This window comes from Urocitellus parryii, chromosome 1 (assembly GCF_045843805.1).
Source record: "Urocitellus parryii isolate mUroPar1 chromosome 1, mUroPar1.hap1, whole genome shotgun sequence".
Classification (NCBI taxonomy): domain Eukaryota; kingdom Metazoa; phylum Chordata; class Mammalia; order Rodentia; family Sciuridae; genus Urocitellus; species Urocitellus parryii.
In genome coordinates, this window is record NC_135531.1 from 257216151 (window position 1) to 257288239 (window position 72089).

At 36.2% G+C, this 72089-nt stretch overlaps 1 protein-coding gene and 1 pseudogene across 1 annotated transcript; both read right to left on the minus strand.

Moving 5' to 3' along the window:
- Nucleotides 1–11101: 11101 nt before the first annotated feature.
- On the minus strand, nucleotides 11102–40256 carry LOC144253292 (thyroid receptor-interacting protein 11-like). The gene is made up of 7 exons (XM_077795121.1): nucleotides 36939–40256; nucleotides 35996–36833; nucleotides 15523–15690; nucleotides 14480–15399; nucleotides 13359–13936; nucleotides 13079–13235; nucleotides 11102–12976 (listed from the first exon to the last, which is right to left on the minus strand). Exons 1-7 carry the CDS (start codon nucleotides 40254–40256, stop codon nucleotides 11102–11104), a joined length of 7854 nt encoding a protein of 2617 aa, XP_077651247.1.
- Nucleotides 40257–60845: 20589 nt separating this feature from the next.
- Nucleotides 60846–65132, minus strand: LOC144253293 (thyroid receptor-interacting protein 11 pseudogene; annotated as a pseudogene).
- Between the last annotated feature and the right edge of the window lie 6957 nt (nucleotides 65133–72089).

Genomic DNA, 72089 nt, shown 5'->3' on the forward strand with positions numbered 1-72089 from the left:
TATATTATCAATTTTTCTAATTGAGCTTGGTAAACAGACTGGTTTTAGCTGAATGACCAATGGATTATAAAAGGTTCTTCTTTGTATAAGACTATGACTTCTTGGGAATCAAGGTATCTTCCATATAGCTTGGCTTATGATCCAATGACCAAGCTTACTCTGTAACTTGACCCTCACTAAGGTTTGCCTATGCATCTTTCTTCTGCTTCACCTTACCTTTCACTATTATTGAAGCTTTGGATGAATATTATTCTGTAGTCTCATGGATCTTTTTCAATAATTTGAACAGTTGTGATTAACACCACTCGCATAACTTCTCCACAAAGCATTTCACCAGCCTTTGTCTTTGAACTTGACCACATGAGTTACATTAGCTAATGATATGTAGACAAAAGTAACAATATCCCACTCTGAACAAAGAATTTAAGAATCTTTGTCTATTTCTGGTTATCCGCTGTACCTCTGCCAGTGTCATGAGATTTCTCTTTCAGCTTGGTAGCTTCTGTTTCTTATACATAGGCACAAGATAGAACATACATGGAGTCTGGATGTCCAAGCCAAGCTTAATTGAACCAACAGCATGAAGTAGAACCACTCTCACTTTCAAATCCAGACCATGTCAGCCAACCCCTGACAAGTTTCATATCCAAGATAATACTTCATTATTGTTTTAAGCTCCTGAGTTTTTCTGATGGTTTGCTGGGAAGCATTTGAAATACAATGCAATGCCAACCAAAATGAAGGAGCTAAATGCTTATAAACTTGCTAGAACGACTGGAAAGTCACTGAGCTTTCATGGAATGCTCAGAGAAGATTCAGGAAAGATTAGGAAGTTGGTAAAGAGATCCAGATGTCAGAAAACCTCTCCACTATAGCCCTCAAACCAGAAGCTGACAGAGAAACAGGAAAACTTGTCTCATAAAAGTCACCTGCTAAAGCCCATTAATATTGGAGGAAAACTGTCTCCTGCCTCTCTCCTGCCCCTCCAAATATTCTATAACTGCATCTAATTGACACAGCCCTCCTGACAAAAGACTTGGCAAAGCATAGTTCTTGGGCTTTTAGCTCCAATGCAACAAGCATTAGAAGGCTCTAGAAATAAATATGGAGTGTCTGTGCATTTTTCAGAAAAAAAATGTTATAATTACCTTTTCTTCAGCATTCTTATAAAAATGCAATGGGCATTATATATAAACTATTTGTAATTTACAAATATTTTAAAATGATAGGAAGTGTAAACAGAATGGCACCATTAGAAATTGGAAACCATATTTGAACTGATGTCCTCATATTTAGTAAATACTGTTTAGTTTAGAAAGACCTGCTTATGGGTATTTGGTTGAGTATGAAAGTCCTGGACAAATATGGACAAAAGGGATTTAATTAAAAGAGAGTTAATTTGCTTGCTTTGGGTAAAATATGGAAAATTAATAATGTGATTCATTGGCTGGGGATATAGCTCAGTTGGTAGAGCACTTGCCTCACATGTACAAGGCAATTGGTTCAATCCCCAGCAACACACACACACACACACACACACACACACACACACACAAATGTGATTCATGGGAGCTCAAGAATAATAAAGTTTGATTGTTTCAGGGTTTGGAGAAAATTTATGAGAAATATTAAGAAAATGAGAAATCTGGGCACAGTAGTGCACGCCTATAATCCCAGCAGTTTAGGAGGTTGAAGCAGGAGGATCATGAGTTCAAAGCCAGCCTCAGCAAAAAACAAGGCACTAAGCAACTCAGTGAGACCATATCTCTAAATAAAATACAAAAAAGGACTGGGGATGTGGCTCAGTGGTTTAGCGCCCCTGAGTTCAATCCCCAATACCAAAAAAAAAAAAAAAACCCAAAAAGATAAGAAAAAAGAAAGAAAGTGAGAAAGAGAAAGAGATCCAGAAGCGTAGCCCCAGCAGTCAGGTAGTAGCCAAGGCTAAAAGAAAGAAATGATTTTCTGAGAAAGAACCAAATGTTGAAGTTTGGGATTCCTGATTTTTGTTTTGTTTTGTATATAAGTCCTTGTCTTACATAAAAATCTTCATTAAAAGATATACACACTAGTTCTGTGTTAGTGGCAGTTGAGGGAATTAAGGGGTGAAAGTGAAGAGGCCATTTGAAAGGGGAAAAACAAAAGTTGGACAGCAACTTTGAAAGGTAGCTTAACAGGAATGAAGAATTGAGTTAGGAAGAGTATTCAAGGCAAGAAGTAATGGGAAACTATCAAGAAAACTAAGTACCATCCTTAGGGCTCTTAAAAACATAGAAAAACAGTTTGTGCTTTCCACTCTTATGACATAAAGACTAAGCTATTTCACTTGGATATTGGAAGAAGGGGACCCCCCCAAATCCTGGAAGACTTTGGGGCTGTTCAACTCCATAAGTACCTGTTCTATTTATGAGTTAATAAAAGAGAACAGATCCAATAAGTCAGAAGTCCCTGAGTCCTTCATGTTCCTATGTAGAAAATATTCAAGCAATATTTATCTTGTTGATTTAGGAATGAACTGTACCAGAGATATCAGAAAACATTTAAATTGTCCCATAGGTTACCCTGGACAAATACAGGAATCACAATGCAGATACCCTCCAGTTTAGATATGAGTTAGAAACTTTTTTTTTTAATGGTTAAGGCCTAATCTTCTTGGATAAAGCTAAAACTGGAAATAGTGGATCTTATATTATTATAACTCTTCAGCAAATGAAAAATGTGCTTTGCATAGAACATAAGGGGGAAGAAATAAGGGCATTTCATTATTCTTCATTAAACCTCTAGGAAATAAATCCTGAGAGATGTGCTATTAAGAATAACAACATACTGTGTTATGACCCCAGCTCTTCAGATAATACATCGAAAAGGTTACAACTCATGCAACCCAAAGTGAAAAGAACAATTCTTCACCTGAGTTTTTAATTCAAAAAATGTCTTTTTTGTTCTTTCCTGAAAGAATAACTTCTTGGAAGGAGATAAAGCAATTGGGTGATTGCTAGTTTTTCCTCTGGTTTCGACTCATTGATATTAAAATTATATGTGAGTGTTGAGTGCACTTTGGGGTTCAAGAAATACTGTTATAAATGAAAAGACAAAAAACTCAGAGTATTCTCAAAAGAGACAATAAGAGCTCCAGGGAAAAGGGTTTTTCTTGAGAGATCTTGTCCCATTTATAGTCTTATTTCAGTCAGCTTTTATGATTGTTAATAGCTCAATTCCATGTAAGTTCTCTAATGTCACCATTTTTTTTCCTGCAGAGGAAACTTGCTCTGGTTATACAAAGAAAAGCAAAGGAAAATGTCCTGTATAGTCTTCATCTAAGACTTCCTACATACTAAATTCTCATCTCAGACAGCCACTTTGTTTCCTAGTTATCTTTCTATTTTTGCCCCTTGAAGGCATGAAGTTCCATTTCAGGTCTTTTTTTTTTTTTCCTGTCAGTGTCCTCTCTATAGGAGAAGCTCAAAAGAAATTTGTTCTGCAAGATGATGTTGTCTGTATCATGACAACATTCTGACTTTTCCTATTCTCATCCTCCAGCTGCTAAAATCTCAGATTTTTCCAAACCTAACATCTTCATCTCTTCATTTTTCTTAATAGATCTTAGTGCATCTGAGAGCAAAGGTGCATTTCTATCTTAGGATCATAGTTTGATCTGTATTAAAATATGCTACTGAGAAGTATATGATATAGTATTTTTTTGTGTGTGTGATTGACTTTACCTGTTGTGAATGATCCTGAGGGAAGGCACAGAAAAATCAGGTCATCAAAACAGAGGCTAGAGACTGAGATTTCAGGGTAAAAAAGTAATGAATGTCTTTTTTTCCAAAGACTGTTTTATTTTGCTATGTATTGTATATTTTTCTCCACCTTTGATGGTAATATCACATCAGTGATTTCTGGGGAGTAGAAGAGGGATCTATGTCTCCTTCTAAATCAATCTCTCTTCCATATACATTGTATTTATATATTGAAATGCCATTGTATACATATATTAAATGCTATGATTACCATATGCAAACTATACACACACACACACACACACACACACACACGCAACTGAAAAGAAAAGTGGAAAGAGAAATTTTCCTGGTAACGGAATAGTTCTGTATCTTGTTTGTATAGGTCATTACAGGAATCTACACAGATGATACACTGTCATAGAACCACAACACATTGTTCTAACATTGGTTGGTCTTCCTGATTTTGATATTGCAGTACAGTTGTATAAGAAGAAACCATTGGGAAAACCAAGTGGAAGGTACATACTATTGTTCTATACTACCTTTACCACTTTCTGTGATTCTATAATTTTTCAAAACAACAAAAAACCTTCATTGATTTCTTCCCATTTTGAATTGATTTCTAAAACAGGCAATACACTACTTTTCCTTTCCATCCTCAATGCAATTTTCCACTATTTTATGTTACCAATCTTCTGTTCTTGTGGGTTTCAAGACTCACTAGATTGACCTTTCTCAGCAATGTTTTCTGCTTTTATAATAGTACATATAATGATAAGAAGAAAGAATTTTGAAATCTCTGTTCTCAACCATAAGGCTAATTAATACACAGAACATAGTATGTTCATTCAGGAAACAGATATGCTTATGTAGAAGGAATATTTGTTTTTAAGAAAAACATTCAAAATATTGTATCAACTACCTGAAGTAGTGAGAGCTATCTATTTTTAGAAATATATAAAACTTTGCTTTGGATAAGTTGGTTATAATCAAGACACTATCAAATTGGAACTTCCTTTCATATTCGGTATCACATATTTAAATGTGAACAGAAAAATAAAAAAGTTAGAAATAAATTTTCAATTCATTCCCCAATCAAATGGAACACTACACAATGAAATGCTTTGCATTTTCATTTGTTGAACAAATGTATCTGGAAGTAACTTGACTTGAAATCTGGGATGTCTAGCCATAAATTATTCTTAGTGTGATATACAGGATATACATTTTAAATACTCTTTTTCTTCGAAAGGATCCTTGAATGCACTATTCAGGAATGATTGGGGAAATTTTTTAAGTAAACAGTGAGCTATTGATCCACTGGGGATACTTGATTTAGGTCACAAGTTTAGAAAATAAACTATCAACCTTATGACAAGAGATCTAATTAATTTATGATTTTTCCTTATAAGGCCTAATGGATCCACTCATTGGTCAAAATTATCCTTTCAGTCACTCACAAAAGCTAAAAAATCAACATCCCCAGGACAATTCTGATAGAACTCTCAATTTGTTAAACATTTTTGCATATGAACATTTGCTCTAAAAATATTTTTATACTTCTTTCTCTCTATGTTGAATGTCTTTATGAGCTAAGATAAAAAAGTGTCCCTTTAAGAATCTTTGTAAAACTTATTAAGGCCCCTTTCCATATAATAAAGCAATTTTTATATTATTACTTTTATCTTCTTTATTTCTTGGCTATTCCTATGTCCAGAAGTATACATTTTAGCAAAACGATTTCAACAAATACTTTTCTTTGCAGCTTCAAGTCTATTATATACTTAAACATGGAGCTTAAAGCGCTGTATTGTTCTTGGAGCTGTTTCTCAGTCTTTCTTGTCATGATATCATGTGCCCCTTAATAACCTCCATGAGAACAGAGCTCCAGAGTCCATAATCCTGAGGATGAAGTAGCCTGTATGGTGGGTATTCAAGATGAAGTTGCTATTAATTCTGTACCAAAACCATCAAATTCCTTTAGAAGCATTAATCCAGAAAAATGAAAGGAGAAGAAATGTGTTGCCACGTGACAATACTCTACTTGTAGCCAAGGTGAGCTGTGGTCATAGGTCAAAAGACTACTGGGGTTTAGGCTTCCTTAGTGTGGCTCAGCCTAGCTCACTGTAACTGCCACCTACAGCCTCATATGCTCCCTGTGCTCAGCACTGCCCCTCTCTTGTATAGTAAATAATAACTGTGTTTAGCCCTAAGCCTTACATAAAATAGAAAATGTATATCTTAACTTAGTGACCCAGATTTCCATTCACTGGGAAGGAGAATATCATCCCTTTCTTAATGGTTAATTGAAACTGCCAGGTAAATTACGTATAATCACTCAAAATTCCTAAAGTCATTAACCTACTGAATGGACTTCCACATTTCTCCACCACCACTACTCTTTAATCCTCATACCCATACACTCATTACCATCAAAGACTATTAGCTCACGTCTTTATATAACCAGCCCTAGCTAACAGCAGTGGAGATTGGCACTGTGAAATAGAAATATTGGTTTGAAGTCCTGTTGCTTTGGCATTTTCTAGGCTATCTTAAAATGTCAGTGGTGTATATATGTTCAAATATTGTTGTCTGGCGAGTTCCCCAGGGCTCCAAAAGTGAGATAGAATGAGTCCACATTTGACTAGTGACTGTGAAAGTGCCATAAAGCTTACCAATTGGTTCTTGAGACCCATTAGTTAAAGTCACATGATTATTTTTTCAGTTGTCAACTCTTATCATTGTCCTTTCCTGAAGCCCACAAGGTTTGTCAACACAGATGGACCCAAGAATTCAAGGAAGCCGTCCCTCAGTTTCAATGTGTGTCCCTCCCACACACACCCTCTGGTGGATGGGCACTCCAGGATTCCATACCCTCATTTGCTTATTCATCTTGATCGGATATTGTTCTGTATAGAAATGAAAGACTGGACGACTGGACTCGGAAACTCTCAGCATGGCTGCCAGTGAAGTAAATCAAAGGGATTCCTAGGCCTGAATCCAAGTTAGGTTGGACCTCTTTCTCTTGCTCTACCAGGATAGGAAGGATACAGCACTATTTCCAACCAGTTCCTTAATTTAACTCCCTTTAGAGTTGTCATTGTTTTTTTTTTTTTTTCAAAGTCATTATAAAGAAGATTACATAGTCTCAGCATCTCTAGGAAAACATCATAGGTTGAAAATGGAGTTAGAAGTGTTTTTTTTTTAAGCCCCAAAACTGACTCATTAGGTTACTGGAATTCTTTATAGACCTGAAGATACATAAATCTATGCACATACACAGATGAAAGTCCACACATTCTTTGTTAGGACAGTCATTTTGGGCATGATTCATTCGTATTTAGAAGTCAAGTTCAAAGTCACTATGAATTTGTGCCACTGGTGACTTGAAGTAATGACTTTGTGATCAATCTCAATTGCTTAGGTTAAAAAAAAAAGTTTGTTACATGATTTTTTGGTTGTTTTGGTATGGGAATTAAACCAGAGATGCTTATCCACTGAGCTACATCCCCAGTTCTATTGATTTTATTTTGTGAAAGGGTCTCTCTAAATTGATGAGGATGGCCTCACACTGCTGCAATTAAAGGCATGTGTCACCACACCCTGCTGGGTTTACAATTTTTTTTAAAAGAAATACATGTACTCATAAAACAAAGCCTTGATGAACAGATAAAAAGTCTTATAAGTAAGCTCAAACTATTTTTAAAATGCTTTTCCTGAGGCTTCAGATTATTTTGAAGTTATAGAAATCATATTCTTTTTATAAGATCATTTTTCCTGCATTATAATTGCACATAATAGTGGTCTTCATTGTTACACATTGGTGCATTCACATAACCTAATTTGGGTCAATTAGATTGCCCAGTACCTTCCCTTACCCCTCCTCTCCTCGCCTCTGGAAATCACTTATTAGGATCCCTGAGAAGGACAAGAAAAAAGGAAATAAATTGTTTGTTAGATGACAGTTCTTCAATGCCAAGGATCATTCAAGGTATCATCTACAGAGCATTGCTCAAAACTTGGGGGCATAGAAGAGGAAGCTACTCTGGTTAACTGTTGCAGAGTTTGATCAGTTCAATGGATTTGGGACTAGGTATATTTTGCCTGTCCTCAATAAAAGTTTTTCAAATGGACAAGCTAACCAGCAAAGCTGCTGCAGCCCCTTCTGATCAGTCTAGTATTCCTTACTCTCAGCAAATCATCCTAAAGAAAACTAAGAAAACTCCACTTTTGATATCATTCGATACTCTCTCCGTGTCTATAAATTCCTAAAGGTTTGTGATAAATTATCTCAAATACTATTTCATCTGTGCTTATAAAGAGTATACAGATTTTAATGTCAGACCAAATAAAATCCAGTGACAGACATTAATAGCATATATCAAATATTTAATAAAAAGGCTAGCAAATTCAGAGTCTTTAATAAAACTTTAATAAATTTATGAGACAAGGTAACTGAAAGCACAATATTTCCTTAGGAACTGTTCTGTTTGGTTTTATCTTGTTTACAATATACAAGCTTTTTATAAGAATGCAGGGAGTATGAAATCTTCTAAGGCTATCTTGGTGTTTTCTCAATTAAGCCCCTTGTCTTAAAAAAAAATCCTAAATCTATATTAATCTTTGCAATTTTCTGAATACCTGTATAACATATTTTTCTCAAGTTTGCAGTAAGGTCACTGTTTCCAAGAGCTCTTCAATTCTGAAATAAAAGAAGTGTTTTTCCCAGCATTGAAACACAAAGGCTCACCTAGACACAATGGGGTGAGCAGAACATATAAAAATCTCTCATGACAAATCTGAACTCTGCTTTTCCCAACCATAGGAGTCGTATTGGAAGAAAATTCCAAGCAATTTGGCAACTTGAAGCAAAATATAGACTTTGATATTGCACCATTCTTCTTAGGAGTAAGCCATGTGATATTGCAGGAAGGCAGATTTTAGTGCTGAATTTCTGGTTATATTCCCCCCCAAAGTTATTCCATGCATATCAGGCAAGAATGAAACCTCAAAAACTAAATAAAAAAAGAGACAAAAATCTTTGGACTTAATAAGGCTGGATCATATTTGCATGTTCATGCATTTTTACCACACATCATACCTTCTTGTTTCTTCCTTGCTCTGATTGGAAGCATGTGCTTTCATTATTCATTTTGGCATAATAAGTTATTACTTCATAATGAGTCAGTCAATTTACTTAGAACAAGAAATTCACCTAAGGACTCATGTCTTAGGGATGCTTTAAAAAAAAAAAAAGTAAGTGTGCATTTTGCACCATAGAGTATTCCCAGAGTTTCTTAGAATTCTTGCAACTGATGCTGGAAGCTTTGAAATAAAGCAGAAGGCAGAAGGTCTGTGGTTTGTGACCCTTCCCAAAGTAGATAAAAGTTGATAGTCATTGAATGCAAATAAACAACTATGCCTCATTGAATTATTTCCTGTCACTAAAATGCTAATAGATCTGAAGGAATTGTGACTCCCTTTTTCTATAATCCAGGAAAAATAAGAAATCTAAAGACTTTAATAAGCACATATAATTTCTGATAAAGGACCGTAGTACTTCCAAGGCTCTCAACTTAAAAACACAAAAAGAGAAACGTCATCATTTTCCATAGCATTTGGAAACTTTCCATAGTTTGGAAACTCTACTATCAGAGCTCATCCGTTCTCAGACATTTCTAGGTTTTTAATACTTAGCCAATCTGAGATTGGGATGCCTCTTACAGTTGTTGTCTCGGTGATTTTGTTCCTGCCTAACAACTGATGGCATCTTGATTTTGGTAAAATAATGTAAATGTTAAGGTGAAATAAAGAAAAAAGAAAGGAAAAGCTGATGGATATAGCTACTGGGTGTTTTGTCATCCCTTATTTATTTTTGTAAATTAAGATAAAAGATAAATCAAAAGTTTCTAGCTTAAGTTAGGTAAAATCAGAGAGGAGAAAAAAGGAGCTAATACTTCTCTGACACCTGTAATTTCTAAAACCACTAAGAGCATTTTTATTAAAATTCATTTTATTAAAATTTATATTAAATTATATAATTAACATTAAATAATTTAATCTATATTAAATCTTATTTAAATTGACTTTATTAACATGCAATAATTTAAATAAAATTTAATAAATTTTTAAATAAAATCATATTGTAATTAATATAAATTAATAAACAATATCAATAAAATAAATTTAAATCAAACAATACTATTAATAAATTTAAACAATATTAATTAATAAAATAAATTTAAATTAGATTAATTTATATTAAATTATAATATGATTTATATTAAAAATTTATTAAATTTTATTTAAGTGAATTTTAATAAAAGTGTTCTTCATGGTTTTAGAAACTACAGGTGTCAGAGAGGTATGTGCTATGCAATCTGCTTCTTCTCTACTCTGATTTCACCTACTTAAGCTAGAAACTTTTGATTCATCTTTTACCTTAATTTACAAAAAGGTTGCAACTACTCGTTTTTTAAAGCCTTTCATCTTTCAAAAATTTATGTTATCTTCTTTCTCTCCCCAAATGTTTTTGATCAAATGTCTTTATAAGCATTATTTTGGAGCCCCAAAAGTATGTAAATAAACAGTCCAGGTATTTAATGATACATACTTACTAACTTTTCCATTGGCAATGGATCATGTGATTCCACTTTGGGGTTGAATCATGAAAATACTCTTCCTTCTGGACATATTTAACATCTAGAAAACTGAATTAATGTGAAGTGAGTTTTCTATAGAAATGGTATTAAGTAACATGGATAGGGGTCATAGTATTTGGATTCAAAGAATCTTAGAATTTATCCAAGAAACTTCATGTTCAGGCTCTCCCCGTTCTAATTTTCTTTTACTTGTTGTACAAGGTTTTCTTTGATCAACTAAAAATTCACAACGTTTTGCAATATCATATTTGGTTTTCATATACTCTAAATCGGAGATATATATCCTTTTCTTAAGGGTTGGATCTTTCTTCTTCCTTGTTAATTAAATGCATCATTTTTATTTAATGCCATTAAATTTATCAAATATAATCATTAAAAAAAGAGGTTGGAGCTAATGGTTCACTAAAGCTACTCTGTACAGTTGCTCTCAAAAGTACATCAGAATTGAAGACTGGTGATGATTAGCTGCTACAGTGGAACAAAATTTTATAAAGAAAAACTGCTACAGCAAACAAAACAAATTTTTAAAAACTGTTATAACAAAAAAACACACAACAACAATAAAAATACCTATTATCTATATACCTATATATACCAGTGTTTTTCCTTTCTCTTTTTGTCTACAAATACATGAGTTCTTTTCCCAAAGGCCACTCTGTAAAAAAAGCACAAAGTGTTTATAAAGTCTTCTTTAGAGTGTTAAATCATCTCTGGATGAGATTGACTTTGCTTTAGAAGGTGCTCTAGTACAACTGTGGCGCTGCTGTCCGGGGACACTGGCAATGGTGTAAAGGTGGGCATGAAATCTGCGATGGGTTTAAAAAGAGGATGCCCAGGTCCACCAAGACCAACTCCAGCTAGGTTACTAAGAGGCACAGCTGCCGAACGGGGAACCAAGAATGGATTCCCGTTGGTGCTTCGACCACCTCTGAATTTGGCTGCCTCTTTAACACTTCCTGGCACATTGCCACCTTGCTCTCTCCTTCCTGGTGAGTCTGGACAGTCCATGGCATGAGCAGAGAGTTTGGGTGGTGGAACAGAGGGATGAGATTCCATTTCCAGAAATTTGACAAAGAGTTCTGAAAAAGAACTATGAAGCCCAGGTTGTTGATTTGGTGTCATAGGTATGTTGGGGACACTTTTCGATGCCCCGCCAAGCCAACTAGCCATCCACTTAGTAACACCACCAGAATCTTCACTCAACAACTGCTCCATTTCCTGCTTTGGAATGTCCAGGATGCTTCCCATTAACTGTAAGGCTTCTCGGCGTTTACCTTTGGGTGTACGGAAATGGCCTATAAAAAGATTTCTCATGAGGACTTTGTCCACTTTTCCTTCTGGGCTGTTTGCCAAAGTCGACAGTTTCTTTTGTGCCTTGTCCAACATTTCTTTTCCGAGCTCGTTTTGTCTTTTAAGTTCTTGGATCTGTTGTTCCTTCCGATCCAACTCTTCTGTAAGTCTGGAAGCAGAATGCAACATAGCATTTGTTTCCTCCAAACGTTCCTGCAATGATGATACTTGTCCTTCTAGTTTTTCTGCCTTGTTCTTCCATTCTGCTATCGACTGTTTTTCTTTTGCTAATTCAGCAGAATGCATTGCTTTCTCTTCTTCTTGGAAGTGTTCTAGAACTCTTTGAAGGTTAGTTGATGACAGGGCATACTGCCTTACTCGTGCCTGGGAGATCGAAAGCTGCAATGCATTCTCATCCCTCTGTTGAGAGACCAACCTCAACTGTTCTTGCAGTGACTCTATCTGGAGGCTGGCTTGATGACTTGCCTTAGAAGATGACACTAGTTTCTCCTCCAAAAGCGTGACTTCCTTTCTCAGTTTCATCTCTTGGTCTTCTGCAGCCAAAATGTCCTGCGTGTAAGACTCTTCTGATTCCAAGAGATGGCTGCGTAGCCTTTCTAGCTCCCGGTTCAAGCGTAGTTCTTTGTCACGGAACTCTTGAACCTCCTGCCTGAGAGTACTGTTTTCCATCTGTACTTGTTTGAGTGCTACGATGACTTGGTCTCGTTCTTGCTGAAATATAACTGTCTTCTCCTGCATTTTTGCAACTGCATTGGAAAGCTGACTTTTTTCTTGTAGCAGTTGCTCAAAAGCAAGAGCTTTCTCCTTCATTGACTCACACTCCAGTTCTTTTTCTCCCAGCCTCACAGAGAACTTCGAGCTTGTCTCTTGTAGTTCTTGATACTCCCTTTCCTTTTCTTTGGATGCTACTCTCAATTTTTCATTTTCCCCTTGTAATTTAGAAAAGTCCACTTCGAAAATCAATATTCTCCCCTTTAGGTCTATTACTGTTTGCTTCAACAACTCCTTTTCCTTCCATAGGTCACACTGTTCACTTCCACTTTCTCTATTGAGGCTTTTTACATTTGTTTCTTGAAAAATATCAGAATTCTCTGTTTGAGCATCGAGTCTTTCTCCAGGCACCTGGGATTGTATTTGTTCAATCGTTTTCTGCAAGTTCTTAATTTCCTCATCTTTTTCTAAAAGTAACTGGATATGCGCAGCATTCAGCTGCTCATATTGGTGTTTAAGGTCATCCATTTCCTTCTTCTGCTCCTGTAAAGACTGAAGGAGTCGCGTTTTACGCTTGTTTTGATTTGTAATTATCTTTTGATGGTGTTTAATTTCATTTTCCAGATGATTTTTGACTATTTTCAGTTGAGATACCTCCGATTCTACTTCTGGGATACCATCAAGGGTTTTAGGCTCAGCCAGAGGGACAGCTCGATTCTGCTGTTCCTTAAGGCTCTCCAGTTCTTTTTGCAGATGGTTGTTTTCTGCTGTCATGGAGCCAAGACTTCTGTCCTTTTCTTCTATGGTTTGCCTTAAAGTTTCATTTTCTCTTAAGGCCTGAGAACACTCATCTAAATCCTTTTGTAGTTTTGAACATTTTTCTTCGAGTTTTTCAATAAAAACTTCTTTCTCCTTTATAAGTTGTATCAATTGCTTCTGTTCTTCCACAGTTTCTTTTGGATCAGTAGTCATTGGTTCAATATTCTTTTTGAGTCCTGCTATTTCAAAGTCCTTCTCTTGCTTGAGTGGAACTACACAATCAGGTTTCAGCTGTAAGGCAGAGGTATTCAAATGAGATGCACTGGAGAGTTCCTGAATAGTCTGCCTGTCGTTCTTTGCTTCTTCCCACAGTCTTTTTTCTGCCTGGTGCAGTTCCGCTTCTATCTCTTCTTTGTCTCTTATTAGAGTCTCCTTGACAGTGTCTTTTTCTTGAGACACTTGATTGTTAGCAGCAATGGATGCTTCCAACTTACGTCTTACATCTTTACATGGTAAAATCAACATTTCATTCTCCTTTTTGAGATCAACAGGAACTTTCTTTGAATTTTCATTGAGCTCTTCTACTTCTGAAAGATTTTGCCTTAAGTTGCTCACTTCAGCTTCCTGTTCTTGAAGCAAGTCATCCTTCACATTACTGTTAGAGTCTTCATTCAGAGAACTTTGCAACTTACTCTGACATCCAGACAGCTCACCTTCAGTTTTTCTAATGTGTTCCTTAAGCTGAAGGTTTTCCTGCTGGATGTTTAAGCTACTTTGTTGTGACTTATTTAGCTGATCTACTAAATCTTCTACTTGATCTTCAAGCTTCTGCTTGGTTAAATGCAAATCCCTGAGGCTCTGTGCATTCTGAGTTAACTTCTCCTTCTGCACATGCAACTCTTGGGATAGGTTCATTTTATCATCCTCAAGTTGATGAACTCTCTTTTTTTCATCATCTAGATCTTGTTTCAATTTCTGGATGACAAGGTCTCCTTCTTTTCCTTGTTTTGATAGCTCATCTTTTATCAAAATCATGTGCTTTGTAGCTTCCTGATTCTGATGGTCCAGTTCTTCTAACTCAGCTATCAGCATTTTCTTTTCATGGATACTCTGATTCAGTTCTTCCTCCTTTGCCTTCAAGTGAAGTTTTAAGTCATGTAATTGGACATTCACATTCATGTCTGTTGAAGCTGTGTTTTCAACGACTTGAGAGTCACAGCTCAGTTTTGACAGTGTTATCTGAAGTTCCTCCTTTTCTTGACTCAATGATGACTTCTCTTTTTCTAAAGCTTCCACATGCATTTTAAGTTTCAGGTTGTCTTCAGCAAGACTCTGATCCTGGTTTAAATCATGTAGTCTCATTATTTCCTTTTCAGCATCAGACAGGGCTCGTTGTAGCCTCAACACTTCTTCCATTGATGAAGAATTTTGTGGAAGGATTGTTCCCTTTTCTGCCACAGTAGCACTCTGCTCCAAAACTGACACTTCAGGCTGATGATCATCTAGGTCTGGACTTGGGTTTTGTTCAAGAGTCTTGATAGTATTTTGCAGTTTGGAGATTTCACTGGGGTCAGAATTCTGTGTTCCCTGAGCCTCAGCAATATGCCTCGAATGGCCAACTTTAGATTCAAGTCTCGAAACTTCAACTGACAATATGTTTATTTCTTGGTGGGACAAAATTAGGTCACTATAGTCCATGTCATCATCAGAAAAGGCTGAAAAATCACTACTGATCTGGGAACCCAATGGAGCCAGTGCAGTGGTTGTTGGTACACCACAAGCTCCTGAACCTACCCATTGAGCAGCTGCCTGGAGGTTGAACACTTGATCTTGCAGTGCCATCTGTCTACCTTTCAGATGGCTGATCTCTACCTCCTTCTGTTGCAGTTGATTTCCATAACTTGGACACTGAGGATTTATTTGCAGCTCTGATGCTTCATGTTTTTCCTCCAGATCAGTACAATACTTTTGAGGACTTTCACTCTCCGATCTTAGTGGAGAATTACTAGCTTCCATTTCCTTTCTCCCACAATCAGGTAAACCTGCTGCTCTGTCTCCTATGTCATCCAGAAGCATTCCCCTGGTGAAGCTGGATACATGGTCAGTGAGGGAAGGCAAGCTGCTTCCCACCTGCCCCAAGAAGTTGCCCAAGCCTGAGCCCAGGCCTCCAAACCAGGACGACATCGCCACCACATTAGGGAGCCAGCGGACCAGCTCTGAAAACCACGTCCAGCACCATCCACTTCTCTCCTCAGAACAGCCTCAAGCGTTGCTGGGGTCCATTATGACTCCAGAAAGTCTCAGAATTCCGAGAATCGCGGGGCTCCGCCAACACCAACCGCCTTCTTCTGCCTGTAAAAGCAGAGGCCTGTTGTGGTCTTTGACCAGGGACTGGCAGCCAGTGGCACAGTCACCCCTCACGCCCCACCCCCAGGGGCCTCTGCTTCTTCCCTGGACTTTCCTGTCAGCGATTGGCTCCAGGATTGGGGAGGGCTGGCTGGGAGGAGCTAGAGATACAGGAAAGTGTTCTAGTCTGAGTCCAAAGGCGGTGTGCTCAGGAACCACCAAGAATCAATGTTGTAGAGGAAATCCGAAGGTGGTTCACTGGAGAGGTCCCTCTTGCCTGGGAGAGGGGGACTTTTTGTTGCATTCAGGCCAGTTGCATTCCGTTGACAAGGTGAGGTCTGGCTCCACTACAGAGTGCCATCTATTGAACTAAAAGTCCCCGATTCAATAGTAAATCTCACCCCATGGCACCAGCACAGGCACACCCAGAATCATATTTGGCCAAATATCTGGGCATCATAGCCCAGACAAGTTAACATATAAAATTAACCACCACAAAGTCTTAACCATTCTCAGAATTCACATGATAATATTGATGAAATGTCACTAAAGAAAAATTTTTACCCTTTCCAAAAATAAATTTTTCCTCTTAATCTATAAGTTTTTGAGTTCATTTTAATATTCTATGGTCCTTGTAAGTTTTTATTTAAGTTTATTTAATTGGGCAAAAATTCCACTTAAATTTCACTTAAGAAACTTTGTTTTTGAACCAATAACTTGGTGTTCACTTCACCTGTTGTTGTTTATCAGTGCAAAATAGAATCCAGGTCTAAACCATACAGAGTGAAATAAAAACTTGAAAACTTTTCTACTATGCAGTAACAATCCTAAATTGGAATCCCACCCCTAGAATTAAGGATCAGAAGGAGATAAGGTAAGACCCTGCTTTCCAAAGTGTTTAAATTCCAACAAGTTTATGAAGAGGCAGTTTGTAGAGTTGGGGGACAAAGCAAAGAGATGAAGCATGTGGGCTGTAACAGACATACAAATTGGGACCAAAGCAATTTTGGAGCTGAATCCACATGATGCACTTATGAAACTTCTCTCACAGGCATGAGTTGAAGCGTAAAGGAGAACATGATGTGTACTTCTCACCCTATGGCTGACACAGAGAAAGTGGTCAACCAGTAGAGCCTGCTGCCACTTTGTTCATATTTGCTTTTGGTTTTGTCTACAATTATTTTTCTTATTACCCTTTAGAAGGAGTTTGGATTTGCTCCCATAACTCTCTTACCCAAAGCATATATTCAGGACACTCTTTTCCTTGAGCTGTTCTTTCTATATGTCTGTTCAGGGACCAAACACTCAAGGTGGGAAAAATAAAATTTAGAACAAGGAAGAATTTGAGGAAAATTAATGGTTAAAGTGATTCTAAGGTTTATATCAAAAACCTCATAAAGTCTCTTGCCATCAAGAAAAGAGCAAGGAGATAGAATTCCTCAGATTGCTGTCAGAAACTAGTGACTACATTTGTGTCTTGTGCTAGAAAAGGAAATCTTCTTTGTCCTTCTTATTCATCTCCAAATCTGAGAGAAAAATCAGGCCTGTATTACTCAATCTTTCCATAAAATACTAATATAAAACTTGAAACCCCTTATAGCATCTGCTGAAGTGGAGAATCCACTCTGTCTCCAAGCTATGTCTACTGTTGAAGAAGCCATCAACAATACCAAGTGTCCTTTTCTCCCTTTGGACCATTCCTCCTGTGTATGTGTGTGTGTGTGTGTGTGTGTGTGTGTGTGTGTATGTGTGTTTGCATGTGCGCATTAGTAGGCTTTCATCACTTTGACAACATACCTGAGAAAATTAAATGAGTAAATATTTATTTTGGTTCAATTTCAGGCTCTGTTGCTATGGCCTGAAGTGAGGCAGAATACCATGGCAGAGAGCCTGGCCTCAAAACAGAGCTGCTCATCTCTTGGAGATCAGGAAGATGCTGAGGGAAAGAAAGGACTGAGGAATACCATGTACCCTTCTAGGGAATCAACTCCAATGACCTACCCTCCAACTAGTCCCTACCGCATACACTTTTTACCAACTCCCAATAATCCTGTCAAATAATGAACCCAGCAGTGCATTGATTCAAAGTTGAGGTTAGAGCTCAGGATTCAATTTGCCTTTCTGTAGAGTCCATGCTGAATGCCATTACATTGGGGTCCAAGCTTTCAACATGTGACCTTTTGGTAACATTCCAGATCCAAATTATAGTAGGGTGCCTCTTTCTCTTTGGTGTTTTGTGTTTGCTTAAGTTTTGAATCACAAATAATGATCCATTTTCAGTGTAAGACCTATCACATGTGGCTTCAATCTGGTTACAGTGGTTGTTGCTCCTACTGCTAAAAAGGCATTTCTGATCACTCAGATTCATGGTTCATTCTGAACACAGCTGTTCGTCATTTTATATTTCTAGCTGTGAGATATACCTACCTCTCGTATTCAAAACTGACCATCCAAATAAAAGCATTTCTCTTCTTCTAAATATGTTTGGAATATTCCTGGAAACTGTGGGGGATACAGAGGGAAAACCCTGCTTCATTCTTGAGCACACGTGACAAAAAAGCACCCAGGAATCATACATGTATCCTTATACATATATTCAGTGCCTAAAAGGTACGAGGCATTGTGTTAGATGTTGTGAACATAAATCTGTGTTATATACATTTCCTGCTCTTAAGAACAATGACTTTTGAGCTGTGAGGTTAGAGTTTGGTTGGTCTTGCTAGTTTTTCCTCTGGTTTCCACTCATTGATATATGTGAGTGTTGAGTGCACTTTGGGGTTCAAGAAATACTGTTATAAATGAAAGAACAAAAAAATCAGAGTATTCTCAAAAGAGACAATAAGAGCTCCAGGGAAAAGGGTTTTTCTTGAGAGATCTTGTCCCATTTATAGTCCTATTTCAGTCAGCTTTTATGATTGTTAATAGCTCAATTCCATGCAAGTTCTCTAATGTCACCATTTTTTTTTTCCTGCAGAGAAAACTTGCTCTGGTTATACAAAGAAAAGCAAAGGAAAATGTCCTGTATACTCTTCATCTAAGACTTCCTACATACTAAATTCTCATCTCAGACAGCCACTTTGTTTCCTAGTTATCTTTCTATTTTTGCCCCTTGAAGGCATGAAGTTCCATTTCAGGTCTTTTTTTCCTGCCAGTGTCCTCTCTATAGAAGAAGCTCAAAAGAAATTTGTTCTGCAAGATGATGTTGTCTGTATCATGACAACATTCTGACTTTTCTTATTCTCATTCTCCAGCTGCTAAAATCTCAGATTTTTCCAAACCTAACATCTTCATCTCTTTATTTTTCTTAATAGATCTTAGTGCATCTGAGAGCAAAGGTGCATTTCTATCTTAGGATCATAGTTTGATCTGTATTAAAATATGCTACTCAGAAGTATATGATGTAGTATTTTTTTTTGTGTGTGTGTGTGTGTGTGTGTGTGTGTTTGTGTGTGTGATTGACTTTACCTGTTGTGAATGATCCTGAGGGAAGGCACAGAAAAATCAGGTCATCAAAACGGAGGCTAGAGACTGAGATTTCAGGGTAAAAAAGTAATGAATGTCTTTTTTTATATTTTTCCAAAGACTGTTTTATTTTGCTATGTATTGTATATTTTTCTCCACCCCTTGATGGTAATATCACATCAGTGATTTCTGGGGAGTAGAAGAGGGATCTATGTCTCCTTCTAAATCAATCTCTCTTCCATATTCTAGGGAAAACAAATGTCAGAGCAAAGTCTTACAAACTTACATTTATTAATAGGTAGACACAAAACAACCATGTAACCTACATTTATATATTCAGACACTAAAAAAACCTTTATTGATCTGCATTCCAACAAATCCAGAGATGGAAATCGTGATTGTAAGGCATGTATGATAATACCCTAACAGGACATTCAACTTCTTTTAGGTGGGGCAACAGACAAAATCCAGGGTACAAAGTTTAATCAACTCTGTGTCTACCCCATAGAAGGTGATGGTATCTGTACAGTAGTTCTAGCCTCGTAACACCTTGAACTTCACCCCATTCAATTATTTCTGTCACTCCTTATGCTAATAAGTGAATCCACTGGAGTAGATTAATATTTTAAATGCACATGAAATAACAGTTGGAGTAAGAACTGGTTATTAAGGTGTTTCAAATCCTACTATCATAGGATGGTATAAGTCACACTATATATGAGTAATATATTCACCAACTTATATCATGAAATTCAAATGAGGTATTCTGGACTAAGTTACCATATAAGCAGTATATTAATTTTGGACCAAAATCTGTTTTTGATCACCTTGAAGATCACAGCCCTGTTTTCTGTTTAGTTTCTCTCTGCTCAAGCAATGTGTTATAAGTGGAAGACGAGCTATTCTTGACTCACCACACATATTTGCAATAGGCTATCAATTTGGTTGAAGGAAATGGAGACTAAAGATATGATAATTGGGCTCCGAAAATAACGGGAACCTCTCGAGGGTCCACAGCAAAGTTTCTCATAACCACAATCTTTGTTCAGTTAACAGGTTTCTCTTGGAAATAAATGTGGTGAGTGACCTCTCCTCTTGATGTTCCTCTACTACTTTTTTCTTGTGGTTTTAGGTTGTTTAATAACATTTGTGGGTTTTTTTAAATGCATTTACCATTTTAAATAGTTTTTGGGAAAAGGTGAATTTAAAAACTGACTCTGTATAGAGCCAGAAACCATAGATCTGGTCTCAAACTTTTAGCTATTTCAGCTGCTATTATGACTGCTTAGAATGACCCTCTCCCTCCATATTGACAAACTGTGTACCTTTCTTCTTTCAGCTTACATCTTTCACAACCTTTTCCGAGTGAGTGTTTCTCAAATATTTTGTTTTTTGACTTTTGAATCCCAACACCAGCTGTTTTCTGCCTTCATTTAGCTGTCTTCCTCAGTAATCAATAAAGTCTCAAGGTACATATGTATTATTTTGGTTTATAATTTTAGCATAGCAGCCATATATGCTTACCAAAACATGGGGTTATCTAAATATAAGTTATTGTATTTCACATTTTCTTCAAAATTTCTGAAATTCATCTTTATGTTTATGAAGGACTCACATAATGGTCGACATAGTAATAGTTCATATTATTTTAGATTTAATCACAAAAACAAAACAATCGATTTGGTCTTATTATCCTGAGAGGAGTTAAAACTTTTAAAGGTTAGATAATTCTCCCTAAATCACAAATGAAGTGATGGGGTCTTGATTCTAACTCAGGTCTCTTTTACTCCAAAGCTTATATTCTACCAACAGTGAATACAACACCTCTAAAGAAACAGAGAGTTTGATCTTTGGACAAGTGTATTGGTTTCTAAAATGAGATTAATCCAAAAGCATTAAATATGGCTCAAAGAAAACTTACAAGAACAACCTAAGTGCACTGGAGACAAAGAGTTAAGACATGATGTAGAAATATGATATGTCAAGAGCTATGTAATGTTTTGAACAACCAATGAAAAAATAACAAAAAATGAAAAAATAAATTAAAAAAAAGACATGATGTAGCATAATAAAAATGGAGTTCAAAAGCCCCTGGCCAGCAATTTCTAAATAGTTATTTGACCAAGAGTGAGTTCCGTAATCTCTGAGCTTCACTGCTCTCACCTGCTAAATGAGATAGCTGAACTAGAATAACTCCAACACTTTCTATAACTGAAAATCTACAGTCTTTCAAAACCAATTTCAAATGTGAGGGGGTAAAAATATCTACTCAATGAATATCAGTAACCATAAAGATTCACCCAAATTGTAAATCACACCATCTCAGAACTCCTGTATATATTTGTGTGATGTTAAACTTTGATGTTATCTTCCAGACCACGTTTTTTTGTTTGTTTGGTTGATTAGTTGGTTTTTTTATGGCTTAGTGCCTGATGCTTCTCTCCTGCATAACTGAAATAATAATTTATTTCCTTTTATATATATATTTTCTGAAAGACAAAATAAGGCTAAAGTCAAAAACACATAAATATTTGTATTTTGATAACAATGACTTTTGAAAATATAATGTTTCCTAGAAATTCTATGAATTGATAGGTTATAGAAATATTATTGCCTCTCACACTGACATTTGAGAGGGGATGTGGAGGCATGCAGGCAGACTGAGTGTGTTTAGTAGAGCACAGGATGATTAATATAACTTTGGGCAAAAGTGTAAAACCATTTTGTAATCTGTTCCATGTGAATGCAAACTATTTTTAATTACTTTTTATTGATCATATTGGAAATAATGCATTTATTTTCCAGATCAACACCACAGTATTCTGAGGTGGTGTTAGTTTACTTTAGCAATAGTATCACATCTGCCACAACAGCAAAAATTAGGATCTTACTTGTCTGAGTTTGTGGTAGTCTGCTATCTCCCAAGGATCCTTCAGGGTATTACAAAAATCAAACTGGTGAATTAGATAGAGACATGGTGGAAACCACCAGCCTGCATTGTGTGTATCTTTGAGCATAGTGCTGATCACTGTCATTCACCCCCAGATTAAGTACTGTAACTGATTTACTATTTGATTAGATAATGAGAGGTGGGGATAGTTCAGGTTGGATGTTTTCATTTAACAGTTCCTATTACAATGCTCTTGTCTCAAAGGACAAGGAGCCAATGTAGGGAATGTGCCAAATACCAAGCATCTTGATCCCAACTGTACCTCAGAGTCCAGCACAATGACCACCTACTGGGTCTATGGAGCCAAGTCTGAGCCTCCCACATTTGATTGCTTTGTTCTTTTGCACCCCACTCTAAAAGGGCATCACAAAGACAACCTGAACCCTGTAACAGTCTCACGATGTGTGCAGTTTGTTCTTCCACATACTATAGTTACCTAAGCAAACATCTCTAGGTCCCTCTGGGGAAAGAGTTGGAACATATTACCATTAACATCATCATGAAAACTCTTCCTTTGGAGGGTTTGGCCTCTTTTTTAGTAGCTAAAAATCAGCTGTAAAACTGGTTGAGTGCAAAAATAAAGGTCATGAATGCTGGGTTGTTTTCAGAGGTAGATCTCTTGCCTTGCAGGCATGAGCCCCAGGATCCAATCCCCAACACCACAGTAAATAAACAAATAGGGTCCATGATTGTGACTTTTCCTTGGGTCAACTGTTCTCAGCCTCCAGATCATGTACCCTTAAATTTTACATAACAGATTGAATAATGAATCATCAGTTATCAATTTATTTTAATGTTAGAGATACCATGTCTATTAATCATCTCCATAACCCTCTTTCTGGTCAAGAGGGTAGGCTGTTTCTCCAACCTTGCCACTCATAATAGTTACATATACCTGGCTTCTTACTCAAATGTTGTTGCCTGGCACCCACTGTGACAGTACGCCCTTCATCCACAGTGCTACTGGTTTTGCAATGGCATTTCATACTGTCATCCCTACCATCATCCCTGGCCTGCAGAAGCAAGTCACCACTGAATTTCTAAGTTGTGTAGGTGTCCCTCTTACCAGTTCATTTTTTTTTAGTTGTTGATGGACCTTTATTTTTTATATGTGATACTGAGAATTGAACTCAGTGCCTCACACATGCTAGGCAAGTTCTCTACCACTGAGCAACAGCCTCAGTCCACCAAGTACATTCTTGATGGTTTTGGTGAATAGTATGTCCTTCTAGCATTCCCATACAATAAATTCCTTGTAAGTCTTCTTTACTTATCTAGTTATCCCCTTCTCATGAGACATTCTCGTAATCTCTCTTTAGAGTGAAATTTTTTTTGCATTCCATGGAAATTTTGTTATGACAATCTCACTTAATATAGGTCAGGGGTAATCAAACGAAGGCCTTTGGACCAAATCAAATCTGATACCTATGTTTGTAAATCAAATTTTATTGAAACACATACAACAATTCTCATTCATGTATTATTTATGGATGCTCTTCCACTATAATGCACAGTTGAATAGTTGCAACAGAGACCATCTGAGACCACACAACCAAAAACATTTACTAACTCCATCTAGCGGTCAAAAATTTTACCCTCCTTGGGTAGGTCATTACTTTTTCCATGCATCTAGAAATCACCTTAGTAGAAGGGTATTCAGAATACCCATCTGTTAATTCTGTAGCCTAGGAGACTATCTCCAAGCCAATAAGGTCTCCCTTATTCCTTTATTTCCCAGATACCTTGACTAAGCACCCCCAGAATCCAGTTCTATTTATGGTCTCCCTGTTTTTTGCCACTTTATATTGGGCAGGTCCTGTAATTTGTAGAGACTACCTTCCCTCCCTGAATTTCCAGGTCCTGAATGTTCTCAGCTGTGTTATGCCTTTAACAGTTTTAGCTCTGAGTTTAGCAGTTACAAGGAGACAATGGAGCAAATCCCAAGGCGGTTCATTTAAGAAAGAGGTCTCTGCTTCATTTTCTTTTTTTTTATTATTTATTTTTTATTATTAGTTGTTCAAAACATTACAAAGCTCTTGACATATCATATTTCATACATTTGATTCAAGCAGATTATGAACTCCCATTTTTACCCCATATACATATTGCATTTTCAAGCAAGCAAAATACAATTAGCTTTTATTAGGGAGGGTATGCAAATTCAGAGTTCAGGAGAGTCATTCTTTTCAATATTTTGTGTGGGCATCAATCCAGATCATCCAACACATTTATCAGATCCCATTATTTCCTAAACAGTGCTTTAGTCTTGGCATAGCAGATGTGGTTTATATGTAAATTGCAACTTCTTTGTGCTTAGTTGCTCTGTCAATTATTTCTGGTTCTAGTTCCAAACTTACTCTTCTTCTCACTGCAAGTGGTGATACTTTTTAAATATGCTTCCAAGGAGGTTGTTTGATGTCCAAATTTAAGCTTTTGTTAAACACTTGTTCTCTGATTTCTGCTTTACTTCAACTTTGTCTAGAACATCAATCAATTCTGTCATTACTGTTCCTAATTCTAAATGCCTAATAGAATGTAAAAGATAGTGAATTCTCGTTTACCAACATACATTGCACCAAGGACTATCTCTCCTCTGCCTACCAGCAATAATACGAGCCTTCTGACCAATATCTGCTGAAAGAAAGTGAAAAAAAAAAACACACACATACAAAAGTAGGAAAATTTAATGAAGATCCTCAATTTGTCTATTTATTTCTCTTTGTAATTATCACTGTTCTCACTTGGAATTTCATTAAAAGATTAACTATTTCCTTCCCTATATGTCTCTTCCCCATAAGACACCATGATTTTGTTTGTTTGTTTGTTTCTTTAATTTGCTGTGAAGGATTTCAGAAACCTGTTATAACTCTCATTACTAATACACTAAATGTGTTAGAAGGAGGATCAGATTTCTTTGCTCAAACTTTCAAAGATATCATGGAAAGAAATAATGTTAATAATCATATGCTGCATATAAAATCATCATTTAGGATATGGGCTAACTTGAAAACTAAGTGACAAACAAAGTTTTAAACCAAAAATAGAATAAAATTCAACTACCATATAAAACTATTGATGATGGGGAAAAAATGGTACGTATGATAACAAAAAAGAAAGTTTTTTTAAAATATAATGTAAATGAACTGTGAAGAGCAGAGTGTGATTGTTAATTACAAAGGTCTGAGAAGCACTTGTGAGGGAAAAGTGACACAAGTACCTAAGAGAGATGATAATGACTAATGAGAGTGCAGCAAGAAGCTGATAGAGATGATTGGAAATGTGGCTGTAAGTCTTGTCATGTTCCATGCATATAGGTTTAACAACAGCAGCTGCAAAAGGGAGGGCTATGTATCCACTTTAATGTAGATGTTAATCATTAAAACAAAGACATCACACATTTGATTAGTTCCTTCATTATGTATATTTTCTTAGGTAGAGGAAGAGTAACTAGGAACACACATAATGTTCCTCCCCAAAACCATAAAAGCATTTTAATATATGTTATAAATCATAGATTCTATAAAATACAACAAATTGGATCCAAACCTGTATCTGGCTTTGGAATCTATTTCTTCGCAAGTAAATCAATGTGAGTTTACCTCCAAGCTCTGTATATCCTCAGTACTACAAGTAAATAAACAGAAATACCAAACATGTTTAAGTGATAACTCCTTTTTCATTTATAATCTGAGTATCAGTGACAAAACTTTGAAAGTGAAAACATAGATTCCACCCCCACCAGAACTTCCCAATTAAACAATAACTGAGGAGTAATTCTACTACTAAATGAACAGAAATTATTTTTACCTAAAAATCCTTTCTTTCATACTATACTGTTAGGCCATAAAAATTAAATTTCATCTAAGAGAAGAACTTTTTGTCATTGTTTCTTTTGTTGTTGTTTTTGATGTTGCCTCAAGGTCTCCATATGTTGCCCAGTTGATCTTAAACTCAACTCATGGTCTCAAGTGATACTCATGCCTCAGCTTCCCAAGTAGCTGTGACTATAGTTGTGTGCCAAAAAGGCTTAAAAGTCTAAAAGTGCAAATAATATCACCATTCTGGAATATTAAAACAGGTAACTGTCATTAAGTAAGGATAATGATTAAAATAGCAAATCAAATCTCAATTTTTTACTTTGAATTCAAAAGCAGGATTCATACCAAACACTAAAATAACTTCCTCATGCAATGGATACATAAATATTCAAAAGCAGATGTAGTAAATTTTTAATTAATTGAAAATTCTTAAAATATTAGCTAAATGAATCACGTTTATAAAAGATTAGTGTATACTCTGATCTTTATTTAATTGCATTGTTTCTAAGAAAGACCAGACTTTATAATCAAAAACAAAGAATGTTATTCCCCAAACTCTATCAGGTCAGGTAAAGGACGAATATGGCCAGTTTCTTGGATGGTTTTGTGTAAAGGTCTTTAGCCAACTTTTATCTCTAGAAATAGGCAAAAATGTAATTTGCTTTTGTCAGTGCATCCATAAACCTAATGATGGTTCAGATGTAAAAATAAAATAAAACAAAACTGTACACTCTAAGGCATAGATGGTAGAATGAAGTCAGTTTACAGTCTATCAGCAAAATGTTGATTTAAAGCACAACAGGAAAATTAAAAATAAAAATAAAAACTTGAAATTCACCAGTACCAACCATACAAACAGAGAACTCCAAAGGACACTCTTCACCCATCCCAGGAGAATTTTTCTGAATATAAAATCATAAAGGGAAAGTGAAAAAAAATATACTATAAAGGTAACTGATAAAATCATCCTGTGCATTGTGTGGGGTTGGTTAGTTATTAAATAACAAAGTATGCAAATGCATACATACAGTACCCAACAGATACAACCATTCTCATTAGCCAAAAGCATATCACCTCATTTGGAGAAAATGATAGGGCAAAACAACAAAATGTCCTAAGTAACTATTATGTATAGACCATTGCTTTCAAATACTATCTTTTCATCTTTCTCTTACTTTCTGTTTTCTATTCACGAATTTTAATTATCATCAAGAAAATATTTTGAATAGTTCAAAGAGTTAACCCTCCTGAACCACAGAGGTCATTTCTTCTCTTTAAAATTTTCAAGGAAACATTAGGCTTTTTACAATTTTGTCTCTGTCTACTATATATTAAGTCTCTTAAGAGCATCAGATATATTTTATGTGTCGTGGATCCCAAAAGTATTACACAGTGCTAGCTTAGTAAAGACACATGAGTGCTTAGTTAATATTGGTTGGATAAATTAATGAATAATTTCAGGTAAGTTAAGTCAGTTGTTCAGGAGAATTATCAGCAGCTTTCCAAACACAATTTAATTGCTTTCAGGTCAACATTTGATTCCCCGTCTAAGCTTCCTTACATTGTATTTTTGAGTCAGTAGTTTTCTTTGTGTTATGAACAAAAAGGGAAAAGGAGAATAAAGAAAAGCCACTTGAACAATTAATATTATATAAAGACATGTGCTTAGTTATCTTTTCTTACATTATTATTATTATTATTATTATTATTAGTGGTGGTGCTGGGCATTGAACCCAGGGCCTTGTGCATGCTAGGAAAGCACTCTACCAGCTGAGCTATATCCCCAGCCACTTTCTGATTCTTATAACCATATTCATAAATGATATTATTCTATACAGATTTTCCCAGAAAAAAATATTATAAACCTTTCCATTGTATTCTATCACAATTATAATCTTACTTATTGTTTTAAATTATTTGAAAAATGTTATTTAATTTTTTGTTTCATTTTATTTCAGAAATTTATATTATTTGTACCTCTGGCTATTTGAAAGTGTTTCTTAAACTTTATTCATAATCATTAACTATAGAATGGTATGTGCATTGTAATTTTATTCTATACACTTCCTAGGGGTATCTTGCTAAGGACCCACTGTAGGAAACTCATAGTTAATTAAGAATGCTTTTACTACTTGAAGAAATCACTTGGTGTTCTGCAATACCACTTGGTACCTATGAATAATTAAATTAAGATGACATAGTCTTTTGGAAGACAATATAAAGACGACAATGAGTACCTGGAAAGATGTTGGAAATCACTAGCATTAGGGAGATGCAATCTGAGACCATCTTGAGGCATCATCACACTTAATAGGTTAACCAAAGTGGAAATACTAGATACAGATGAGGACTCACAGAAACTGGGTCTCTCCCACCTTGCTGGTGAATCCTGAGAATGGTACAGCCTCTCTGAAAACAGGTCAGTGGATTTTTAAACAAGCAAACCTACCCTTATCACATGGCCCAGCTCTGACTCTGGTGGATGTTTATTCCAATAAACAGGAATGAAATGTCCACCCATGCAGCAACTTAGGTGAATCTCAAGGGCATCGTGCTGCAGGGAAAAAGGCCAATCTCCAAAAGTCATATAGTGCATGATTCCATTTATAGAGCATTCTTGAGATGACAAAATTACAGAAAGGGAGAAAAAATTAGTGGTTCCAGAGGTAACAGATAGTGATGGGGGTGGTGTTGGCAGTGATGCTGTAAAAGGGTAGCAAGAGGCAAGAGAACTGGAGGACATTATATTAGCAAACAAGTCAGGCACAGAAAGACAAATACTGCCTATTCACACTTACTCATGGAAACGAAAGCTGATCTCAAAGAAGTAGAAGAAAGGATAATGGTTACAAAGCCTGGGAGAGGTGGTGTGGGTGGGTAGAGAGAGGATTATTAATAGGTGCAGGGGTGCAGATGGATGGAATAACTTCTACTTTTTTATAACACATAGGATAACTATGGCTGACAATAATTAATATTTCAAAATAGCTAATAATGAGAATTTTGAAAGTTCCCAACACAGAGAAATGACATGTCTTCTGTGAGAGATATGCCAATGATGTGATCACTATACATTGTATTTATATATTGAAATGCCATTGTATACATATATTAAATGCTATGATTACCATATGCAAACTATACACACACACACACACACACACGCAACTGAAAAGAAAAGTGGAAAGAGAAATTTTCCTGGTAACGGAATAGTTCTGTATCTTGTTTGTATAGGTCATTACAGGAATCTACACAGATGATACACTGTCATAGAACCACAACACATTGTTCTAACATTGGTTGGTCTTCCTGATTTTGATATTGCAGTACAGTTGTATAAGAAGAAACCATTGGGAAAACCAAGTGGAAGGTACATACTATTGTTCTATACTACCTTTACCACTTTCTGTGATTCTATAATTTTTCAAAACAACAAAAAACCTTCATTGATTTCTTCCCATTTTGAATTGATTTCTAAAACAGGCAATACACTACTTTTCCTTTCCATCCTCAATGCAATTTTTCACTATTTTATGTTACCAATCTTCTGTTCTTGTGGGTTTCAAGACTCACTAGATTGACCTTTCTCAGCAATGTTTTCTGCTTTTATAATAGTACATATAATGATAAGAAGAAAGAATTTTGAAATCTCTGTTCTCAACCATAAGGCTAATTAATACACAGAACATAGTATGTTCATTCAGGAAACAGATATGCTTATGTAGAAGGAATATTTGTTTTTAAGAAAAACATTCAAAATATTGTATCAACTACCTGAAGTAGTGAGAGCTATCTATTTTTAGAAATATATAAAACTTTGCTTTGGATAAGTTGGTTATAATCAAGACACTATCAAATTGGAACTTCCTTTCATATTCGGTATCACATATTTAAATGTGAACAGAAAAATAAAAAAGTTAGAAATAAATTTTCAATTCATTCCCCAATCAAATGGAACACTACACAATGAAACGCTTTGCATTTTCATTTGTTGAACAAATGTATCTGGAAGTAACTTGACTTGAAATCTGGGATGTCTAGCCATAAATTATTCTTAGTGTGATATACAGGATATACATTTTAACTACTCTTTTTCTTCGAAAGGATCCTTGAATGCACTATTCAGGAATGATTGGGGAAATTTTTTAAGTAAACAGTGAGCTATTGATCCACTAGGGATACTTGATTTAGGTCACAAGTTTAGAAAATAAACTATCAACCTTATGCCAAGAGATCTAATTAATTTATGATTTTTCCTTATAAGGCCTAATGGATCCACTCATTGGTCAAAATTATCCTTTCAGTCACTCACAAAAGCTAAAAAATCAACATCCCCAGGACAATTCTGATAGAACTCTCAATTTGTTAAACGTTTTTGCATATGAACATTTGCTCTAAAAATATTTTTATACTTCTTTCTCTCTATGTTGAATGTCTTTATGAGCTAAGATAAAAAAGTGTCCCTTTAAGAATCTTTGTAAAACTTATTAAGGCCCCTTTCCATATAATAAAGCAATTTTTATATTATTACTTTTATCTTCTTTATTTCTTGGCTATTCCTATGTCCAGAAGTATACATTTTAGCAAAACGATTTCAACAAATACTTTTCTTTGCAGCTTCAAGTCTATTATATACTTAAACATGGAGCTTAAAGCGCTGTATTGTTCTTGGAGCTGTTTCTCAGTCTTTCTTGTCATGATATCATGTGCCCCTTAATAACCTCCATGAGAACAGAGCTCCAGAGTCCATAATCCTGAGGATGAAGTAGCCTGTATGGTGGGTATTCAAGATGAAGTTGCTATTAATTCTGTACCAAAACCATCAAATTCCTTTAGAAGCATTAATCCAGAAAAATGAAAGGAGAAGAAATGTGTTGCCACGTGACAATACTCTACTTGTAGCCAAGGTGAGCTGTGGTCATAGGTCAAAAGACTACTGGGGTTTAGGCTTCCTTAGTGTGGCTCAGCCTAGCTCACTGTAACTGCCACCTACAGCCTCATATGCTCCCTGTGCTCAGCACTGCCCCTCTCTTGTATAGTAATTAATAACTGCGTTTAGCCCTAAGCCTTACATAAAATAGAAAATGTATTTCTTAACTTAGTGACCCAGATTTCCATTCACTGGGAAGGAGAATATCATCCCTTTCTTAATGGTTAATTGAAACTGCCAGGTAAATTACGTATAATCACTCAAAATTCCTAAAGTCATTAACCTACTGAATGGACTTCCACATTTCTCCACCACCACTACTCTAATCCTCATACCCATACACTCATTACCATCAAAGACTATTAGCTCACGTCTTTATATAACCAGCCCTAGCTAACAGCAGTGGAGATTGGCACTGTGAAATAGAAATATTGGTTTGAAGTCCTGTTGCTTTGGCATTTTCTAGGCTATCTTAAAATGTCAGTGGTGTATATATGTTCAAATATTGTTGTCTGGCGAGTTCCCCAGGGCTCCAACAGTGAGATAGAATGAGTCCACATTTGACTAGTGACTGTGAAAGTGCCATAAAGCTTACCAATTGGTCCTTGAGACCCATTAGTTAAAGTCACATGATTATGTTTTCAGTTGTCAACTCTTATCATTGTCCTTTCCTGAAGCCCACAAGGTTTGTCAACACAGATGGACCCAAGAATTCAAGGAAGCCATCCCTCAGTTTCAATGTGTGTCCCTCCCACACACACCCTCTGGTGGATGGGCACTCGAGGATTCCATACCCCCATTTGCTTATTCATCTTGATCGGATATTGTTCTGTATAGAAATGAAAGACTGGACGACTGGACTCGGAAACTCTCAGCATGGCTGCCAGTGAAGTAAATCAAAGGGATTCCTAGGCCTGAATCCAACTTAGGTTGGACCTCTTTCTCTTGCTCTACCAGGATAGGAAGGATACAGCACTATTTCCAACCAGTTCCCTAATTTAACTCCCTTCAGAGTTGTCATTGTTTTTTTTTTTTTTTTCAAAGTCATTATAAAGAAGATTACACAGTCTCAGCATCTCTAGGAAAACATCATAGGTTGAAAATGGAGTTAGAAGTGTTTTTTTTTTAAGCCCCAAAACTGACTCATTAGGTTACTGGAATTCTTTATAGACCTGAAGATACATAAATCTATGCACATACACAGATGAAAGTCCACACATTCTTTGTTAGGACAGTCATTTTGGGCATGATTCATTCGTATTTAGAAGTCAAGTTCAAAGTCACTATGAATTTGTGCCACTGGTGACTTGAAGTAATGACTTTGTGATCAATCTCAATTGCTTAGGTTAAAAAAAAAAGTTTGTTACATGATTTTTTGGTTGTTTTGGTATGGGAATTAAACCCAGAGATGCTTATCCACTGAGCTACATCTCCAGTTCTATTGATTTTATTTTGTGAAAGGGTCTCTCTAAATTGATGAGGATGGCCTCACACTGCTGCAATTAAAGGCATGTGTCACCACACCCTGCTGGGTTTACAATTTTTTTTAAAAGAAATACATGTACTCATAAAACAAAGCCTTGATGAACAGATAAAAAGTCTTATAAGTAAGCTCAAACTATTTTTAAAATGCTTTTCCTGAGGCTTCAGATTATTTTGAAGTTATAGAAATCATATTCTTTTTATAAGATCATTTTTCCTGCATTATAATTGCACATAATAGTGGTCTTCATTGTTACACATTGGTGCATTCACATAACCTAATTTGGGTCAATTAGATTGCCCAGTACCTTCCCTTACCCCTCCTCTCCTCGCCTCTGGAAATCACTTATTAGGATCCCTGAGAAGGACAAGAAAAAAGGAAATAAATTGTTTGTTAGATGACAGTTCTTCAATGCCAAGGATCATTCAAGGTATCATCTACAGAGCATTGCTCAAAACTTGGGGGCATAGAAGAGGAAGCTACTCTGGTTAACTGTTGCAGAGTTTGATCAGTTCAATGGATTTGGGACTAGGTATATTTTGCCTGTCCTCAATAAAAGTTTTTCAAATGGACAAGCTAACCAGCAAAGCTGCTGCAGCCCCTTCTGATCAGTCTAGTATTCCTTACTCTCAGCAAATCATCCTAAAGAAAACTAAGAAAACTCCACTTTTGATATCATTCGATATTCTCTCCGTGTCTATAAATTCCTAAAGGTTTGTGATAAATTATCTCAAATAATATTTCATCTGTGCTTATAAAGAGTATACAGATTTTAATGTCAGACCAAATAAAATCCAGTGACAGACATTAATAGCATATATCAAATATTTAATTAAAAGGCTAGCAAATTCAGAGTCTTTAATAAAACTTTAATAAATTTATGAGACAAGGTAACTGAAAGCACAATATTTCCTTAGGAACTGTTCTGTTTGGTTTTATCTTGTTTACAATATACAAGCTTTTTATAAGAATGCAGGGAGTATGAAATCTTCTAAGGCTATCTTGGTGTTTTCTCAATTAAGCCCCTTGTCTTAAAAAAAAATCCTAAATCTATATTAATCTTTGCAATTTTCTGAATACCTGTATAACATATTTTTCTCAAGTTTGCAGTAAGGTCACTGTTTCCAAGAGCTCTTCAATTCTGAAATAAAAGAAGTGTTTTTCCCAGCATTGAAACACAAAGGCTCACCTAGACACAATGGGGTGAGCAGAACATATAAAAATCTCTCATGACAAATCTGAACTCTGCTTTTCCCAACCATAGGAGTCGTATTGGAAGAAAATTCCAAGCAATTTGGCAACTTGAAGCAAAATATAGACTTTGATATTGCACCATTCTTCTTAGGAGTAAGCCATTTGATATTGCAGGAAGGCAGATTTTAGTGCTGAATTTCTGGTTATATTCCCCCCCAAAGTTATTCCATGCATATCAGGCAAGAATGAAACCTCAAAAACTAAATAAAAAAAGAGACAAAAATCTTTGGACTTAATAAGGCTGGATCATATTTGCATGTTCATGCATTTTTACCACACATCATACCTTCTTGTTTCTTCCTTGCTCTGATTGGAAGCATGTGCTTTCATTATTCATTTTGGCATAATAAGTTATTACTTCATAATGAGTCAGTCAATTTACTTAGAACAAGAAATTCACCTAAAGACTCATGTCTTAGGGATGCTTTAAAAAAAAAAAAAGTAAGTGTGCATTTTGCACCATAGAGTATTCCCAGAGTTTCTTAGAATTCTTGCAACTGATGCTGGAAGCTTTGAAATAAAGCAGAAGGCAGAAGGTCTGTGGTTTGTGACCCTTCCCAAAGTAGATAAAAGTTGATAGTCATTGAATGCAAATAAACAACTATGCCTCATTGAATTATTTCCTGTCACTAAAATGCTAATAGATCTCAAGGAATTGTGAGTCCCCTTTTCTATAATCCAGGAAAAATAAGAAATCTAAAGACTTTAATAAGCACATATAATTTCTGATAAAGGACCGTAGTACTTCCAAGGCTCTCAACTTAAAAACACAAAAAGAGAAACGTCATCATTTTCCATAGCATTTGGAAACTTTCCATAGTTTAGAAACTCTACTATCAGAGCTCATCCGTTCTCAGACATTTCTAGGTTTTTAATACTTAGCCAATCTGAGATTGGGATGCCTCTTACAGTTGTTGTCTCGGTGATTTTGTTCCTGCCTAACAACTGATGGCATCTTGATTTTGGTAAAATAATGTAAATGTTAAGGTGAAATAAAGAAAAAAGAAAGGAAAAGCTGATGGATATAGCTACTGGGTGTTTTGTCATCCCTTATTTATTTTTGTAAATTAAGATAAAAGATAAATCAAAAGTTTCTAGCTTAAGTTAGGTAAAATCAGAGAGGAGAAAAAAGGAGCTAATACTTCTCTGACACCTGTAATTTCTAAAACCACTAAGAGCATTTTTATTAAAATTCATTTTATTAAAATTTATATTAAATTATATAATTAACATTAAATAATTTAATCTATATTAAATCTTATTTAAATTGACTTTATTAACATGCAATAATTTAAATAAAATTTAATAAATTTTTAAATAAAATCATACTATAATTAATATAAATTAATAAACAATATCAATAAAATAAATTTAAATCAAACAATACTATTAATAAATTTAAACAATATTAATTAATAAAATAAATTTAAATTAGATTAATTTATATTAAATTATAATATGATTTATATTAAAAATTTATTAAATTTTATTTAAGTGAATTTTAATAAAAGTGTTCTTCATGGTTTTAGAAACTACAGGTGTCAGAGAGGTATGTGCTATGCAATCTGCTTCTTCTCTACTCTGATTTCACCTACTTAAGCTAGAAACTTTTGATTCATCTTTTACCTTAATTTACAAAAAGGTTGCAACTACTCGTTTTTTAAAGCCTTTCATCTTTCAAAAATTTATGTTATCTTCTTTCTCTCCCCAAATGTTTTTGATCAAATGTCTTTATAAGCATTATTTTGGAGCCCCAAAAGTATGTAAATAAACAGTCCAGGTATTTAATGATACATACTTACTAACTTTTCCATTGGCAATGGATCGTGTGATTCTACTTTGGGGTTGAATCATGAAAATACTCTTCCTTCTGGACATATTTAACATCTAGAAAACTGAATTAATGTGAAGTGAGTTTTCTATAGAAATGGTATTAAGTAACATGGATAGGGGTCATAGTATTTGGATTCAAAGAATCTTAGAATTTATCCAAGAAACTTCATGTTCAGGCTCTCCCCGTTCTAATTTTCTTTTACTTGTTGTACAAGGTTTTCTTTGATCAACTAAAAATTCACAACGTTTTGCAATATCATATTTGGTTTTCATATACTCTAAATCGGAGATATATGTCCTTTTCTTAAGGGTTGGATCTTTCTTCTTCCTTGTTAATTAAATGCATCATTTTTATTTAATGCCATTAAATTTATCAAATATAATCATTAAAAAAAGAGGTTGGAGCTAATGGTTCACTAAAGCTACTCTGTACAGTTGCTCTCAAAAGTACATCAGAATTGAAGACTGGTGATGATTAGCTGCTACAGTGGAACAAAATTTTATAAAGAAAAACTGCTACAGCAAACAAAACAAATTTTTAAAAACTGTTATAACAAAAAAACACACAACAACAATAAAAATACCTATTAGCTATATACCTATATATACCAGTGTTTTTCCTTTCTCTTTTTGTCTACAAATACATGAGTTTTCCCAAAGGCCACTCTGTAAAAAAAGCACAAAGTGTTTATAAAGTCTTCTTTAGAGTGTTAAATCATCTCTGGATGAGATTGACTTTGCTTTAGAAGGTGCTCTAGTACAACTGTGGCGCTGCTGTCCGGGGACACTGGCAATGGTGTAAAGGTGGGCATGAAATCTGCGATGGGTTTAAAAAGAGGATGCCCAGGTCCACCAAGACCAACTCCAGCTAGGTTACTAAGAGGCACAGCTGCCGAACGGGGAACCAAGAATGGATTCCCGTTGGTGCTTCGACCACCTCTGAATTTGGCTGCCTCTTTAACACTTCCTGGCACATTGCCACCTTGCTCTCTCCTTCCTGGTGAGTCTGGACAGTCCATGGCATGAGCAGAGAGTTTGGGTGGTGGAACAGAGGGATGAGATTCCATTTCCAGAAATTTGACAAAGAGTTCTGAAAAAGAACTATGAAGCCCAGGTTGTTGATTTGGTGTCATAGGTATGTTGGGGACACTTTTCGATGCCCCGCCAAGCCAACTAGCCATCCACTTAGTAACACCACCAGAATCTTCACTCAACAACTGCTCCATTTCCTGCTTTGGAATGTCCAGGATGCTTCCCATTAACTGTAAGGCTTCTCGGCGTTTACCTTTGGGTGTACGGAAATGGCCTATAAAAAGATTTCTCATGAGGACTTTGTCCACTTTTCCTTCTGGGCTGTTTGCCAAAGTCGACAGTTTCTTTTGTGCCTTGTCCAACATTTCTTTTCCGAGCTCGTTTTGTCTTTTAAGTTCTTGGATCTGTTGTTCCTTCCGATCCAACTCTTCTGTAAGTCTGGAAGCAGAATGCAACATAGCATTTGTTTCCTCCAAACGTTCCTGCAATGATGATACTTGTCCTTCTAGTTTTTCTGCCTTGTTCTTCCATTCTGCTATCGACTGTTTTTCTTTTGCTAATTCAGCAGAATGCATTGCTTTCTCTTCTTCTTGGAAGTGTTCTAGAACTCTTTGAAGGTTAGTTGATGACAGGGCATACTGCCTTACTCGTGCCTGGGAGATCGAAAGCTGCAATGCATTCTCATCCCTCTGTTGAGAGACCAACCTCAACTGTTCTTGCAGTGACTCTATCTGGAGGCTAGCTTGATGACTTGCCTTAGAAGATGACACTAGCTTCTCCTCCAAAAGCGTGACTTCCTTTCTCAGTTTCATCTCTTGGTCTTCTGCAGCCAAAATGTCCTGCGTGTAAGACTCTTCTGATTCCAAGAGATGGCTGCGTAGCCTTTCTAGCTCCCGGTTCAAGCGTAGTTCTTTGTCACGGAACTCTTGAACCTCCTGCCTGAGAGTACTGTTTTCCATCTGTACTTGTTTGAGTGCTACGATGACTTGGTCTCGTTCTTGCTGAAATATAACTGTCTTCTCCTGCATTTTTGCAACTGCATTGGAAAGCTGACTTTTTTCTTGTAGCAGTTGCTCAAAAGCAAGAGCTTTCTCCTTCATTGACTCACACTCCAGTTCTTTTTCTCCCAGCCTCACAGAGAACTTCGAGCTTGTCTCTTGTAGTTCTTGATACTCCCTTTCCTTTTCTTTGGATGCTACTCTCAATTTTTCATTTTCCCCTTTTAATTTAGAAAAGTCCACTTCGAAAATCAATATTCTCCCCTTTAGGTCTATTACTGTTTGCTTCAACAACTCCTTTTCCTTCCATAGGTCACACTGTTCACTTCCACTTTCTCTATTGAGGCTTTTTACATTTGTTTCTTGAAAAATATCAGAATTCTCTGTTTGAGCATCGAGTCTTTCTCCAGGCACCTGGGATTGTATTTGTTCAATCGTTTTCTGCAAGTTCTTAATTTCCTCATCTTTTTCTAAAAGTAACTGGATATGCGCAGCATTCAGCTGCTCATATTGGTGTTTAAGGTCATCCATTTCCTTCTTCTGCTCCTGTAAAGACTGAAGGAGTCGCGTTTTACGCTTGTTTTGATTTGTGATTATCTTTTGATGGTGTTTAATTTCATTTTCCAGATGATTTTTGACTATTTTCAGTTGAGATACCTCCGATTCTACTTCTGGGATACCATCAAGGGTTTTAGGCTCAGCCACAGGGACAGCTCGATTCTGCTGTTCCTTAAGGCTCTCCAGTTCTTTTTGCAGATGGTTGTTTTCTGCTGTCATGGAGCCAAGACTTCTGTCCTTTTCTTCTATGGTTTGCCTTAAAGTTTCATTTTCTCTTAAGGCCTGAGAACACTCATCTAAATCCTTTTGTAGTTTTGAACATTTTTCTTCGAGTTTTTCAATAAAAACTTCTTTCTCCTTTATAAGTTGTATCAATTGCTTCTGTTCTTCCACATGAGGTTCCAAAATTTCCTCAGTTTCTTTTGGATCAGTAGTCATTGGTTCAATATTCTTTTTGAGTCCTGCTATTTCAAAGTCCTTCTCTTGCTTGAGTGGAACTACACAATCAGGTTTCAGCTGTAAGGCAGAGGTATTCAAATGAGATGCACTGGAGAGTTCCTGAATAGTCTGCCTGTCGTTCTTTGCTTCTTCCCACAGTCTTTTTTCTGCCTGGTGCAGTTCCGCTTCTATCTCTTCTTTGTCTTTTATTAGAGTCTCCTTGACAGTGTCTTTTTCTTGAGACACTTGATTGTTAGCAGCAATGGATGCTTCCAACTTACGTCTTACATCTTTACATGGTAAAATCAACATTTCATTCTCCTTTTTGAGATCAACAGGAACTTTCTTTGAATTTTCATTGAGCTCTTCTACTTCTGAAAGATTTTGCCTTAAGTTGCTCACTTCAGCTTCCTGTTCTTGAAGCAAGTCATCCTTCACATTACTGTTAGAGTCTTCATTCAGAGAACTTTGGAACTTACTCTGACATCCAGACAGCTCACCTTCAGTTTTTCTAATGTGTTCCTTAAGCTGAAGGTTTTCCTGCTGGATGTTTAAGCTACTTTGTTGTGACTTATTTAGCTGATCTACTAAATCTTCTACTTGATCTTCAAGCTTCTGCTTGGTTAAATGCAAATCCCTGAGGCTCTGTGCATTCTGAGTTAACTTCTCCTTCTGCACATGCAACTCTTGGGATAGGTTCATTTTATCATCCTCAAGTTGATGAACTCTCTTTTTTTCATCATCTAGATCTTGTTTCAATTTCTGGATGACAAGGTCTCCTTCTTTTCCTTGTTTTGATAGCTCATCTTTTATCAAAATCATGTGCTTTGTAGCTTCCTGATTCTGATGGTCCAGTTCTTCTAACTCAGCTATCAGCATTTTCTTTTCATGGATACTCTGATTCAGTTCTTCCTCCTTTGCCTTCAAGTGAAGTTTTAAGTCATGTAATTGGACATTCACATTCATGTCTGTTGAAGCTGTGTTTTCAACGACTTGAGAGTCACAGCTCAGTTTTGACAGTGTTATCTGAAGTTCCTCCTTTTCTTGACTCAATGATGACTTCTCTTTTTCTAAAGCTTCCACATGCATTTTAAGTTTCAGGTTGTCTTCAGCAAGACTCTGATCCTGGTTTAAATCATGTAGTCTCATTATTTCCTTTTCAGCATCAGACAGGGCTCGTTGTAGCCTCAACACTTCTTCCATTGATGAAGAATTTTGTGGAAGGATTGTTCCCTTTTCTGCCACAGTAGCACTCTGCTCCAAAACTGACACTTCAGGCTGATGATCATCTAGGTCTGGACTTGGGTTTCGTTCAAGAGTCTTGATAGTATTTTGCAGTTTGGAGATTTCACTGGGGTCAGAATTCTGTGTTCCCTGAGCCTCAGCAATATGCCTCGAATGGCCAACTTTAGATTCAAGTCTCGAAACTTCAACTGACAATATGTTTATTTCTTGGTGGGACAAAATTAGGTCACTAAAGTCCATGTCATCATCAGAAAAGGCTGAAAAATCACTACTGATCTGGGAACCCAATGGAGCCAGTGCAGTGGTTGTTGGTACACCACAAGCTCCTGAACCTACCCATTGAGCAGCTGCCTGGAGGTTGAACACTTGATCTTGCAGTGCCATCTGTCTACCTTTCAGATGGCTGATCTCTACCTCCTTCTGTTGCAGTTGATTTCCATAACTTGGACACTGAGGATTTATTTGCAGCTCTGATGCTTCATGTTTTTCCTCCAGATCAGTACAATACTTTTGAAGTCTTTCACTCTCCGATCTTAGTGGAGAATTACTAGCTTCCATTTCCTTTCTCCCACAATCAGGTAAACCTGCTGCTCTGTCTCCTATGTCATCCAGAAGCATTCCCCTGGTGAAGCTGGATACATGGTCAGTGAGGGAAGGCAAGCTGCTTCCCACCTGCCCCAAGAAGTTGCCCAAGCCTGAGCCCAGGCCTCCAAACCAGGACGACATCGCCGCCACATTAGGGAGCCAGCGGACCAGCTCCGAAAACCGCGTCCAGCACCATCCACTTCTCTCCTCAGAACAGCCTCAAGCGTTGCTGGGGTCCATTATGACTCCAGAAAGTCTCAGAATTCCGAGAATCGCGGGGCTCCGCCAACACCAACCGCCTTCTTCTGCCTGTAAAAGCAGAGGCCTGTCATGGTCTTTGACCAGGGACTGGCAGCCAGTGGCACAGTCACCCCTCACGCCCCACCCCCAGGGGCCTCTGCATCTTCCCTGGACTTTCCTGTCAGCGATTGGCTCCAGGATTGGGGAGGGCTGGCTGGGAGGAGCTAGAGATACAGGAAAGTGTTCTAGTCTGAGTCCAAAGGCGGTGTGCTCAGGAACCACCAAGAATCAATGTTGTAGAGGAAATCCGAAGGTGGCTCACTGGAGAGGTCCCTCTTGCCTGGGAGAGGGGGGCTTTTTGTTGCATTCAGGCCAGTTGCATTCCGTTGACAAGGTGAGGTCTGGCTCCACTACAGAGTGCCATCTATTGAACTAAAAGTCCCCGTTTCAATAGTAAATCTCACCCCATGGCACCAGCACAGGCACACCCAGAATCATATTTGGCCAAATATCTGGGCATCATAGCCCAGACAAGTTAACATATAAAATTAACCACCACAAAGTCTTAACCATTCTCAAAATTCACATGATAATATTGATGAAATGTCACTAAAGAAAAATTTTTACCCTTTCCAAAAATAAATTTTTCCTCTTAATCTATAAGTTTTTGAGTTCATTTTAATATTCTATGGTCCTTGTAAGTTTTTATTTAAGTTTATTTAATTGGGCAAAAATTCCACTTAAATTTCACTTAAGAAACTTTGTTTTTGAACCAATAACTTGGTGTTCACTTCACCTGTTGTTCTTTATCAGTGCAAAATAGAATCCAGGTCTAAACCATACAGAGTGAAATAAAAACTTGAAAACTTTTCTACTATGCAGTAACAATCCTAAATTGGAATCCCACCCCTAGAATTAAGGATCAGAAGGAGATAAGGTAAGACCCTGCTTTCCAAAGTGTTTAAATTCCAACAAGTTCATGAAGAGGCAGTTTGTAGAGTTGGGGGACAAAGCAAAGAGATGAAGCATGTGGGCTGTAACAGACATACAAATTGGGACCAAAGCAATTTTGGAGCTGAATCGACATGATGCACTTATGAAACTTCTCTCACAGGCATGAGTTGAAGCGTAAAGGAGAACATGATGTGTACTTCTCACCCTATGGCTGACACAGAGAAAGTGGTCAACCAGTAGAGCCTGCTGCCACTTTGTTCATATTTGCTTTTGGTTTTGTCTACAATTATTTTTCTTATTACCCTTTAGAAGGAGTTTGGATTTGCTCCCATAACTCTCTTACCCAAAGCATATATTCAGGACACTCTTTTCCTTGAGCTGTTCTTTCTATATGTCTGTTCAGGGACCAAACACTCAAGGTGGGAAAAATAAAATTTAGAACAAGGAAGAATTTGAGGAAAATTAATGGTTAAAGTGATTCTAAGGTTTATATCAAAAACCTCATAAAGTCTCTTGCCATCAAGAAAAGAGCAAGGAGATAGAATTCCTCAGATTGCTGTCAGAAACTAGTGACTACATTTGTGTCTTGTGCTAGAAAAGGAAATCTTCTTTGTCCTTCTTATTCATCTCCAAATCTGAGAGAAAAATCAGGCCTGTATTACTCAATCTTTCCATAAAATACTAATATAAAACTTGAAACCCCTTATAGCATCTGCTGAAGTGGAGAATCCACTCTGTCTCCAAGCTATGTCTACTGTTGAAGAAGCCATCAACAATACCAAGTGTCCTTTTCTCCCTTTGGACCATTCCTCCTGTGTATGTGTGTGTGTGTGTGTGTGTGTGTGTGTGTGTGTGTGTGTGTTTGCATGTGCGCATTAGTAGGCTTTCATCACTTTGACAACATACCTGAGAAAATTAAATGAGTAAATATTTATTTTGGTTCAATTTCAGGCTCTGTTGCTATGGCCTGAAGTGAGGCAGAGAGCCTGGCCTCAAAACAGAGCTGCTCATCTCTTGGAGATCAGGAAGATGCTGAGGGAAAGAAAGGACTGAGGAATACCATGTACCCTTCTAGGGAATCAACTCCAATGACCTACCCTCCAACTAGTCCCTACCGCATACACTTTTTACCAACTCCCAATAATCCTGTCAAATAATGAACCCAGCAGTGCATTGATTCAAAGTTGAGGTTAGAGCTCAGGATTCAATTTGCTTTTCTGTAGAGTCCATGCTGAATGCCATTACATTGGGGTCCAAGCTTTCAACATGTGACCTTTTGGTAACATTCCAGATCCAAATTATAGCAGGGTGCCTCTTTCTCTTTGGTGTTTTGTGTTTGCTTAAGTTTTGAATCACAAATAATGATCCATTTTCAGTGTAAGACCTATCACATGTGGCTTCAATCTGGTTACAGTGGTTGTTGCTCCTACTGCTAAAAAGGCATTTCTGATCACTCAGATTCATGGTTCATTCTGAACACAGCTGTTCGTCATTTTATATTTCTAGCTGTGAGATATACCTACCTCTCGTATTCAAAACTGACCATCCAAATAAAAGCATTTCTCTTCTTCTAAATATGTTTGGAATATTCCTGGAAACTGTGGGGGATACAGAGGGAAAACCCTGCTTCATTCTTGAGCACACGTGACAAAAAAGCACCCAAGAATCATACATGTATCCTTATACATATATTCAGTGCCTAAAAGGTACGAGGCATTGTGTTAGATGTTGTGAACATAAATCTGTGTTATATACATTTCCTGCTCTTAAGAACAATGACTTTTGAGGTGTGAGGTTAGAGTTTGGTTGGTCTTGCTAGTTTTTCCTCTGGTTTCCACTCATTGATATATGTGAGTGTTGAGTGCACTTTGGGGTTCAAGAAATACTGTTATAAATGAAAGAACAAAAAAATCAGAGTATTCTCAAAAGAGACAATAAGAGCTCCAGGGAAAAGGGTTTTTCTTGAGAGATCTTGTCCCATTTATAGTCCTATTTCAGTCAGCTTTTATGATTGTTAATAGCTCAATTCCATGCAAGTTCTCTAATGTCACCATTTTTTTTTTCCTGCAGAGAAAACTTGCTCTGGTTATACAAAGAAAAGCAAAAGAAAATGTCCTGTATACTCTTCATCTAAGACTTCCTACATACTAAATTCTCATCTCAGACAGCCACTTTGTTTCCTAGTTATCTTTCTATTTTTGCCCCTTGAAGGCATGAAGTTCCATTTCAGGTCTTTTTTTCCTGCCAGTGTCCTCTCTATAGAAGAAGCTCAAAAGAAATTTGTTCTGCAAGATGATGTTGTCTGTATCATGACAACATTCTGACTTTTCTTATTCTCATCCTCCAGCTGCTAAAATCTCAGATTTTTCCAAACCTAACATCTTCATCTCTTTATTTTTCTTAATAGATCTTAGTGCATCTGAGAGCAAAGGTGCATTTCTATCTTAGGATCATAGTTTGATCTGTATTAAAATATGCTACTCAGAAGTATATGATGTAGTATTTTTTTTTTTTTTTTTGTGTGTGTGTGTGTGTGTGTGTGTGTGTGTGATTGACTTTACCTGTTGTGAATGATCCTGAGGGAAGGCACAGAAAAATCAGGTCATCAAAACAGAGGCTAGAGACTGAGATTTCAGGGTAAAAAAGTAATGAATGTCTTTTTTTATATTTTTCCAAAGACTGTTTTATTTTGCTATGTATTGTATATTTTTCTCCACCCCTTGATGGTAATATCACATCAGTGATTTCTGGGGAGTAGAAGAGGGATCTATGTCTCCTTCTAAATCAATCTCTCTTCCATATTCTAGGGAAAACAAATGTCAGAGCAAAGTCTTACAAACTTACATTTATTAATAGGTAGACACAAAACAACCATGTAACCTACATTTATATATTCAGACACTAAAAAAACCTTTATTGATCTGCATTCCAACAAATCCAGAGATGGAAATCGTGATTGTAAGGCATGTATGATAATACCCTAACAGGACATTCAACTTCTTTTAGGTGGGGCAACAGACAAAATCCAGGGTACAAAGTTTAATCAACTCTGTGTCTACCCCATAGAAGGTGATGGTATCTGTACAGTAGTTCTAGCCTCGTAACACCTTGAACTTCACGCCATTCAATTATTTCTGTCACTCCTTATGCTAATAAGTGAATCCACTGGAGTAGATTAATATTTTAAATGCACATGAAATAACAGTTGGAGTAAGAACTGGTTATTAAGGTGTTTCAAATCCTACTATCATAGGATGGTATAAGTCACACTATATATGAGTAATATATTCACCAACTTATATCATGAAATTCAAATGAGGTATTCTGGACTAAGTTACCATATAAGCAGTATATTAATTTTGGACCAAAATCTGTTTTTGATCACCTTGAAGATCACAGCCCTGTTTTCTGTTTAGTTTCTCTCTGCTCAAGCAATGTGTTATAAGTGGAAGACGAGCTATTCTTGACTCACAACACATATTTGCAATAGGCTATCAATTTGGTTGAAGGAAATGGAGACTAAAGATATGATAATTGGGCTCCGAAAATAACGGGAACCTCTCGAGGGTCCACAGCAAAGTTTCTCATAACCACAATCTTTGTTCAGTTAACAGGTTTCTCTTGGAAATAAATGTGGTGAGTGACCTCTCCTCTTGATGTTCCTCTACTACTTTTTTGTTGTGGTTTTAGGTTGTTTAATAACATTTGTGGGTTTTTTTAAATGCATTTACCATTTTAAATAGTTTTTGGGAAAAGGTGAATTTAAAAACTGACTCTGTATAGAGCCAGAAACCATAGATCTGGTCTCAAACTTTTAGCTATTTCAGCTGCTATTATGACTGCTTAGAATGACCCTCTCCCTCCATATTGACAAACTGTGTACCTTTCTTCTTTCAGCTTACATCTTTCACAACCTTTTCCGAGTGAGTGTTTCTCAAATATTTTGTTTTTTGACTTTTGAATCCCAACACCAGCTGTTTTCTGCCTTCATTTAGCTGTCTTCCTCAGTAATCAATAAAGTCTCAAGGTACATATGAATTATTTTGGTTTATAATTTTAGCATAGCAGCCATATATGCTTACCAAAACATGGGGTTATCTAAATATAAGTTATTGTATTTCACATTTTCTTCAAAATTTCTGAAATTCATCTTTATGTTTATGAAGGACTCACATAATGGTCGACATAGTAATAGTTCATATTATTTTAGATTTAATCACAAAAACAAAACAATCAATTTGGTCTTATTATCCTGAGAGGAGTTAAAACTTTTAAAGGTTAGATAATTCTCCCTAAATCACAAATGAAGTGATGGGGTCTTGATTCTAACTCAGGTCTGTTTTACTCCAAAGCTTATATTCTACCAACAGTGAATACAACACCTCTAAAGAAACAGAGAGTTTGGTCTTTGGACAAGTGTATTGGTTTCTAAAATGAGATTAATCCAAAAGCATTAAATATGGCTCAAAGAAAACTTACAAGAACAACCTAAGTGCACTGGAGACAAAGAGTTAAGACATGATGTAGAAATATGATATGTCAAGAGCTATGTAATGTTTTGAACAACCAATAAAAAAATAACAAAAAATGAAAAAATAAATTAAAAAAAAGACATGATGTAGCATAATAAAAATGGAGTTCAAAAGCCCCTGGCCAGCAATTTCTAAATAGTTATTTGACCAAGAGTGAGTTCCGTAATCTCTGAGCTTCACTGCTCTCACCTGCTAAATGAGATAGCTGAACTAGAATAACTCCAACACTTTCTATAACTGAAAATCTACAGTCTTTCAAAACCAATTTCAAATGTGAGGGGGTAAAAATATCTACTCAATGAATATCAGTAACCATAAAGATTCACCCAAATTGTAAATCACACCATCTCAGAACTCCTGTATATATTTGTGTGATGTTAAACTTTGATGTTATCTTCCAGACCACGTTTTTTTGTTTGTTTGGTTGATTAGTTGGTTTTTTTATGGCTTAGTGCCTGATGCTTCTCTCCTGCATAACTGAAATAATAATTTATTTCCTTTTATATATATATTTTCTGAAAGACAAAATAAGGCTAAAGTCAAAAACACATAAATATTTGTATTTTGATAACAATGACTTTTGAAAATATAATGTTTCCTAGAAATTGTATGAATTGATAGGTTATAGAAATATTATTGCCTCTCACACTGACATTTGAGAGGGGATGTGGAGGCATGCAGGCAGACTGAGTGTGTTTAGTAGAGCACAGGATGATTAATATAACTTTGGGCAAAAGTGTAAAACCATTTTGTAATCTGTTCCATGTGAATGCAAACTATTTTTAATTACTTTTTATTGATCATATTGGAAATAATGCATTTATTTTCCAGATCAACACCACAGTATTCTGAGGTGGTGTTAGTTTACTTTAGCAATAGTATCACATCTGCCACAACAGCAAAAATTAGGATCTTACTTGTCTGAGTTTGTGGTAGTCTGCTATCTCCCAAGGATCCTTCAGGGTATTACAAAAATCAAACTGGTGAATTAGATAGAGACATGGTGGAAACCACCAGCCTGCATTGTGTGTATCTTTGAGCATAGTGCTGATCACTGTCATTCACCCCCAGATTAAGTACTGTAACTGATTTACTATTTGATTAGATAATGAGAGGTGGGGATAGTTCAGGTTGGATGTTTTCATTTAACAGTTCCTATTACAATGCTCTTGTCTCAAAGGACAAGGAGCCAATGTAGGGAATGTGCCAAATACCAAGCATCTTGATCCCAACTGTACCTCAGAGTCCAGCACAATGACCACCTACTGGGTCTATGGAGCCAAGTCTGAGCCTCCCACATTTGATTGCTTTGTTCTTTTGCACCCCACTCTAAAAGGGCATCACAAAGACAACCTGAACCCTGTAACAGTCTCACGATGTGTGCAGTTTGTTCTTCCACATACTATAGTTACCTAAGCAAACATCTCTGGGTCCCTCTGGGGAAAGAATTGGAACATATTACCATTAACATCATCATGAGAACTCTTCCTTTGGAGGGTCTGGCCTTTTTTTAGTAGCTAAAAATCAGCTGTAAAACTGGTTGAGTGCAAAAATAAAGGTCATGAATGCTGGGTTGTTTTCAGAGGTAGAGCTCTTGCCTTGCAGGCATGAGCCCCAGGATCCAATCCCCAACACCACAGTAAATAAACAAATAGGGTCCATGATTGTGACTTTTCCTTGGGTCAACTGTTCTCAGCCTCCAGATCATGTACCCTTAAATTTTACATAACAGATTGAATAATGAATCATCAGTTATCAATTTATTTTAATGTTAGAGATACCATGTCTATTAATCATCTCCATAACCGTCTTTCTGGTCAAGAGGCTAGGCTGTTTCTCCAACCTTGCCACTCATAATAGTTACATATACCTGGCTTCTTACTCAAATGTTGTTGCCTGGCACCCACTGTGACAGTACGCCCTTCATCCACAGTGCTACTGGTTTTGCAATGGCATTTCATACTGTCATCCCTACCATCATCCCTGGCCTGCAGAAGCAAGTCACCACTGAATTTCTAAGTTGTGTAGGTGTCCCTCTTACCAGTTCATTTTTTTTAGTTGTTGATGGACCTTTATTTTTTATATGTGATACTGAGAATTGAACTCAGTGCCTCACACATGCTAGGCAAGTTCTCTACCACTGAGCAACAGCCTCAGTCCACCAAGTACATTCTTGATGGTTTTGGTGAATAGTATGTCCTTCTAGCATTCCCATACAATAAATTCCTTGTAAGTCTTCTTTACTTATCTAGTTATCCCCTTCTCATGAGACATTCTCGTAATCTCTCTTTAGAGTGAAATTTTTTTTGCATTCCATGGAAATTTTGTTATGACAATCTCACTTAATATAGGTCAGGGGTAATCAAACGAAGGCCTTTGGACCAAATCAAATCTGATACCTATGTTTGTAAATCAAGTTTTATTGAAACACATACAACAATTCTCATTCATGTATTATTTATGGATGCTCTTCCACTATAATGCACAGTTGAATAGTTGCAACAGAGACCATCTGAGACCACACAACCAAAAACATTTACTAACTCCATCTAGCGGTCAAAAATTTTACCCTCCTTGGGTAGGTCATTACTTTTTCCATGCATCTAGAAATCACCTTAGTAGAAGGGTATTCAGAATACCCATCTGTTAATTCTGTAGCCTAGGAGACTATCTCCAAGCCAATAAGGTCTCCCTTATTCCTTTATTTCCCAGATACCTTGACTAAGCACCCCCAGAATCCAGTTCTATTTATGGTCTCCCTGTTTTTGCCACTTTATATTGGGCAGGTCCTGTAATTTGTAGAGACTACCTTCCCTCCCTGAATTTCCAGGTCCTGAATGTTCTCAGCTGTGTTATGCCTTTAACAGTTTTAGCTCTGAGTTTAGCAGTTACAAGGAGACAATGGAGCAAATCCCAAGGCGGTTCATTTAAGAAAGAGGTCTCTGCTTCATTTTCTTTTTTTTTTATTATTTATTTTTTATTATTAGTTGTTCAAAACATTACAAAGCTCTTGACATATCATATTTCATACATTTGATTCAAGCAGATTATGAACTCCCATTTTTACCCCATATACATATTGCATTTTCAAGCAAGCAAAATACAATTAGCTTTTATTAGGGAGGGTATGCAAATTCAGAGTTCAGGAGAGTCATTCTTTTCAATATTTTGTGTGGGCATCAATCCAGATCATCCAACACATTTATCAGATCCCATTATTTCCTAAACAGTGCTTTAGTCTTGGCATAGCAGATGTGGTTTATATGTAAATTGCAACTTCTTTGTGCTTAGTTGCTCTGTCAATTATTTCTGGTTCTAGTTCCAAACTTACTCTTCTTCTCACTGCAAGTGGTGATACTTTTTAAATATGCTTCCAAGGAGGTTGTTTGATGTCCAAATTTAAGCTTTTGTTAAACACTTGTTCTCTGATTTCTGCTTTACTTCAACTTTGTCTAGAACATCAATCAATTCTGTCATTACTGTTCCTAATTCTAAATGCCTAATAGAATGTAAAAGATAGTGAATTCTCGTTTACCAACATACATTGCACCAAGGACTATCTCTCCTCTGCCTACCAGCAATAATACGAGCCTTCTGACCAATATCTGCTGAAAGAAAGTGAAAAAAAAAAACACACACATACAAAAGTAGGAAAATTTAATGAAGATCCTCAATTTGTCTATTTATTTCTCTTTGTAATTATCACTGTTCTCACTTGGAATTTCATTAAAAGATTAACTATTTCCTTCCCTATATGTCTCTTCCCCATAAGACACCATGATTTTGTTTGTTTGTTTGTTTCTTTAATTTGCTGTGAAGGATTTCAGAAACCTGTTATAACTCTCATTACTAATACACTAAATGTGTTAGAAGGAGGATCAGATTTCTTTGCTCAAACTTTCAAAGATATCATGGAAAGAAATAATGTTAATAATCATATGCTGCATATAAAATCATCATTTAGGATATGGGCTAACTTGAAAACTAAGTGACAAACAAAGTTTTAAACCAAAAATAGAATAAAATTCAACTACCATATAAAACTATTGATGATGGGGAAAAAATGGTACGTATGATAACAAAAAAGAAAGTTTTTTTAAAATATAATGTAAATGAACTGTGAAGAGCAGAGTGTGATTGTTAATTACAAAGGTCTGAGAAGCACTTGTGAGGGAAAAGTGACACAAGTACCTAAGAGAGATGATAATGACTAATGAGAGTGCAGCAAGAAGCTGATAGAGATGATTGGAAATGTGGCTGTAAGTCTTGTCATGTTCCATGCATATAGGTTTAACAACAGCAGCTGCAAAAGGGAGGGCTATGTATCCACTTTAATGTAGATGTTAATCATTAAAACAAAGACATCACACATTTGATTAGTTCCTTCATTATGTATATTTTCTTAGGTAGAGGAAGAGTAACTAGGAACACACATAATGTTCCTCCCCAAAACCATAAAAGCATTTTAATATATGTTATAAATCATAGATTCTATAAAATACAACAAATTGGATCCAAACCTGTATCTGGCTTTGGAATCTATTTCTTCGCAAGTAAATCAATGTGAGTTTACCTCCAAGCTCTGTATATCCTCAGTACTACAAGTAAATAAACAGAAATACCAAACATGTTTAAGTGATAACTCCTTTTTCATTTATAATCTGAGTATCAGTGACAAAACTTTGAAAGTGAAAACATAGATTCCACCCCCACCAGAACTTCCCAATTAAACAATAACTGAGGAGTAATTCTACTACTAAATGAACAGAAATTATTTTTACCTAAAAATCCTTTCTTTCATACTATACTGTTAGGCCATAAAAATTAAATTTCATCTAAGAGAAGAACTTTTTGTCATTGTTTCTTTTGTTGTTGTTTTTGATGTTGCCTCAAGGTCTCCATATGTTGCCCAGTTGATCTTAAACTCAACTCATGGTCTCAAGTGATACTCATGCCTCAGCTTCCCAAGTAGCTGTGACTATAGTTGTGTGCCAAAAAGGCTTAAAAGTCTAAAAGTGCAAATAATATCACCATTCTGGAATATTAAAACAGGTAACTGTCATTAAGTAAGGATAATGATTAAAATAGCAAATCAAATCTCAATTTTTTACTTTGAATTCAAAAGCAGGATTCATACCAAACACTAAAATAACTTCCTCATGCAATGGATACATAAATATTCAAAAGCAGATGTAGTAAATTTTTAATTAATTGAAAATTCTTAAAATATTAGCTAAATGAATCACGTTTATAAAAGATTAGTGTATACTCTGATCTTTATTTAATTGCATTGTTTCTAAGAAAGACCAGACTTTATAATCAAAAACAAAGAATGTTATTCCCCAAACTCTATCAGGTCAGGTAAAGGACGAATATGGCCAGTTTCTTGGATGGTTTTGTGTAAAGGTCTTTAGCCAACTTTTATCTCTAGAAATAGGCAAAAATGTAATTTGCTTTTGTCAGTGCATCCATAAACCTAATGATGGTTCAGATGTAAAAATAAAATAAAACAAAACTGTACACTCTAAGGCATAGATGGTAGAATGAAGTCAGTTTACAGTCTATCAGCAAAATGTTGATTTAAAGCACAACAGGAAAATTAAAAATAAAAATAAAAACTTGAAATTCACCAGTACCAACCATACAAACAGAGAACTCCAAAGGACACTCTTCACCCATCCCAGGAGAATTTTTCTGAATATAAAATCATAAAGGGAAAGTGAAAAAAAATATACTATAAAGGTAACTGATAAAATCATCCTGTGCATTGTGTGGGGTTGGTTAGTTATTAAATAACAAAGTATGCAAATGCATACATACAGTACCCAACAGATACAACCATTCTCATTAGCCAAAAGCATATCACCTCATTTGGAGAAAATGATAGGGCAAAACAACAAAATGTCCTAAGTAACTATTATGTATAGACCATTGCTTTCAAATACTATCTTTTCATCTTTCTCTTACTTTCTGTTTTCTATTCACGAATTTTAATTATCATCAAGAAAATATTTTGAATAGTTCAAAGAGTTAACCCTCCTGAACCACAGAGGTCATTTCTTCTCTTTAAAATTTTCAAGGAAACATTAGGCTTTTTACAATTTTGTCTCTGTCTACTATATATTAAGTCTCTTAAGAGCATCAGATATATTTTATGTGTCGTGGATCCCAAAAGTATTACACAGTGCTAGCTTAGTAAAGACACATGAGTGCTTAGTTAATATTGGTTGGATAAATTAATGAATAATTTCAGGTAAGTTAAGTCAGTTGTTCAGGAGAATTATCAGCAGCTTTCCAAACACAATTTAATTGCTTTCAGGTCAACATTTGATTCCCCGTCTAAGCTTCCTTACATTGTATTTTTGAGTCAGTAGTTTTCTTTGTGTTATGAACAAAAAGGGAAAAGGAGAATAAAGAAAAGCCACTTGAACAATTAATATTATATAAAGACATGTGCTTAGTTATCTTTTCTTACATTATTATTATTATTATTATTATTATTAGTGGTGGTGCTGGGCATTGAACCCAGGGCCTTGTGCATGCTAGGAAAGCACTCTACCAGCTGAGCTATATCCCCAGCCACTTTCTGATTCTTATAACCATATTCATAAATGATATTATTCTATACAGATTTTCCCAGAAAAAAATATTATAAACCTTTCCATTGTATTCTATCACAATTATAATCTTACTTATTGTTTTAAATTATTTGAAAAATGTTATTTAATTTTTTGTTTCATTTTATTTCAGAAATTTATATTATTTGTACCTCTGGCTATTTGAAAGTGTTTCTTAAACTTTATTCATAATCATTAACTATAGAATGGTATGTGCATTGTAATTTTATTCTATACACTTCCTAGGGGTATCTTGCTAAGGACCCACTGTAGGAAACTCATAGTTAATTAAGAATGCTTTTACTACTTGAAGAAATCACTTGGTGTTCTGCAATACCACTTGGTACCTATGAATAATTAAATTAAGATGACATAGTCTTTTGGAAGACAATATAAAGACGACAATGAGTACCTGGAAAGATGTTGGAAATCACTAGCATTAGGGAGATGCAATCTGAGACCATCTTGAGGCATCATCACACTTAATAGGTTAACCAAAGTGGAAATACTAGATACAGATGAGGACTCACAGAAACTGGGTCTCTCCCACCTTGCTGGTGAATCCTGAGAATGGTACAGCCTCTCTGAAAACAGGTCAGTGGATTTTTAAACAAGCAAACCTACCCTTATCACATGGCCCAGCTCTGACTCTGGTGGATGTTTATTCCAATAAACAGGAATGAAATGTCCACCCATGCAGCAACTTAGGTGAATCTCAAGGGCATCGTGCTGCAGGGAAAAAGGCCAATCTCCAAAAGTCATATAGTGCATGATTCCATTTATAGAGCATTCTTGAGATGACAAAATTACAGAAAGGGAGAAAAAATTAGTGGTTCCAGAGGTAACAGATAGTGATGGGGGTGGTGTTGGCAGTGATGCTGTAAAAGGGTAGCAAGAGGCAAGAGAACTGGAGGACATTATATTAGCAAACAAGTCAGGCACAGAAAGACAAATACTGCCTATTCACACTTACTCATGGAAACGAAAGCTGATCTCAAAGAAGTAGAAGAAAGGATAATGGTTACAAAGCCTGGGAGAGGTGGTGTGGGTGGGTAGAGAGAGGATTATTAATAGGTGCAGGGGTGCAGATGGATGGAATAACTTCTACTTTTTTATAACACATAGGATAACTATGGCTGACAATAATTAATATTTCAAAATAGCTAATAATGAGAATTTTGAAAGTTCCCAACACAGAGAAATGACATGTCTTCTGTGAGAGATATGCCAATGATGTGATCACTATACATTGTATTTATATATTGAAATGCCATTGTATACATATATTAAATGCTATGATTACCATATGCAAACTATACACACACACACACACACACACACGCAACTGAAAAGAAAAGTGGAAAGAGAAATTTTCCTGGTAACGGAATAGTTCTGTATCTTGTTTGTATAGGTCATTACAGGAATCTACACAGATGATACACTGTCATAGAACCACAACACATTGTTCTAACATTGGTTGGTCTTCCTGATTTTGATATTGCAGTACAGTTGTATAAGAAGAAACCATTGGGAAAACCAAGTGGAAGGTACATACTATTGTTCTATACTACCTTTACCACTTTCTGTGATTCTATAATTTTTCAAAACAACAAAAAACCTTCATTGATTTCTTCCCATTTTGAATTGATTTCTAAAACAGGCAATACACTACTTTTCCTTTCCATCCTCAATGCAATTTTTCACTATTTTATGTTACCAATCTTCTGTTCTTGTGGGTTTCAAGACTCACTAGATTGACCTTTCTCAGCAATGTTTTCTGCTTTTATAATAGTACATATAATGATAAGAAGAAAGAATTTTGAAATCTCTGTTCTCAACCATAAGGCTAATTAATACACAGAACATAGTATGTTCATTCAGGAAACAGATATGCTTATGTAGAAGGAATATTTGTTTTTAAGAAAAACATTCAAAATATTGTATCAACTACCTGAAGTAGTGAGAGCTATCTATTTTTAGAAATATATAAAACTTTGCTTTGGATAAGTTGGTTATAATCAAGACACTATCAAATTGGAACTTCCTTTCATATTCGGTATCACATATTTAAATGTGAACAGAAAAATAAAAAAGTTAGAAATAAATTTTCAATTCATTCCCCAATCAAATGGAACACTACACAATGAAACGCTTTGCATTTTCATTTGTTGAACAAATGTATCTGGAAGTAACTTGACTTGAAATCTGGGATGTCTAGCCATAAATTATTCTTAGTGTGATATACAGGATATACATTTTAACTACTCTTTTTCTTCGAAAGGATCCTTGAATGCACTATTCAGGAATGATTGGGGAAATTTTTTAAGTAAACAGTGAGCTATTGATCCACTAGGGATACTTGATTTAGGTCACAAGTTTAGAAAATAAACTATCAACCTTATGCCAAGAGATCTAATTAATTTATGATTTTTCCTTATAAGGCCTAATGGATCCACTCATTGGTCAAAATTATCCTTTCAGTCACTCACAAAAGCTAAAAAATCAACATCCCCAGGACAATTCTGATAGAACTCTCAATTTGTTAAACGTTTTTGCATATGAACATTTGCTCTAAAAATATTTTTATACTTCTTTCTCTCTATGTTGAATGTCTTTATGAGCTAAGATAAAAAAGTGTCCCTTTAAGAATCTTTGTAAAACTTATTAAGGCCCCTTTCCATATAATAAAGCAATTTTTATATTATTACTTTTATCTTCTTTATTTCTTGGCTATTCCTATGTCCAGAAGTATACATTTTAGCAAAACGATTTCAACAAATACTTTTCTTTGCAGCTTCAAGTCTATTATATACTTAAACATGGAGCTTAAAGCGCTGTATTGTTCTTGGAGCTGTTTCTCAGTCTTTCTTGTCATGATATCATGTGCCCCTTAATAACCTCCATGAGAACAGAGCTCCAGAGTCCATAATCCTGAGGATGAAGTAGCCTGTATGGTGGGTATTCAAGATGAAGTTGCTATTAATTCTGTACCAAAACCATCAAATTCCTTTAGAAGCATTAATCCAGAAAAATGAAAGGAGAAGAAATGTGTTGCCACGTGACAATACTCTACTTGTAGCCAAGGTGAGCTGTGGTCATAGGTCAAAAGACTACTGGGGTTTAGGCTTCCTTAGTGTGGCTCAGCCTAGCTCACTGTAACTGCCACCTACAGCCTCATATGCTCCCTGTGCTCAGCACTGCCCCTCTCTTGTATAGTAATTAATAACTGCGTTTAGCCCTAAGCCTTACATAAAATAGAAAATGTATTTCTTAACTTAGTGACCCAGATTTCCATTCACTGGGAAGGAGAATATCATCCCTTTCTTAATGGTTAATTGAAACTGCCAGGTAAATTACGTATAATCACTCAAAATTCCTAAAGTCATTAACCTACTGAATGGACTTCCACATTTCTCCACCACCACTACTCTAATCCTCATACCCATACACTCATTACCATCAAAGACTATTAGCTCACGTCTTTATATAACCAGCCCTAGCTAACAGCAGTGGAGATTGGCACTGTGAAATAGAAATATTGGTTTGAAGTCCTGTTGCTTTGGCATTTTCTAGGCTATCTTAAAATGTCAGTGGTGTATATATGTTCAAATATTGTTGTCTGGCGAGTTCCCCAGGGCTCCAACAGTGAGATAGAATGAGTCCACATTTGACTAGTGACTGTGAAAGTGCCATAAAGCTTACCAATTGGTCCTTGAGACCCATTAGTTAAAGTCACATGATTATGTTTTCAGTTGTCAACTCTTATCATTGTCCTTTCCTGAAGCCCACAAGGTTTGTCAACACAGATGGACCCAAGAATTCAAGGAAGCCATCCCTCAGTTTCAATGTGTGTCCCTCCCACACACACCCTCTGGTGGATGGGCACTCGAGGATTCCATACCCCCATTTGCTTATTCATCTTGATCGGATATTGTTCTGTATAGAAATGAAAGACTGGACGACTGGACTCGGAAACTCTCAGCATGGCTGCCAGTGAAGTAAATCAAAGGGATTCCTAGGCCTGAATCCAACTTAGGTTGGACCTCTTTCTCTTGCTCTACCAGGATAGGAAGGATACAGCACTATTTCCAACCAGTTCCCTAATTTAACTCCCTTCAGAGTTGTCATTGTTTTTTTTTTTTTTTTCAAAGTCATTATAAAGAAGATTACACAGTCTCAGCATCTCTAGGAAAACATCATAGGTTGAAAATGGAGTTAGAAGTGTTTTTTTTTTAAGCCCCAAAACTGACTCATTAGGTTACTGGAATTCTTTATAGACCTGAAGATACATAAATCTATGCACATACACAGATGAAAGTCCACACATTCTTTGTTAGGACAGTCATTTTGGGCATGATTCATTCGTATTTAGAAGTCAAGTTCAAAGTCACTATGAATTTGTGCCACTGGTGACTTGAAGTAATGACTTTGTGATCAATCTCAATTGCTTAGGTTAAAAAAAAAAGTTTGTTACATGATTTTTTGGTTGTTTTGGTATGGGAATTAAACCCAGAGATGCTTATCCACTGAGCTACATCTCCAGTTCTATTGATTTTATTTTGTGAAAGGGTCTCTCTAAATTGATGAGGATGGCCTCACACTGCTGCAATTAAAGGCATGTGTCACCACACCCTGCTGGGTTTACAATTTTTTTTAAAAGAAATACATGTACTCATAAAACAAAGCCTTGATGAACAGATAAAAAGTCTTATAAGTAAGCTCAAACTATTTTTAAAATGCTTTTCCTGAGGCTTCAGATTATTTTGAAGTTATAGAAATCATATTCTTTTTATAAGATCATTTTTCCTGCATTATAATTGCACATAATAGTGGTCTTCATTGTTACACATTGGTGCATTCACATAACCTAATTTGGGTCAATTAGATTGCCCAGTACCTTCCCTTACCCCTCCTCTCCTCGCCTCTGGAAATCACTTATTAGGATCCCTGAGAAGGACAAGAAAAAAGGAAATAAATTGTTTGTTAGATGACAGTTCTTCAATGCCAAGGATCATTCAAGGTATCATCTACAGAGCATTGCTCAAAACTTGGGGGCATAGAAGAGGAAGCTACTCTGGTTAACTGTTGCAGAGTTTGATCAGTTCAATGGATTTGGGACTAGGTATATTTTGCCTGTCCTCAATAAAAGTTTTTCAAATGGACAAGCTAACCAGCAAAGCTGCTGCAGCCCCTTCTGATCAGTCTAGTATTCCTTACTCTCAGCAAATCATCCTAAAGAAAACTAAGAAAACTCCACTTTTGATATCATTCGATATTCTCTCCGTGTCTATAAATTCCTAAAGGTTTGTGATAAATTATCTCAAATAATATTTCATCTGTGCTTATAAAGAGTATACAGATTTTAATGTCAGACCAAATAAAATCCAGTGACAGACATTAATAGCATATATCAAATATTTAATTAAAAGGCTAGCAAATTCAGAGTCTTTAATAAAACTTTAATAAATTTATGAGACAAGGTAACTGAAAGCACAATATTTCCTTAGGAACTGTTCTGTTTGGTTTTATCTTGTTTACAATATACAAGCTTTTTATAAGAATGCAGGGAGTATGAAATCTTCTAAGGCTATCTTGGTGTTTTCTCAATTAAGCCCCTTGTCTTAAAAAAAAATCCTAAATCTATATTAATCTTTGCAATTTTCTGAATACCTGTATAACATATTTTTCTCAAGTTTGCAGTAAGGTCACTGTTTCCAAGAGCTCTTCAATTCTGAAATAAAAGAAGTGTTTTTCCCAGCATTGAAACACAAAGGCTCACCTAGACACAATGGGGTGAGCAGAACATATAAAAATCTCTCATGACAAATCTGAACTCTGCTTTTCCCAACCATAGGAGTCGTATTGGAAGAAAATTCCAAGCAATTTGGCAACTTGAAGCAAAATATAGACTTTGATATTGCACCATTCTTCTTAGGAGTAAGCCATTTGATATTGCAGGAAGGCAGATTTTAGTGCTGAATTTCTGGTTATATTCCCCCCCAAAGTTATTCCATGCATATCAGGCAAGAATGAAACCTCAAAAACTAAATAAAAAAAGAGACAAAAATCTTTGGACTTAATAAGGCTGGATCATATTTGCATGTTCATGCATTTTTACCACACATCATACCTTCTTGTTTCTTCCTTGCTCTGATTGGAAGCATGTGCTTTCATTATTCATTTTGGCATAATAAGTTATTACTTCATAATGAGTCAGTCAATTTACTTAGAACAAGAAATTCACCTAAAGACTCATGTCTTAGGGATGCTTTAAAAAAAAAAAAAGTAAGTGTGCATTTTGCACCATAGAGTATTCCCAGAGTTTCTTAGAATTCTTGCAACTGATGCTGGAAGCTTTGAAATAAAGCAGAAGGCAGAAGGTCTGTGGTTTGTGACCCTTCCCAAAGTAGATAAAAGTTGATAGTCATTGAATGCAAATAAACAACTATGCCTCATTGAATTATTTCCTGTCACTAAAATGCTAATAGATCTCAAGGAATTGTGAGTCCCCTTTTCTATAATCCAGGAAAAATAAGAAATCTAAAGACTTTAATAAGCACATATAATTTCTGATAAAGGACCGTAGTACTTCCAAGGCTCTCAACTTAAAAACACAAAAAGAGAAACGTCATCATTTTCCATAGCATTTGGAAACTTTCCATAGTTTAGAAACTCTACTATCAGAGCTCATCCGTTCTCAGACATTTCTAGGTTTTTAATACTTAGCCAATCTGAGATTGGGATGCCTCTTACAGTTGTTGTCTCGGTGATTTTGTTCCTGCCTAACAACTGATGGCATCTTGATTTTGGTAAAATAATGTAAATGTTAAGGTGAAATAAAGAAAAAAGAAAGGAAAAGCTGATGGATATAGCTACTGGGTGTTTTGTCATCCCTTATTTATTTTTGTAAATTAAGATAAAAGATAAATCAAAAGTTTCTAGCTTAAGTTAGGTAAAATCAGAGAGGAGAAAAAAGGAGCTAATACTTCTCTGACACCTGTAATTTCTAAAACCACTAAGAGCATTTTTATTAAAATTCATTTTATTAAAATTTATATTAAATTATATAATTAACATTAAATAATTTAATCTATATTAAATCTTATTTAAATTGACTTTATTAACATGCAATAATTTAAATAAAATTTAATAAATTTTTAAATAAAATCATACTATAATTAATATAAATTAATAAACAATATCAATAAAATAAATTTAAATCAAACAATACTATTAATAAATTTAAACAATATTAATTAATAAAATAAATTTAAATTAGATTAATTTATATTAAATTATAATATGATTTATATTAAAAATTTATTAAATTTTATTTAAGTGAATTTTAATAAAAGTGTTCTTCATGGTTTTAGAAACTACAGGTGTCAGAGAGGTATGTGCTATGCAATCTGCTTCTTCTCTACTCTGATTTCACCTACTTAAGCTAGAAACTTTTGATTCATCTTTTACCTTAATTTACAAAAAGGTTGCAACTACTCGTTTTTTAAAGCCTTTCATCTTTCAAAAATTTATGTTATCTTCTTTCTCTCCCCAAATGTTTTTGATCAAATGTCTTTATAAGCATTATTTTGGAGCCCCAAAAGTATGTAAATAAACAGTCCAGGTATTTAATGATACATACTTACTAACTTTTCCATTGGCAATGGATCGTGTGATTCTACTTTGGGGTTGAATCATGAAAATACTCTTCCTTCTGGACATATTTAACATCTAGAAAACTGAATTAATGTGAAGTGAGTTTTCTATAGAAATGGTATTAAGTAACATGGATAGGGGTCATAGTATTTGGATTCAAAGAATCTTAGAATTTATCCAAGAAACTTCATGTTCAGGCTCTCCCCGTTCTAATTTTCTTTTACTTGTTGTACAAGGTTTTCTTTGATCAACTAAAAATTCACAACGTTTTGCAATATCATATTTGGTTTTCATATACTCTAAATCGGAGATATATGTCCTTTTCTTAAGGGTTGGATCTTTCTTCTTCCTTGTTAATTAAATGCATCATTTTTATTTAATGCCATTAAATTTATCAAATATAATCATTAAAAAAAGAGGTTGGAGCTAATGGTTCACTAAAGCTACTCTGTACAGTTGCTCTCAAAAGTACATCAGAATTGAAGACTGGTGATGATTAGCTGCTACAGTGGAACAAAATTTTATAAAGAAAAACTGCTACAGCAAACAAAACAAATTTTTAAAAACTGTTATAACAAAAAAACACACAACAACAATAAAAATACCTATTAGCTATATACCTATATATACCAGTGTTTTTCCTTTCTCTTTTTGTCTACAAATACATGAGTTTTCCCAAAGGCCACTCTGTAAAAAAAGCACAAAGTGTTTATAAAGTCTTCTTTAGAGTGTTAAATCATCTCTGGATGAGATTGACTTTGCTTTAGAAGGTGCTCTAGTACAACTGTGGCGCTGCTGTCCGGGGACACTGGCAATGGTGTAAAGGTGGGCATGAAATCTGCGATGGGTTTAAAAAGAGGATGCCCAGGTCCACCAAGACCAACTCCAGCTAGGTTACTAAGAGGCACAGCTGCCGAACGGGGAACCAAGAATGGATTCCCGTTGGTGCTTCGACCACCTCTGAATTTGGCTGCCTCTTTAACACTTCCTGGCACATTGCCACCTTGCTCTCTCCTTCCTGGTGAGTCTGGACAGTCCATGGCATGAGCAGAGAGTTTGGGTGGTGGAACAGAGGGATGAGATTCCATTTCCAGAAATTTGACAAAGAGTTCTGAAAAAGAACTATGAAGCCCAGGTTGTTGATTTGGTGTCATAGGTATGTTGGGGACACTTTTCGATGCCCCGCCAAGCCAACTAGCCATCCACTTAGTAACACCACCAGAATCTTCACTCAACAACTGCTCCATTTCCTGCTTTGGAATGTCCAGGATGCTTCCCATTAACTGTAAGGCTTCTCGGCGTTTACCTTTGGGTGTACGGAAATGGCCTATAAAAAGATTTCTCATGAGGACTTTGTCCACTTTTCCTTCTGGGCTGTTTGCCAAAGTCGACAGTTTCTTTTGTGCCTTGTCCAACATTTCTTTTCCGAGCTCGTTTTGTCTTTTAAGTTCTTGGATCTGTTGTTCCTTCCGATCCAACTCTTCTGTAAGTCTGGAAGCAGAATGCAACATAGCATTTGTTTCCTCCAAACGTTCCTGCAATGATGATACTTGTCCTTCTAGTTTTTCTGCCTTGTTCTTCCATTCTGCTATCGACTGTTTTTCTTTTGCTAATTCAGCAGAATGCATTGCTTTCTCTTCTTCTTGGAAGTGTTCTAGAACTCTTTGAAGGTTAGTTGATGACAGGGCATACTGCCTTACTCGTGCCTGGGAGATCGAAAGCTGCAATGCATTCTCATCCCTCTGTTGAGAGACCAACCTCAACTGTTCTTGCAGTGACTCTATCTGGAGGCTAGCTTGATGACTTGCCTTAGAAGATGACACTAGCTTCTCCTCCAAAAGCGTGACTTCCTTTCTCAGTTTCATCTCTTGGTCTTCTGCAGCCAAAATGTCCTGCGTGTAAGACTCTTCTGATTCCAAGAGATGGCTGCGTAGCCTTTCTAGCTCCCGGTTCAAGCGTAGTTCTTTGTCACGGAACTCTTGAACCTCCTGCCTGAGAGTACTGTTTTCCATCTGTACTTGTTTGAGTGCTACGATGACTTGGTCTCGTTCTTGCTGAAATATAACTGTCTTCTCCTGCATTTTTGCAACTGCATTGGAAAGCTGACTTTTTTCTTGTAGCAGTTGCTCAAAAGCAAGAGCTTTCTCCTTCATTGACTCACACTCCAGTTCTTTTTCTCCCAGCCTCACAGAGAACTTCGAGCTTGTCTCTTGTAGTTCTTGATACTCCCTTTCCTTTTCTGTGGATGCTACTCTCAATTTTTCATTTTCCCCTTTTAATTTAGAAAAGTCCACTTCGAAAATCAATATTCTGCCCTTTAGGTCTATTACTGTTTGCTTCAACAACTCCTTTTCCTTCCATAGGTCACACTGTTCACTTCCACTTTCTCTATTGAGGCTTTTTACATTTGTTTCTTGAAAAATATCAGAATTCTCTGTTTGAGCATCGAGTCTTTCTCCAGGCACCTGGGATTGTATTTGTTCAATCGTTTTCTGCAAGTTCTTAATTTCCTCATCTTTTTCTAAAAGTAACTGGATATGCGCAGCATTCAGCTGCTCATATTGGTGTTTAAGGTCATCCATTTCCTTCTTCTGCTCCTGTAAAGACTGAAGGAGTCGCGTTTTACGCTTGTTTTGATTTGTGATTATCTTTTGATGGTGTTTAATTTCATTTTCCAGATGATTTTTGACTATTTTCAGTTGAGATACCTCCGATTCTACTTCTGGGATACCATCAAGGGTTTTAGGCTCAGCCACAGGGACAGCTCGATTCTGCTGTTCCTTAAGGCTCTCCAGTTCTTTTTGCAGATGGTTGTTTTCTGCTGTCATGGAGCCAAGACTTCTGTCCTTTTCTTCTATGGTTTGCCTTAAAGTTTCATTTTCTCTTAAGGCCTGAGAACACTCATCTAAATCCTTTTGTAGTTTTGAACATTTTTCTTCGAGTTTTTCAATAAAAACTTCTTTCTCCTTTATAAGTTGTATCAATTGCTTCTGTTCTTCCACATGAGGTTCCAAAATTTCCTCAGTTTCTTTTGGATCAGTAGTCATTGGTTCAATATTCTTTTTGAGTCCTGCTATTTCAAAGTCCTTCTCTTGCTTGAGTGGAACTACACAATCAGGTTTCAGCTGTAAGGCAGAGGTATTCAAATGAGATGCACTGGAGAGTTCCTGAATAGTCTGCCTGTCGTTCTTTGCTTCTTCCCACAGTCTTTTTTCTGCCTGGTGCAGTTCCGCTTCTATCTCTTCTTTGTCTTTTATTAGAGTCTCCTTGACAGTGTCTTTTTCTTGAGACACTTGATTGTTAGCAGCAATGGATGCTTCCAACTTACGTCTTACATCTTTACATGGTAAAATCAACATTTCATTCTCCTTTTTGAGATCAACAGGAACTTTCTTTGAATTTTCATTGAGCTCTTCTACTTCTGAAAGATTTTGCCTTAAGTTGCTCACTTCAGCTTCCTGTTCTTGAAGCAAGTCATCCTTCACATTACTGTTAGAGTCTTCATTCAGAGAACTTTGGAACTTACTCTGACATCCAGACAGCTCACCTTCAGTTTTTCTAATGTGTTCCTTAAGCTGAAGGTTTTCCTGCTGGATGTTTAAGCTACTTTGTTGTGACTTATTTAGCTGATCTACTAAATCTTCTACTTGATCTTCAAGCTTCTGCTTGGTTAAATGCAAATCCCTGAGGCTCTGTGCATTCTGAGTTAACTTCTCCTTCTGCACATGCAACTCTTGGGATAGGTTCATTTTATCATCCTCAAGTTGATGAACTCTCTTTTTTTCATCATCTAGATCTTGTTTCAATTTCTGGATGACAAGGTCTCCTTCTTTTCCTTGTTTTGATAGCTCATCTTTTATCAAAATCATGTGCTTTGTAGCTTCCTGATTCTGATGGTCCAGTTCTTCTAACTCAGCTATCAGCATTTTCTTTTCATGGATACTCTGATTCAGTTCTTCCTCCTTTGCCTTCAAGTGAAGTTTTAAGTCATGTAATTGGACATTCACATTCATGTCTGTTGAAGCTGTGTTTTCAACGACTTGAGAGTCACAGCTCAGTTTTGACAGTGTTATCTGAAGTTCCTCCTTTTCTTGACTCAATGATGACTTCTCTTTTTCTAAAGCTTCCACATGCATTTTAAGTTTCAGGTTGTCTTCAGCAAGACTCTGATCCTGGTTTAAATCATGTAGTCTCATTATTTCCTTTTCAGCATCAGACAGGGCTCGTTGTAGCCTCAACACTTCTTCCATTGATGAAGAATTTTGTGGAAGGATTGTTCCCTTTTCTGCCACAGTAGCACTCTGCTCCAAAACTGACACTTCAGGCTGATGATCATCTAGGTCTGGACTTGGGTTTCGTTCAAGAGTCTTGATAGTATTTTGCAGTTTGGAGATTTCACTGGGGTCAGAATTCTGTGTTCCCTGAGCCTCAGCAATATGCCTCGAATGGCCAACTTTAGATTCAAGTCTCGAAACTTCAACTGACAATATGTTTATTTCTTGGTGGGACAAAATTAGGTCACTAAAGTCCATGTCATCATCAGAAAAGGCTGAAAAATCACTACTGATCTGGGAACCCAATGGAGCCAGTGCAGTGGTTGTTGGTACACCACAAGCTCCTGAACCTACCCATTGAGCAGCTGCCTGGAGGTTGAACACTTGATCTTGCAGTGCCATCTGTCTACCTTTCAGATGGCTGATCTCTACCTCCTTCTGTTGCAGTTGATTTCCATAACTTGGACACTGAGGATTTATTTGCAGCTCTGATGCTTCATGTTTTTCCTCCAGATCAGTACAATACTTTTGAAGTCTTTCACTCTCCGATCTTAGTGGAGAATTACTAGCTTCCATTTCCTTTCTCCCACAATCAGGTAAACCTGCTGCTCTGTCTCCTATGTCATCCAGAAGCATTCCCCTGGTGAAGCTGGATACATGGTCAGTGAGGGAAGGCAAGCTGCTTCCCACCTGCCCCAAGAAGTTGCCCAAGCCTGAGCCCAGGCCTCCAAACCAGGACGACATCGCCGCCACATTAGGGAGCCAGCGGACCAGCTCCGAAAACCGCGTCCAGCACCATCCACTTCTCTCCTCAGAACAGCCTCAAGCGTTGCTGGGGTCCATTATGACTCCAGAAAGTCTCAGAATTCCGAGAATCGCGGGGCTCCGCCAACACCAACCGCCTTCTTCTGCCTGTAAAAGCAGAGGCCTGTCATGGTCTTTGACCAGGGACTGGCAGCCAGTGGCACAGTCACCCCTCACGCCCCACCCCCAGGGGCCTCTGCTTCTTCCCTGGACTTTCCTGTCAGCGATTGGCTCCAGGATTGGGGAGGGCTGGCTGGGAGGAGCTAGAGATACAGGAAAGTGTTCTAGTCTGAGTCCAAAGGCGGTGTGCTCAGGAACCACCAAGAATCAATGTTGTAGAGGAAATCCGAAGGTGGTTCACTGGAGAGGTCCCTCTTGCCTGGGAGAGGGGGACTTTTTGTTGCATTCAGGCCAGTTGCATTCCGTTGACAAGGTGAGGTCTGGCTCCATTACAGAGTGCCATCTACTGAACTAAAAGTCCCCGATTCAATAGTAAAAAAAAAAGTCCCGATTCAATCTGGTTACAGTGGTTGTTGCTCCTACTTCTAAAAGGCATTTCTGATCACTCAGATTCATGGTTCATTCTGAACACAGCTGTTTGTCATTTTATGTTTCTAGCTGTGAGATATACCTACCTCTCCTATTCAAAACTGACCATCCAAATAGCATTTCTCTTCTTCTAAATATGTTTGGAATATTCCTGGAAACTTTGGGGGATACAGAGGGAAAACCCTGCTTCATTCTTTACCACATGTGACAAAAAAGCGCCTAAGAATCATACATGTATCCTTATACACATATTCAGTGCTTAAAACGTACAAGGCATTGTGTTACATGTTGTGAACAACATAAATCTGTGTTATATACATTTCCTGCTTTAAGAACAAAATTGAATAGAGTCAATCAATGGAGAAAATGTTATATACAGTGATTCTTTGAATTATGATTCAAGGTCAATCATTGATGACAGGGATGGTGAGGATCTCCTATGGAGGAAAAGACCAAGTAAGAAAGAATAGCCAGAAATAGAGAGCCCTTAATAATGTTGCTTCGTTAAAACACAGTTTGAAGATGTAAATCATCAAGGCTTTTTGAGTCTATAAACATAGGGTGATCAATTCTATGGGAGATATTAAGTTTGTACTGAGCAGATTTATATTTTTAAGAATTGGCATAATCAATGAAACATTCCACACACATTTGTAGGAAGAGTAACATAATACTCTCCTGACAATACAGTAGTAGAAGGGTTGATTTCGACTGAGACGTTGCTCAGTGAATGATATATTACCCATAAATTTGAATTATCATTGTCATGAGGAAGTGGGGTGAAAATAAGAATTGAAAAGAGTCCATGAATGTTATGCAAGCTGTGAAAGTAGATGCTTTTGCATCGAGTGACTTTTGTACGCAGGACAAAGAATTAAAGGTAGTTCTGATGTCTATAAAATGATCAAAATAAAAAGCCAATCTCATAAAGAAATTTAAGTCTTGTCTATGTGGAAGCAATTGTGAAACTCATGAGCATCAATGATGTCACTGAGAAAACAAGGCAAAGGCTCAGGTAAAGGAAGCTTCAGTTTTTAGATGGCTTATTATATGTCAGACATTCGGCTTGTTGTTTCCTAGATGGTCTTTCATTTATTTGGTATAAGAATTCTTGGGGAATACCTAGGAGAAGACGTGGAAGAAAAAAAAGAGAAGGCATTGAAGAAGAAAGAGAGGAGAAATGGATAAAGAACAATCATTACATGGTTTTGTGATCTAAAGCAAAAGGAAAGAGGAGAGGGCAAAGGTTGGTGTCAATGGTCAGATGCTGCGTGAGGAGCACATGGAGGATGAAGTCTGAGGAAGTTGGTTATTAATGATCTTTGTGGTTCATGAATAGAGCATGGGGAGTGAAAGTGGGATTTCAAGGTAGTCAGGAGGTGTTCAATATGTGGAAAAACACTAAGTTCAAGACAATTGCTAATTCTTACCTTGAGAGTGTTTTTGATGTATATTCAGAATGTCAGTAAATCAGATATGGTTGGGTTATCTCCTGTTATGCATTAATTTCATGATTTTATCATTGAACTTTTTCTTAGGCAGATATATTTTATATTGATGCATTAAATTAGCTTTGATTTTTCTTTCTAAATGTTTATCATCTAGTAGGTTCTAGGTTTGTATATCATTTCTTTATTCTTTGTATTGCAAAACTACTTATTTAAAAACTGGCTAAATAAAAATCATGTTGTAATAAGAGTGGAATTAGTCTATTGTTTTTATGAAAATCTTTCCAAGTTGTTCTCTTCGTTTTTGTGTCAATATCCAGCCACAGAATCTAAACAAACAACACCTGGCTAGGGAAGATAGGAATGTAACACACACAATGCTTATGTCCCTGTGAGACACATTGAGATTATTAGGCAGATGAAGAAAGGTCTTCAAGGGAAAGGTTGATTTTTCCCATTTCTGTAAGGCAATGATAGCTCTTTGTGTGATTTTATGGTGTACAAATGTTCCAGTGGATTAGTCACAAATTTAATCATTCATCCAGATGTTTGGTGAAACATCCAGATAGTTTTGTCAACTTTATGTGAAATAACTTAATGCCCCAAAGTGACTGGAATTGTTATTGTAATGTATAGCAGCCTTGGACTGTGGAAAGTATTAAATAAAACCCATCCATACAACCTTAACAAAGAAAAATAGAAACTGACACTCACACACCCATTGGTTCTTATGGTCATGCTTATTTATAGTGATAATTGAAACTCAATAAAATTTGTTTTCTCCACAGAATCTAAAGATTTAATATAAGGTGATACTTTGAATGTTTCTTCAGTTGTATAAATTGGAAAATAATGTGAATTTCTTGACTTCCCTAATCTGGAGTTAATTCATCTGCAAAGCTCAGTGTCATTGTAAAGATTAACTAGAGTGAATATAAAATGCCTGGCACTTTAGAGCTTGTAGCTCTTATGCTTTTTCTAAATTCTCAAAATAGGTACAGCTCTTTAAAATCATGATGTTATGTTTATCTGGAATTTTAGCCTCCTAGTGTTCCTTTGCTCTCTTAACCTAGACATGGAATGTGCAACTATTTAGGGCCAATATGATTACCTCACTCCAAAAGTATACTTTTTACACTGACAATGTTCTTCCTACTATCTTGGCAAAGGACATAGTGAGGAACAAACAGATATAATCTGTATCTGATTAGAAAACTAATTAAGAAGAAAGAATAAATATGTGAATAACTGGATGAATACATATTATAAAGTATACTCTACTCAAATTGTACAATTATTGCAAGAAAGCAGAACTGAAATGCCTGGTTTGCAATAGATTGTCCAAAAAGAGTCTGAGTAAATGAAACAGAATCTATTTCTTGCAGCATAAGTATGCTTACCAGGTAAATCATGAAGAAATTTGCTGTTCTAGGCACAGAAAACTGATGTGTGACCTGTGTCAGGAAAGAGCTTTCTGCATTGAGAAACTGAAACAAGACTGGGAGATTGAAATGTCAGAATAAGGGGAGGCAGATCTGAGATCAGAGTGGAGGCTGGGGGAATGGAAAAGAAAGGCCATCAAAGGCATTTAGAGTAGCTCAAGTTTCATTTTTTTTTTCTGGAATGAAGGATTGAACCCAGGGGCACTTAAACACTGAGTCACATTTGCAACCCTTTTTTAACTTTGTCTTTTGAGACAGGGGCTTACTAAGTTGACAGACTCACTGAATCGCTGAGGCTGGCTTTGAACTTGTGATCCTCCTGCCTCAGCTTCTGGAGCCACTGGAATTAGAGTCACTCACCATTGTGCCCAGCTCAGGTTTAATCTTTTAATTTTTTAACTTATTGCTTACATCTTTTTAATAATTATTATTATTTTAATTTATATATGACAACAGAATGCATTACAATTCACATTACATATATACAGAACAATTTTTCATATCTCTGGTTTTATACAAACTATATTCACACCAATTTGTGTCTTCATACATTTACCTTGGATAATAATGACCATCACATTCCACCATCATTTCTAACCCCATGTCTCCTCCCTTCTCCTCCCACCCCTCTGCCCTATCTAGAGTTTGTCTATTCCTCCCATGCTTCCCCTCCCTACTCCAACAAGAATCACCCTCCTTATATCAGAGAAAACATTTGACATTTGGATCTTTGGGATTGGCTAACTTCACTTAGCATTATCTCCTCCAACTCCATCCATTTACCTACAGATGCCATAATTTGATTCTCATTTAACGCTAAGTAATATTCCATTGTGTATAAATGCCACTTTTTTATGCATTCATCTACTAAAGGTCATCTAAGTTGGTTTCACTATTTAGTTATTGTGAATTTTGCTGCTATAAACATTGATGTGGCTGTGTCCCTGTAGTATGCAGTTTTTAAGTCCTTTGGGTGTAGACCGACGAGAGGGTTAGCTGGGTCAAATGGTGGTTCTATTCCCAATTTTCCAAGGAATCTCCAAACTGCTTTCCATATTGGCTGTGCCAATTTACAGTGCCACCAACAGTGTATGAGTGTACCTTTTACCCCACATCCTCCCCAACAATTATTTTTGTTTGTCTACATAATAGCTGCCATTCTGGCTGGAGTGAGATGAAATTAAACCCCTGTCTCTCACCATGCACAAAACTCAACTCCTATGAATCAAGGACCTAAGGATTAAACCAGAGACCTTGCATCTAATAGAAGAAAAAGTAGGCCCTAATCTCCATCATGTGGGCGTAGGCCCCAACTTCCTTAATAAGAGCGCTATAGCACAAGAATTAAAATCAAGAATCAATATATGGGATGGATTCAAACTAAAAAAGTTTCTTCTCACAAAAGAAACAATCTGTGAGGTGAATAGAGAGCCTACATCTTGGGAGCAAATTTTTTTCCCCTCACACTTCAGATAGACCACTAATCTCTAGGGTATATAAAGAACTCAAAAATCTAAATACACACACAGACACACACACACACACACAAAAAAAAAAATAAATGGGCCAAAGAACAGGATCAATACTATTTTGATAATATTGATAACTTTCTTGTTTGCTTTAAGAAAATTTATGTAATATTTTTAGTTTATTTCAGAAAGCATATATTCACTGACTTGATGTATATTGTTTAAATGGTAATAACATTTGAAATGGGACTGAGTTAGCAGTCCCATTATGAGACAAGGCATGTTGGTCTTCACTGAAGTCAGGAAGACTGGTTTTCATCAAAAACCTACAGAGTAGAATTTTGAATTGCTTTTCCACAATGGTAACAAACTTTGTATAGGGTAAGAAATAGCAAACAGTACATTTTGAAGATATACTAAGAAGTGAAAAGAGTATTCTTCAATTAAAGAAACACACAGGTAAATCTGGTTCCTAGTAGCTGAGGTAAGAGCATACCTTGGATATCTTAGGATGTGTTAAGATTATTGAAGCATTTTATATAACCATACACTGCCACTTTCTGTCCCTCATAAGTAAAAAGTCTCAGCTGAAACATAATCAAAAGAAGATATCAAGCCAGGCACAGTGGTGCATGCCTATAATCCCAGCAGCTCAGGAGGCTGAGTCAGAAGGATCACAAGTTCAAAGCCAGTCTCAGAAACATAGCAAGATTCTAATCAATTTAGTGAGTGAGACCTTGTCTCTAAATAAAATATAAAGAGGGCTGGGGATGTGGCTCAGTAGTCAAGTTTCCCTGGGTTCAATTCCCAGTAAAAAAAAAAAAAAAGTTTTAAAATCCCCTTTTGGATGGATGTAAAAAGTGGAATGAACTATGAATACCTTTTTTGGACATGTTATTGATTAGAGTGTGGTTTAATCTTTTACAAAGCTAGTTGATTGCATACTCTACAACATTGGCTCTAGTGGATATTTTAAATCAAGTTTTCCTTTATGAAGCCTCTCAAACCAAGTGGCCTCTCACCAGAGTATTTTTTAAATCTATTTCTATTTTAGGTTTGAGCCTATCAGAAGCAGTTTTATTTAATTTACGCCTGCTGTAAATTCTTCAGCGGGTATCAAGAGGATGATTTGCAGATGACTGATGAAGGGAATGCAGGAATTCTAGAAAGGAAAGGGGTAGAGATGACATCTCCAAATTCTAACCACCCATATCTCTGACTGACCCTCTGGACCACACATGCAGAGTAGAATCAATGCAATTCCACCAAAGAAAAAAGCACTTTGAAATGAAACTCTAATTATTTATCAAGATAAAAAAATAAACAACAACAAACAAAAAAACTTTGGAGTTCAATCCAATTAAGATAATTACTTCAATTATACTCATCAAAGGAAAAATTACAGAAATCAGTATCTCTACAATTTAACATTCATGCTGTTCAGGGTACAATCTAAAATTATTCAATACATGAAACCTGTAAAAATGAAACACATTCTCAAAAGAAACAACAGAAAAATATACCTAACTTCAGCAAGGTTGGAACTAACAGAAAAGGATTATAAGATGGCTATTATAATTATTCTCAATAAAGCAAAGTATACTCACAATGAAGTGGAAAAAAAGGAAATTTTGAACAGTTATAATAATATAAACAGTAACCAAATGTAAATCATGGAACTAAATATTACAATATCAGAAATTCGAATTCACCAGAAAGACTTATGAGCTAAATCGCAACGACAGGGCAAAAAGTAAAGTAGAAGACAGATTAACTAAAATGACCAAATGTGTAAAACAGAAAAAATAATTCAAAGAGTAAAGCCTTCAAGGAAAAAAAGAGAATGGGTTAAAAACAGAGTTTGAAGAAACAAGATTATACATGTCATGAATTTAATAAAAGATAGTAATACAAGATTCTCAACAAATAATAAGTGGAGGTGGAGCCCATAAGGACTCTCTCATATTAAGGCTTACTATATGGCTATAG

Coding starts and splice junctions, on each gene's coding strand:
- LOC144253292 (XM_077795121.1), bottom strand. CDS start 40,256: ATGTCGTCCTGGTTTGGAGGCCTGGGCTCAGGCTTGGGCAACTTCTTG. Junction 15,691..35,995: donor AGAGCACCTTCTAAAGCAAA/GTCAATCTCATC, acceptor CTGTATCTCTAG/CTCCTCCCAGCCAGCCCTCC. Junction 15,400..15,522: donor TTTACAGGCAGAAGAAGGCG/GTTGGTGTTGGC, acceptor CGTGGTTTTCAG/AGCTGGTCCGCTGGCTCCCT.